At 25.7% G+C, this 61,388-nt stretch overlaps 2 protein-coding genes across 2 annotated transcripts; both read left to right on the forward strand.

Moving 5' to 3' along the window:
- The first annotated feature begins 27,878 nt into the window (after positions 1–27,878).
- Positions 27,879–39,386, forward strand: LOC145844100 (enoyl-CoA hydratase domain-containing protein 3, mitochondrial-like). Its single transcript, XM_082951449.1, has 7 exons — positions 27,879–27,940; positions 30,866–30,975; positions 32,709–32,844; positions 35,968–36,158; positions 36,857–36,966; positions 38,228–38,393; positions 38,962–39,386. Exons 1-7 carry the CDS (start codon positions 27,902–27,904, stop codon positions 39,071–39,073), a joined length of 864 nt encoding a protein of 287 aa, XP_082807575.1. The 5' UTR covers positions 27,879–27,901; the 3' UTR covers positions 39,074–39,386.
- An 8,651-nt stretch (positions 39,387–48,037) lies between these two features.
- On the forward strand, positions 48,038–60,607 carry LOC145843841 (RNA-binding protein 24-B-like). Its single transcript, XM_082951082.1, has 6 exons — positions 48,038–48,801; positions 49,280–49,429; positions 50,341–50,467; positions 53,176–53,221; positions 57,984–58,189; positions 59,306–60,607. Exons 1-6 carry the CDS (start codon positions 48,784–48,786, stop codon positions 59,551–59,553), a joined length of 795 nt encoding a protein of 264 aa, XP_082807208.1. The 5' UTR covers positions 48,038–48,783; the 3' UTR covers positions 59,554–60,607.
- Positions 60,608–61,388: the final 781 nt, after the last annotated feature.

A 61,388-nucleotide genomic window follows, 5' to 3' on the forward strand; every position in this document is an offset into this window, starting at 1 on the left:
AAACATTTTCTATTAAAAAATTTTTTATAATATCTTAACAATATCTTTTATTTATTTAATATTATTTAAGACACTTTTTTTTACCTTTAACTTAATTGTATACTAAAAATAGAAGCAAAAAGTTGTAGTTTTAAAAACTTTATATTGGTGCATTGCACCTTTGCTTTTAAAATTTCTTTACCTATTGTTGTGCTTTGTATTGGAACTAAACCTAGAAGTTCTTCTAAGTTGTCAAAATTCGTAAAACAACCTGTAATAAAAATTCTAAAATTAGCAATATCTGTTGTATCAGTTCTCGCATCTTAACAGATTGATTTAAGTCCTAATTTGGTTTATGCGGCTTTATAACTTTCAGACATTTCCTAAACACGACTTCTTGTTGATATTGAAGAAAAAGATAAAAATATTCTATGTACGCAAAAAAAAATTATTTAAATAAGTTTTAACTATCAACGGTATCTTTTTTTAGTGAATACTTTTGCTACTTTATAACTTGCCTAAACAGTTTTTTCTGATCAGTCTGTAGTTACTGAAAATAATAATGTGCGTTGTTGAAACTGACTTAAGCGTCTTGTTTGTTTTTTTCGTTTTCGCAATAAAAATCAAACTAGCGTATTATAGTTCTCACAGCTCGTCTTATAATTCATATTTGATTGTTTTAAATTCAACATTTTTATTGCAGATAAAGAATTGCTATAATGCTCAATAAATATCGGTTAACAAATTTTTATACATTTGTTTAAAATTTTTTAAAACTTAATTGTCCATTCAATCTGAATTGAAATGATATTTTAGTTATATAATTAATTCACTGTTTATAAACTTCGGTATTTATTTATTTTGTGAACTTTATTTTAAACAAGGTTGCCAAACAAACAGGCTAGTTTAATATTTTTTTACTCAGACTAGGTTAAATTAGTTGATTTTTATAAAACTCAGGTGTATCTGAAACTTTTATTTCAAACACTTTAAACAAATCTTCGAATTTTTAGAATAGTTTTTATGACTGTAGTGTAGTTTACTAATTGTAATATTTTATCTATTTACATGTTGTGCTTTTTATAATAATGATGTTTTAGTTATGTATTTAAGCTTGATTAACAAAAAGTTTAGCTGTTTTAACTTTTAGTAAACTTTTAATATAATTCAGACATTTTTGCTTTTAAAGTGGCAACCGTGTAAAAGACTAACGAACTACTAGTAATGTATTTTATTATAGTATTCCAGCATTAATTATGCTAAAAAATTTTATTTAGCTTATTTACAGTATAAATAGGTATTAATTTTATTTAATTAACTAAATACTGAATTTTCTAACGAGTGCAAACTTTTTAAGACGCAAAAACTATTTTCTAAAGCAAAAACTAAACAATGTATAAAAGTGACCCATAAATGTATTTCAAGCTCGGTTTTTTTAGAGAGTTAGGTTTTAAGTAAAATAATAAAAGTAACATATTTAGTTTATCTTATTAAGTATTTATGAAAGTACACATTTTAATAAGACTTAAATATATTAAACAATGTAAATTCTATTACAATAGATATTTATATATTAAATAGGCATTCTATGTGTAGCTAAAAATCATTTAAAGTAATTATTTGATAAAAAGTAAAGCTATCACTTGTGTGACGAAAACTAAATCCAAAACAATATACAAATATCACTAAAACTAAAACTGTGGCCCGCGAAGATTTTGAAAACTTGAAGTTTGGCCCGCGAGCACCAACTGCCTGCCGACCCCTGGTCTAGACGAAAATGTCTGACTAGTTGTTAGTATAACAGTATTAAAACACTATAAATTTGTTTCTGATGCTTAGAATAGTAAAATGGTCTTTACAATGTTGAGTTCAAAGAAGTTCAATGTTGAGAATAGTGAATATTCTAGATATGTTGTCATATACCTCAAAACTTTATAAATATTTACATTCTACTTTCTTACTAACTGCAGAATGATTAGATCTAACTTCAATCATCTGAAATTGACTATTGCGTTTATTCACAAGTTGATCATAGCATTCTACTGATCTCAAATGTTCAAAATAGTTATAACCTTAAGTAACAAAAAGTTTGACTTCAAAAACTGTACGAGCTTAAATACACCTTCTGACAACATAGTAATTCAACACAATTTTTATTTAAACATTCACATTTGAAATAACTTTTATTATATGCTGTGTTATAGTTTCCATATTAGGATAACTGCCAATAACGTAAACACATTTCATAAATAAAAACGCTGATCGCTGTTTGTTTATAAGGGAAAGTTTTTAACCATTTCAAAGTTTTGTTTTTTCTACAAAACATTTCAATTTGATATTTTAAGTGATTATTTATATTACATCAACCAAATGCGTGTTTATCAGAACTAGTCACAGCTGTTTTGCTCTCAGATATGTTCGCTAACATTGGACTTAGATCAACAAACGTTTAAAATCAAGACCTTTTAACTCAACAACTTTATTAGTAATAATTTTTTAAATAAACGTTTATTAATTATACCCTCACAAAACACAACATAATTCATCCTGGTTGCAATAACGGTTTTCATACAAAACTTAAGGCTTTCTTCAATTTGTTGAAATACTCTTTTTTGCTAAGACAACATGAATGTTTTTGAACAAAGCTTTAGACTAAACTACAAGGTCAAAATAATGCTATAAACTTTTTAACTTTATTATTTCACAATTTACACTAAGAACTTAAAGTAATAATTTAAAACTATATCAAAACTCTAGATGATTAATGACCAATACTCTGAATTTTAATATATATGTTTAAGTTAATTGTTAATAATTTTTACCAAAGCAATAGAAAGTTGGTCAACTACATTTGCTAACATATCTTGAATATACAGTATGTCTACTATTTTCGAATAAATTATCTAAAGTAAAGCTCATTAAGGAACTTCCTTACAAACAAAAATATTACTGTACGACTGATTGTGAGTTAAAACTTTAACTCATTTTAATAATTTTTAGTAGAGTCGTTGACGTATAACTTAATTGTTTTGGTTTTTTAGATATGAAAAATTACTAAATAGTTAATAAATTCTAGTTATCAAACAATTGACAGACTAAATACCAGTTTTTTTTTCTATTAGTATAAAAAACAATAATATAAAAAGTTTATAGCAACCAAATACAGAAAATAAAACAACTAAAATTGACAAAATCACCTACTTAGTTTTGGAAAATATTCTATCAGAGTTTTTAACTATTTTTCTTTTTTAACGCATGAACAACTAACTAACTCTTTTCTAGTAACGTAACAACAAACACTATAATCAACTGGTTGAATATATTTAAGTAGAAACTTATAATGACAACAAATACATAAATGTTATCTGTTTCTAAAATTTTAAAGGGACGAGCATCAGTCATCATATACTAAGTTTCAGAAAATGAGTAAAATCATCAACATATTGCTCTGTTTTTGTTAAAAATTTGTAGTTAGAGCTTTTTAAAGAACTAGACATCCACTCGACCATCAACAATAACAATCCATGTGACATTCTGCTACCTAACTTGGTAATCACGAGGATACAAGTAGTCATTACACTATGCAGATACGATAGCTAGAAGTTTTATTAGTCAGAATGTAGTTGAAATATTGCCTATAGTTAACATTTTAAGTAAATTGTCTTTTTTTCTCTATACAGCTACACCTACGCTTTTATTAAAGTTTATTCTTAACATAAAAATTTTCATAAATTACTTTAACCTCATAGATTACTAAATATACTACTAAAAAACAATAGTTGTAACCGTTTTCCGATTTTTTATCAAAATAAATCAGGTAAAAGTGAACTTTTAATTCATATTAAGTTATTATTAAAAAAAATTCTCTACCATTTAATAAATAAATATTGAACGCTAATTGAAATATTTTATAAGATTAAAACGCAGATAATTAAAAATATAAAAACCAAATATTCATTATACTATATATATACGATAGGTTTATGAATGGTTGTATTAAACAAAATAAAACCAAAGTATTGGGCTAGTTAACTTTTAGGTAAACTACTTTTATTTCAACTATATACAGCTACTTTTTACACTTTAATTAAAAACTTTTCAGAACATAAATGTTTCATAAACTATTCTTTACTCATAAATTATAGTATATACTATATACTACTAAAAAACAATATTTTTAATCATTTTCCGTTTTTTCATCAAAATAAATCAGGTTAATGTAAACTTGTATTATATATAAAACTTTTTTTGTTATTTTATGTTTTTACTCTTTTATAGATAGAGGTATGCAAATTAAATACTCTATTCACGATCGGTTTCGGTAGCAAAAAGTTGCGATTTCTTCAAGCAAAATAAGGTATTAAACTGCACATAACAATGTAAGTTATCTATTGCACACCTCTATTTAAATAAACGCTTTACATTTCAGTATACTGAGCAATGTTTTTTGGTTATGGCAAATAACTGTTTAACTCTTCTATAGATTAATATTTAGCTCGTCAATGATTTTATATGATTAATCTACAATGGAACACAGCTGAATTGAAAATATGAAAACCTTGTTTAAAAATCTAAAAGTTTATAAAACAACGAAATAATAAGAAGTTAAAGTTAGGAACGAAATTTAACTACATATTAAAACAAAATTTTTACAAAAATTAGAAATATTTTCCTTGTTTAAACTAAAACTTGTGCGTAGTATTAAAAAATACTTAGGCCGCAAAGCTGGTCTATTTGCTAATAAATAGACAAAGTGTTTTTTTAACAATAAAGTTGTAGATTATAAACTTCTTATAAAGCTACTTGTTTCATTAAGCTGAATAAAACTTAATTCTATAAGCTTTATAAACCAAAATACAACATAAAAAATCTAAAAGCATGACAAAAAGTATAACAGTAAATTTTAAATCTCGAATTAAAATAGAAAGTTGTGATAGGGTTGACCACTTACTTTTATTTAATTAAATATTAAAACTTACTTTAATACTAAAAATATTAAAATATAAAAAACACTTTTTAAGCAGTTGATTTTATGGAATCTGTGTTATCCCTTGTAAAAAATAGAAATTAAAATAGAAGGTGGATTAGTTATTCAAAAAGCTTTCAAATTTTAAATTTGACACATTTTAATAAATTTACTAACATTTCGAATAGAGATTTTACTAGATTTAAATTATAGATACTAAATATTACAATTAATAAGTATTTTCAACGACCTATGTTTTCCAAAAACATTTTTTGAAAAAAGTATAAAGAATTTCAAATATATTTAACTTTGAGAATAAATACTTGAAACCCATGATAATGTTTTGTTAAAAGTTAAACAACACTTATTTTCTTAAATACTAAGTTTTCTATAAAAACTACTCAGTGTTAGCTGTTTTATAACAGTTTTTAAAATAGCTTCTTATAAAAGTATCCATTTTTTTAATTTGCACAAGATAGAAATTTCTAATAGTTTGATAAAAAATAAGAAAAAAAAAACTTGACTTTAAAAATTTGATGCAAAAAAAAATAGAGTCGATGATTGTTTGTTCAGTATAGGGTACAGATAACCAAGTAAGACTTTATTCAATTTAAAGACTTACCTAAGCCATCTGTATAACACACTGACAAATGTGCCTCCACGAAGATTTGAACTCTTAACAAGTAGAAGGCGTTGACTCTCACCCTTAAACAATAAGAGCTCAGTAATATATTGATTATTTTAATATATAAACTAGATCATTAAGGAAGAGAAATTTCAAGAATCACTCATGCATACACGAAGTTAAGAATTATCACTAGAAATTTTTTTGCTGTAAATCCTAACTCATTTAGGCTTTAAATTTGAATATCTAGTAGTTTGTAGTTAAAAAATCTGTATTTTATCAAGATTTCTGCTGATATGAAAGTATTAATTTATTAAAAATTATAAAATCAGAGCATCTTTTGATGTCTAAGATTTTTGTGTAGTTTACGCTCTTTCTTTAGAAATATTTAAAACAGACTTTAGTTATGTTTATTATTAATGTAAAATTGCTTCTCATTTATAATTTTAGAATTAATGCTAGTAACTGTTGCTTTGCAAACAGATAAGAGTTAACTAATCATTCATCCATTAAAATTGAAAAGAGAAAAAAAAAAAATTTTAAGTAACTTGGTTAAGGACTTCGCATATTTATCTATTATGCCAAAATAATAGTTTTAAATTAATATTATAGATTAGAAACTAACTCTGACTCTATGCTGTTATATGGCTATTTTTAATGAACTTTATATTCTATCTTATTTTTTATTATATTTGTTTACTTATTTTATTTAGTATTATTTTATTTTTAAAATAACCTACACTGATTTTATGATAATATTATAGATATAAAAATTTTCCTTTTTTGGAACGAATATTGTTTACAATAGCAATATTAATAATTATTTTATAAAGTAATTTTTTGAAATCGTTGAAAGATATCTCTATTATTTAATAAAATCTTAATAAGTTTATTATGCCTATATTGAAAGATAGTATTTCTCTTTTATTATTTTTATTTGCTAATAAAAATAATTAACAGAAGTAAACTGTTTATAACAATAATAGTAATGGATATTTATCCAAACCAAAGGTTAAATAACTTAACAACTATTTATCATGAAACTATATGATTTAAGATAATTTTGAAAATCTTTTGAGTTATAGTTACCCTTTAACAAAAGTTTTCTAACTACATATTTGTTAACATTAACCGTCTAGACAAAAATTTCTGACTATTTGTTAGTATAACAGTATTGAAACACTAAAAGTTTGTTTCTGATGCTTAGAAAAGTAAAGAGGATTTTACAATGTTGAGTTCTTGGAAGTTCAATGATGAGATAGTGAATATTTTAGAAATGTTGCGCTATACCTCAGGGCTTTATAGAAACTTAATTTTATTACCCTTACTAACTCCAGAATAGTTAGATTTAACTTCAATTATCTGAAATTGATTATTTCGTTTATTCACAAGGTGATCATAGCATTTTACTGATATTAAATGTTCAAAATATTTATAATCTTAGGTAACAACAATTTTGACTTCAAAAACTGTACAAGCTGAATTACATTTTCTGACATTTTTGATAATTAATTACACTTTTTATTTAATTATTCATATTTGAAATATCTTTTGTTATATTCTGTATTACAATTTTCATAACCGTCAATAAAATAAACAAATTTAGTAAATTTAAAAACGCTGATCTCTGTCGTTCATCATGCAAGCTTTATAACCGTTTCAAACTTTTTCAATAACTTTATATTCTAAGTAATAATTCATATTACATCAACCAAGTGCGTGTATATCAGAACCAGTCACAGCTGTTTTGTTCTCAGATATCTTCGTTAACATTGGACTTAGTTCAAAGAACTTTTTAAAATCAGCACCATTTAACTCAACAACTTCATTTGTAATGATTTTTTAAATCAACGTTTACTATTTATAACTCCACAAAACACAAAATCAACTTCACCCTCGTTACAAAAACAGTTTTGTTACAAAACTTAAGGTTTTCTTCTTTAAGATAAAATACTCATTTTTGCTAAAAAAACATGAATCGTTTTTTATAAAGCTTCACATTAAACTACTAAGTCAAAATTATGTTATGAACTCTCTAAATTTATTATTGTATTGCTTTTATTGCAAATTGAACATAAAAATTCATAACTACAAAAAACTTTTTTTGAGTAATGATTAATGCTATTAAGTTTAATATAAAATTTTTAGCTAATTGCTAATATTTTTTGTCAAAGCAATAGAAAGTTGATTAGCTCCTCTATTAACATTATTTAAATATACAACACGTCTACATATTTGCTACGAAAATTTTCAAAAGTAAATTTTTATAACGAGTTTTGTAATAAAAAAAAGTTGTTGTAAGTTTAAATATTAACTCATCGAAATAACTTTCAGCAGAGTAGTTGACGTTTAGTTTAATTGTATTTGTTTTATTCAAGGTAAAAAGTTTGTAAATAGTAAAAAAAAAATTAATAAAAGTTTGATAAATTAAAGTATAAGTTTTTAGTTTGTAATAAAATACAGAATAATAATAAAGGATTATAGCAACAAAATATAAAACAAAACATATAAAAATTATAAAATCACCTACCATGTTTTGGAAGCTACTCTATCAGTGTTTTTTAATTTTTTTCTCTTTTTTAACGAATGAATAACTCTATTTTAGTGACGTAACAACAAGCACTATAATCAATTGATTAAATTTATGTTTAAGTAGAAACTTAAAATGACAATGAATACCTAGCTAAAATCAGTTTCTTAATATTTAAAGGGACAAACATAAGTCCTATAATACACTTCAGAAGATGAGTAAAAGACATCGAAAATCTCTTGTTCTGCTTTTGTTGAAAAAAATGATATTTAGAACTTCTTAAGTGTTTTTAAGGCACTTATGGTCCGCTCGACCATCAACAACAATACACGCGACATTCTGCGGCCTAACTTAATCATCATTAGTACACAAATAGTCATTATATAAACACGTTAGGTGGATATAGTCGCGGTAAATCGTTGTAAGATTCTAGCCGATATATTGCTTTTAGTTTTCTTTTTAAGTAAACTACTTTTTATTTTTAACTGTGCCATCTAGCTACTTTTTTTGTTTTTATTAAAATTTATTTTAAAAATATAATTTTTATAAACCATTTTAATCTATTTATAGATTCTAACTATAATTCTAATTATACACAACTAAAAAACAACAGTTGTAGTCGTTTTCAGTTTTTTCATCAAAATAAAACGGGTTAATGCAAATGCAAAACCTTGTATATTTTGTTAAACATTATTTTTTTACTTATGTTTTTACTCTTTAATGGATAAATTTTTTACGCTTCTATGATTTTATATTAATCTACAATGAAGCACCAGCTGAAATGAAAATATAAATGCACTGTTTTAAATTCTTAAGATTCATAATATAACGCAGTAATAAAAAGTTAAAGCAAGGAACGGAATTTAATCACATATTTAAACAAAAATGTTACATAAAATAGAAATATTTTCCTTGTTAAAACCAAAGCTTGTGCGTAGTATTAAGAAATACTTAGGCCGCAAAGCTCGTCTATTTTCTAATAAATAGACAAAGTGTTTTTTTAACAATAAAGTTGTAGATTTTTAACTTCTTATAAAGCTACTTACTTCATTGAATTAAATAAAACAGAACTTTAAATGCTTATAAATCGTAATATAACATAAAAATCTAAAAGGATGACAAAAATTATTACAGTTTTTTTTAATATTTAAACTAAAAATTGTAAGTTGTAAAAGAATTGATTTGTTAGTCTATGGAAGAAATTATTTAAACTTTTAAAACTCTTTTTTATTGTTAAATTTCCTAAAGCCTGTGTTACCCCTGATAAAAAAGAAAAAAATAAGGAAGTTAAGGCTATTTAGTAAAAAAGTTTTTAATCGATAAATTAACACATGTTAACAAATTTACTGTTCATTCGAATGTAGAACTTATTAAACTTAAAAGTTATATAAAATATGTTACAATCAGTACATATTTTTGATACCCTAAATTTTCCAAAAATATTTTTTAAGTTTATAAGATTTTTAAAAGTCGTTTTAAAAGTATTTAGAACTTTGAGGAACTTCATGATATTTTTATAAAGGTTTAAAAAACATTTATTCTTATGGTTAATAAGTTTTCTATTAAAACTACTGAATGTTAGCTTTTTTATAACAGTTCTTAATTGGTGTCTTATAAAAGTATCCTTTTTTTTTTCTTGCGCTAGCTAAAACCTTTTAATCCTTTAACAAAAAGAAACAAAAAATAATTTGATTTTAAAAATCATCATCAATAAAAAATAGAGTCGATGATTGTTTGTTAAGTATACGGTACAGATAACCAAGTAAGACTTAATTTAATTTGTAGTCTTACTTGTGCCATCTATATAACACACTGACAAATGTGCTTCCATTCAGATTTAAACTCTAAACAATTGGAAGGCGTTGACTCTCACCCTTGAACCATCAGAACTTATAAAGTTATGATTATTTTTATATATAAACTAGTTCATTCAGGAAGAGAAGTTCTCAGAATCATCCATGCTTTACCTGAGTTTATAATTATCACTTGAAAGAATTTGGTTGTAATTTTTAACTCAATTAGGATTTAAAATTAAGAAACTACTAGTTTATAGTTTAAAAATCTGCATTTTAATAAGATTTCTGCTGAAATTCAAGAATTAATTTAATAACAACTATAAAAGCAGAGCAAATTTCGATGTCTTAGATTTTTGAATAGTGAGACTAACGCTTGTCTTTCGAAATATTTAAAAACAGACTTTAGTTATGTTTATTACTGATGAAAATTTCTTTATTTCTATAATTTTACAATTAACGCTATTATCTGTTGCTTCGCCAACAGATAAGAGTTACGAATCATTCATCCATTAAAATTGAAAAAAAAACTTTTAAGTTACCAGATTAAGGACTTGGCATATTTATCTATTATACCAAAATATACCAATCTATTATACCATATTATTTATTTGACTTCAATATTATATATTAAAAACTAACTCTGACACTATTCTGTTGTTTGGCAGTTTTTTATAAACTTTATATTTTACCTTAATTTATTATCATTTTTATTTACTTATTTTATTAAGTATTATATTAGTTTTAAGTATTCTTTACTTATTTTGTACTAATATTATAGATATATAGTATTTCTTTTTTGGACAGAACATTCTTTACAAAAGCAATACAACTAATGAGTTTTATGAAGTAAGTTTATGAAAGAGTTTAAACCTATCTTTATTATCTAATAATTAGAATATTTGGCCAATATTTAAAAAAAAAACTTACTTTTCAATATTTTAATTGCTTATTAAAAAATATAAGAGAGTAAACTGTTTATAACAAAAATAATAATGATTATGTATCCCAACCAAAACTTGAATAATTTAACAACTATTTATACAGATTTATTTTTCTAGATAATATTTTTTCTATAAAAACTACTGAGTGTTAGCTGTTTTATAACTGTTTTTTTCAAATAGCGTGTTATAAAAATATGAATTTTGTTAAATTTGCACAAAATAAAAATTTTTAATCATTCGACATAAATAACAAAAAACTGTTTGACTTTTAAAATTTGACGCAATAAAAAATAGAGTCGATGATTGTTTGTTCAGTATATGGTACAGATAACCAAGTAAGACTTATTTCAATTTCAAGACTTACTTGTGCCATCTGTTTAACACACTGACAAATGTGCCTCCACGGAGATTTGAACTCTAAACAACTGGAAGGCATTGACTCTCACCCTTGAACCATCAGAGCTTAGTAATATTATGATTATTTTAGTATATAAACTAATTCATTCCGGAAGAGAAATTCTCAGAATCACTCATGCATAGCCGAAGTTAAGAGTCTTCTTTTGAAAGGTTTCGGTTGTATTTTTTAACTTTATAACTCATTTAGGATTTAAATTTGAGAAACTACTAGTTTATAGATAAAAATCTGTATTTTAATAAGACTTTTGCTGATATGCAAAAATTAATTTAATAACAATTATAAAACCAGAGCAAGTTTTGATGTCTTATATTTTTGAATAGTGGGAGTTACGCTTGTCCTTCGGAATATTTAAAAAATGACTGAAGTTGTGTTTGTTATTGATATTAATTTCTTTCTTATATATATTTTTACAATAAATGCTAGTATATGTAGCTTCACCAACAATTAAGAGTTAACTAATTATTCATCCATTAAAACGAAAATTTTAAAAAAAAATCCTTACAAGTTACCAGATTAAGTAGGGAACTTAGCATATTTAGCTATTGTACAAAAATAATAATTTTAATTTAAATACTATAGATTAAAAACTTACTCTGACTCTATGCCGTTGTATGGCTGTTTTTTTAAAACTTTATATTTTATCTTACTTAATTATTTATTTACTTATTTTATAAAGTGTTCTTTGGTGTTCAAGTATCCTAAACTTATTTTTTACTAATATTATAGGTATGTAGTATTTCTTTTTTTGGACAAAATGCTGTTTACAATAGCAATACAATTAATGACTTTTATAAAGTAAGTTTTTAAAAGTGTTGATATCTATTTCTATTATTTAATGAAATGTTTATTAAACTATTAAACTATATTGAAAATTTAATATTTATCATTTTTAATTGCTAATTAAAGTACATAACAGAAGTAAACAGTTTGTAACAACTATATTAATGGTTTTTTATTCTATAATGCTTAAATAATTTTACTTATTATGAAATTATATGATTTCAGATATTTGAAAAACTCTGGAATTCAAGTCACCTTTAAAAATAAATTTTCTAACAACAAGTTTGTTAACATTAACGCTCTAGACGAGAATTTCTGACTTTTTGTTAGTATAACAGTATTAAAACACTAAAAGTTTGTTTCTGATACTTAGAGTAGTAAAGTAGTCTTTACAATATTTAGTTTCTGGATGTTCAATGATGAGAACATTGAATATTCTAGAAATGTTGTCATATACATCAGAGCTTTAAAGAAATTTACATTTTATTACGGTTACTAATTGCGTAATTATTAGATCTAACTTCAATCATCTAAAATTATCTATTGCGTTTATTCACAAGGGGATCATAGAATTCTACTGATATTAAATGTTCAAAATAGTTATAACCTTAAGTAACATCAATTTAGCCTACAAAAACAGTCTGAATTACATCTTCTGACAAATTTGATAATTAAATACTTTTATTATTAAATCATTTAAATTTAAAACAGCTTTTATTATATGCTTGAATACAATTTAACAATAGATTAACAACCAATAATGTAAACACATTTCATAAAAAAAAATGCTGAATTCTGTTCGTTTATCAAGTAAGGATTTTACTCGTTTCCAAGTTTAGATATTTCAAAAACACATTTCAACTATATAATTCAATGTATCGTTTATATTACATCAACCAAGTGCATGTACATCAGAACTAGTTACAGCTGTTTTGCTTTCAGGTATGTTCGTTAATAGTGGACTTAGTTCGAAGAACGTTTTAAATTAGCACCATTTAAGTAAACAACTATATTTGTAATGATAATTTTGAATCAACGTTTATCATTTAGACCTCCACTAAACACAACATCAATTTCAACCTCGTTGCAATAACAATTTTTATATAACACTTAAGATTTTCTTCTTTAAGATGAAATACTCATTTTTGCTAAGACAACATGAATCTTTTTACATAAAGCTTCAGATTAAACTACTAAGTCAAAATTGTGTTATGAACTCTCTAACTTTATTACTATATTGCTTTTAATGCAAAAAGAATATAAAAATTGAAAATTACATTAAACTTTTTTTGAGTAATGACCAATGCTATGAAGTTTAATATAACATTTTTAATTAATTGCTTTTGTTTTTTGTCAAAGCAATAGAAAGTTGATTAGCTTCTCTATTAACATTTTTTAAATATACAACACGTCTATATATTTGCTAAGAAAATTTTCTAAAGTAAATATTTTTAACGAAATTTGTAATAAAAAAAGTTATTGTAAGTTTAAATACTAACTTATTGAAATAATTTTCAACAGAGTAGTTGACGTTTTATTTAATTGTATTTGTTTTTTTCAAGGTGTTTTTTTCAAGTTTGTAAATAGTAAAAAAAAATAGTTAATAAAAGTTTGATAAACTGAAGTATAAGTTTTTAGTTTGTAATAAAATACAGAATAATAATAATAAAAGATTATAGCAACAAAATATAAATTAAAACATATGAAAATTATAAAATCACCTACCATGCTTTGGAAACTATTCTATCAGTGTTTAAATTTTTTTTTTATCTTTTCAACGAATGAATAACTCTTTTCTAGTGACGTAACAACAAGCACTAGAATCAACTCATTAAATTTATATTTTTTAGAATTCGAAATTACAATAAATACGTAGCTAAAATCAGTTTCTAAATATTTAAAGGGACGAGTATGAGCCCTATCATACACTTCAGAAGATGAGTAAAAACATCGAAAATCTCTTGCTCTACTTTTGTTGAAAAAAATAATAGTTAGAAGTTAGAATTTCTTAAGTGTTTTCAAAGCACTAATCTTCCGCTCGACCGTCAACAACAACACACGCGACATTCTGCGACATAATTTGATCATCATTAGTACACAAATAGTCATTATACTATATAAATACGTTAGGTGGATATAGTCGCATGAATCGTTGTAAGATTCAAGCCAATATATTGCTTTTAATCTTCTTTTTTAAAAAACAACTTTTTATTTTTAACTATGTCATTTAGCTACATTTTTCGTTTTTATTAAAATTTTCTTAAACTTAAAAGGTTTTTTACATTATTCTAATCTCTAAAGTAATATATATATGATACACTACTATAAAATAACAGTTGTTATTATTAAAAAATAATAGTAAAATAGGTTTTCCCTTTTTTATTAAACATTTTTTGTTAACATATGTTTTTACTCTTTAATAGATAATTTTTTAACGCTTCTATGATTTTATATTAATCTGCAATAAAGCACTAGCTGAATTAAAAATATGAATGAACTGTGTTTAATTCAAAAATTTATAAAATAACGCAGTAATAAAAATTTAAAGTTAGGAACGGAGTTAAACTGTATATTAAAACAAGTATTACACATATATAGAAATATTTTCCTTGTTTAAATCAAAACTTTTTCGTAGTTTAAAAAGTACTTAAGCCGCGAAGCTGGTTTATTTGCTAATAAATAGACAAATTGCTTTATTAACAATAAAGTTGTAGCTTTAAGATTTCTAAAAAAGCTACTTATTTCGGGAACGGGTCTAAATTGCGCAAAGACTAAATTGCACGAGGTTACTAAATTGCATGTGGAAACTAAATTGCACGAGAACAAAATTGTACGAGTGTACAAAATTGCACGAAGATACTTTTGCACGAAGACTAGTTTGTACGCAGGCATGAAATTGCACGAGGGGACAAAATTGCACGAAGACTAATTTGCACGAAAGCTCAATTTTGCACGACTGACAGTTTTGCACGGAGGGTAAACTTTGCATAAAATAGTACTAACTTAAAATAACTAAATAAAAAATATATTAAAGCCTTTATATTTTATAAAAAAATAAAATAAGCATCTATTAGTGTAATTAATTTTAAGTTATTTAGGTTTATATTAGTTTTATTTATTTTTTTGATTTATTTAGCTCTTTTCAAATTGAAACTAAATTATTGTGTTTAAAAACTAATAAAATATTTAAAAAGTTATTAATAGAAATAAAAATAGGGTTTTATTTTAATAAAAATATCCCTTATTAATGAATAAACATGTATTGGTGTAAACTTAAATTAAATTAAAATTATACTAAACTTCAATATGAAATAACACAAAATTAAAAATAATAATAGATAAATAATATTTACATGGGTAGGTGTTAAAATTGCACGAGCGTACAAAATTGCACGAGGGGACAAAATTGCACGAAGATACTTTTGCACAGAAAAAAAAACGAGCATGCAAAACAGTGAATCAATTAAATAAATTTAGAAAGGAGAAAATCCGTCTAATGAAATTTTTATTGTGCATTGTACAGAAAGTTCTGTTATGGCTGTGTACCTCCATAAATTATACTATTTTTTTTTGTTTTATATAAAAGGTTAAGCATAATTTATATATTATTATTTTATATTTGTCTAAACTCTATCTTAGTTGCATTACTATTTGCACGCGTTTTACTCTAATTATATCTTAAGTTTCTGCTGCTCTGTTTTTTCTCTTTATCTCACCCAGACTTGCGCAAAAGCACTGGCAGAAGCAATTTTCTTCTTACTTTTTTAGAAGAAAAAGGAGATACAAGCTTTTGACTAAAATAAAACAAACAAAATAATACAACAGCTAAAATTAATTAATTTATATTTTTAACAAAAAAAAATTATTAGTATAAACAAAACTCTTTTTGGTAGATATATTTTAATAACGGTTAGAATCTAATTTTATAATTTAGTTTCATTTTTATATTAATAATTTTTTTTTTGATTGACTTTTGTTTATTATTTAATTTGTTCATTTTGAATTTTTTAATTATTAATATTTCTTTTAAACTTTTTTAATTATTTATTTCATTTATTTTAACTTTTTTTAATAATTTTATTAAGTTTTCTTTTAGACTTTTATGTAATTTTTTTATTATTTAATTTATTAATTTTTATAAATCTTATATATTTTTTGATTTTTTTAAATTTTATTTATTATTTAGTTATTTGATTTTTTGAATTCTGACTTCTTTTAATATTTACTTTAATCTATTTAACATTTAATATTTATTTTTTTCTTAAAAATAATATTTTTTTAGCTTAAAAGTATTATTATTTTTTATTTTTCTAGTTAATATTTTTTTTTTTTTTATTGATTTGTTTTTTTTACTTAATATTTATTAAATTTTTTATTTTTAATTGTTTTTTTAATTTTTACTCAATATTTTTTACTTTATTTTTTATTTTTTTATTATTATATAGTTTTTTTTCGTATTTTTCTATTATTTAGTTATTAATTTTTTTAATTCTGATTTTTTTTAAATTGATTATACACATTTTTACTTGCAAAAGAGTTTGCTCGTGCAATTTTGTCCCCTCGTGCAAAAATGTCTACGCGCAATTTTGACCCGTCCCTGGGTAGGAAACAAAACTCGTGCAAAATTGACCCTCCGTGCTAAATTGTCACTCGTGCAAAAAGGACCCTTCGTGCATAAGTGTCTGCGTGCATCATTGTCTGCTCGTGCAAAAATGTACCCTCGTGCAAAAGTGTCTTCATGCAAAAGTGAAACTTCGTGCAATTTTGTCTACGTGCAATTTTATCGTCGTGCAATTTTGTGGTCTCGTGCAAATTAGTCTTCGTGCAAAAATATCTTCGTGCAATTTTGTGTTTTCGTGCAATTTTGTCCCCTCGTGCAATTTTGTACGCTTGCGCAATTTAGACAGCTACCCACTTATTTCATTGAATTAAATAAAATATAACTTTAAAAGCTTATAAATCAAACGATAACATAAAAAATCTAAAAGCATGACAAAGTACTTTTGAAACTTGAACTAAATTTGAAAGTTGTGAGAGAATTTATTTGTTAACCTTTAAAAGAAATTATTTAAACTTTTTAAACTCTTTTTCATTGTTAAATTTTCTGGAGCCTGTGTTACCTCTGATAAAAAATATAATAAAAAAATTGAACTTAATGCTATTTAGTAGAAAGTTTTTAAATAGTCAATTTAACACATGTTAACAAATTTACTATTCATTTGAATGTAGAACTTACTAAATTTAAAAGTTAGATAAAATATGTTACAATTAGTTGATATTTTTGACATGTTAAATTTTCCAAAAGAATTTTTTTAAGTTTATAAGATTTTTAAATGTCGTCTTTAGTATTTAGAATTTTGAGGAACTTTATGATAATGTTTAGTTGAAGGTTTAAAAAACCATTTATTCTCTGGTTAACAAGTTTTCAAATAAAACTACTGAGTGTTAGCTTTTTTATAACAGTTCTTAATTTGTGTCTTTAAATAAAATATCTTTTTTTTTTTAATTTGAAAAAGCTAAAATTTTTTTCATCATTTAACAAAAAGTAACAAAAAACATTTTGACTTTAAAAATTATCATCAATAAAAAATAGAGTCGATGATTGTTTGTTCAGTATATGGTACAGATAACCAAGTAAGACTTAATTCAACTTCAAGTCTTACTTTAGCCATCTATAAAACACACTGACAAATGTGCCTCCACAGAAATTTGAATTCTAAACAAGTGGAAGGCATTGACTCTCACCCTTGAACACAGAAATTTGAACTATTAGGAGTCACTGAAAAGGTTATTATTTTAACTTTTAAACTATTTCAGTCTGTAAGACAAATTCTCAGAACGTTTCATCCATATCCGAAATAAAGAACTATCACTTGAAAGTTTTAACTTTCAAGTGATTTAAAACCTTTAACTTATTTGGGCTTTAATACTGAGAAACGACTAGTTTATAGTTAAAAACTCTGTATACTAATAAGTTTTCAGCTGATATGCAAAAATTAATTTAATAAAAGCGGATCAATTTTTGATGTGTTAGATTTTTGAAAAGTGAGACTTTTGCTTGTCCCTCTGTATATTTAAAAACAGATTTTAGTTGTGTATATAATTGATGTAAATTTTTATCTTATATATAGTTTTTCAGTTCAAGCTTTATTTATTTTTTCATCAAATAAGATTTAGGTAATTTAAAACTAAAGGTAATGTTGAAATGAAAAGAGAAGAGAAAAACCCTAACTCTATAGTAACCAAACTAAGTAGCGGACTTCACCTATGCCATTGTGGAAAGTTAACAGTTTTAAATTAGTTTATTAAAGATTAAAAACTTACATACACTGCTGTTATAATCATCTAATAGATATTGATATTAATCTATATGAAGTCACACCACATACTGGGTATCAATAATTATCCTTTATAATAATATTTTGTTTACACATTATCTTTTTTTGCTTGCTTATTTTTTTACTTTTTTAGAATAAAATTTTAAATAATTTTTAGTTAGTAGTTTTTTATTTATATTATTCAAAAAATTGGTGCAACATAACTAGAAAAGCCATAACTTTTTAGTTTTTATGATCATATGATATGATATAAATCCATTCACTATTTGTTTGTTTATTTACAGGATCAATCAAGCTTTGTAATAAAGGACTAGAAAATGCTATGAATATAAATTTTAAACTACTTTAACTATTTTCGGTTATCACGAGTATGTTTGAATTAAACAAGTAATTAGGTTCTTTATAATTTTCAACAGTTTTAGGAATTTAATCACGAGCGTTACCTTACTCATAAGCAAAATCTAAAAGTTACATTACTACGTTTTTATTTTTAACTATTAAAAAAACCCCTAGTCTAAAACTAAAATTGAAAAATAAATTTATTGTTGTTTACAATTATGCACCCATAACTAAAAATTGAAATCTTTGGGAGGAGACTGTGTGGTGCCCATGGTAGACTATGATTTTCATGGTTAATATTGGCAGTAATGGGTTTAAAAAAGAGTGCATACCATTTTTTTTTCCTTTAAGAATTAATTTCTTTAATTAGTTTAAGTTAAAAAAAAAATCATATTTAACTTGAAATTAGATTTTATCAAAGTTTTAAATAAAACTTATCAAAGTTATTTATACATATATGCAGGGTTGCCACTCGGTCAGGAAAAGTCAGGAAAAAATGGGGGGTTTTGAAAAAAAGTCAGGAAAAGTCAGGAAATTTGATAGAAAGAAAGAAAAAAGTGAACGCTCACAACTATGGTCAATGGATTGGTGTGGAGAAAGACCTTTCGGTCATCGAGCCTCACACCATATATGTATAAATAACTTTGATGAGTTTTATTTAAAACTTTGATAAAATCTAATTTTAAGTTAAATACGTTTTTTTTTTTAATTAAACTAATTAAAGAAATTAATTCTTAAAGGAAAAAAAAATGGTATGCACTCTTTTTTAAACCCATTACTGCCAATATTAACCATGAAAATCATAGTCTACCATGGGCACCACACCGTCTCCTCCCAAAGATTTCAATTTTTATGATCATGTACGTTCACATTTTTCTTGTTGCCCTCTCTACAAGAGCAACCCTGAAAAATGCAATAAAAAGGTCAATAGTAGAACAAAAAGGGAGAAGTTGTGAAAATGCTATAACTAACATAATTTCTTTTTCTAAAACTAAATGTGTTTAAAAAAGAAAACAAAAATAAGAAAAAGACTTAACAACTACTAAGTAAATAAAAAAATTAATTGGTAAATCTCACTTAGAAATAAAAATAAACAAAGTAAGTTTAAACTATACCTGTTCAAAAACCCTGTTACTCTAAAACAAACTCAACAATTGTTTTTAAAAATTAAAAAAAATAATAATAAATAAATAAAAATAATACTTAACTATAAACTCACATAAAAAAAAAAATTAAGTTAGTAAATAAAAACTGCTTGTTCAAAAACTATACCAGAGACCAAATCAACTCTGCTCACACCCAGCCTACACAGCTACCATTGATTTTTTTTTTTTAAATAAATAGAGAGTAAAACCTAATAATTAAGGAATCATTTTATGAGACACTATTTAAAACTGAAAATTAAGATTGACTTTTGTCTGATTGATTTCTGAGCAATACATTTTTCAGTCCAGATTGAAATGCTATAAGATAGTTTTGTTCTTTTAAGCTTTTTGGAATTTCCTCCCATATCTTACATCCAAGATATGACAAGGACTTAGAACCGTAAAGACTATTTACTCGAGGAAAAAAGTAATTTGTCTCTGATAATCTCGTTGAATGGTTGTGAATCTTGTTTATACTTGTAAAGTAAGGATTGAAATTAACAGGCAACATGCTTTTTTTGAATTTGTACATAAAGACTCCTAATTCATACCGAAACATGTTTTCAACATCTAAAATTTTTTTTGATATTTTTATACTACTAATATTTTCCTTCCAACTTTTAAAATGTATGCACCTCACAGCTCTATTTATAAGTTTATTGATCTCAGAAATTTTGGTTCTGCTTGCTCTACCCCAACAAAGTAATCCATATCTAACATGACTCATAAGAAGTGAGTTAAAAATGTAATACAAAGAGTTTTGATTTAAATAGTACCGTGTTTTGTATAAAATACCTATTGTCTTTAATAATTTTGTTTTTAATGTTTCAATATGGTCAGACCATTTAAGATTACTGTCAATTGTAACACCTAAATATTTATAATTGTTTTCCTTTGATATAGTTGAATTACCAATTTTTATATCTAAGTTTATGTTTTTCCAAATATCAATCTTGCCGGAGTGGAAGAGCATGTATCTTGTTTTATTTACATTTAGTCTAAGCCTGTTGTCCATTAACCATCTTGATACGTTTTTTAATTGGGAGTTTAGGTATTCATTATCTTTTTTATAAGTGTTTTTCTTAAATGTTGTATATAATAAAGTATCATCAGCGAAGTTTATGATTTTTAGTGTTGTATTATTCTGTAAGTTATTGATGTACACCAGAAAGAACAAGGGTCCTAAAACCGAGCCTTGTGGCACTCCTGCTTTGATACTTTCACAAGTTGATGTGTGCCCTGCAAAATCTACAAATTGTTTTCTTTCAATGAGATATGATTCTAAAAATTTAAGCATTTTCCCCCTAACTCCATAATATTCCAACTTGTTTAATAAAATTTCTCTGTCCACACAGTCAAATGCCTTACTTAGATCTAACAACACTCCACAAACAGCATTACCTTTATCAAAAGAAGTTAGTGTAAACTCCACAAACTCTGATAAGGCTAGAGTAGTAGAATGTCCTTCTCTGAAACCAAACTGGGAGCTATTAAGTATACTATATTTACTAAAAAAACTATACAGACGACTATATATAGCCTTTTCAATGATCTTATTGATATTTGATAGGAGTGAAATAGGTCTGTAATTACCTGGAACTGTTTTTGAACCTGATTTAAATATTGGTAATACTTTGGCCAATTTTAAACAACTAGGATATACACCTTCTTCAAATGCCAAATTTATTAGTTTACTAATTATTGGAGCTATATGAGAGTTGATCAGTTTTAGCATTTTAACAGAGATATTGTCAGCACCATTTGCTTTATTTGAATCTAAACTTTTAATTATATCATATATTTCTTTTTCATGAATCTCAAACCATACAAAACTCTTATAGTAACTTCTTGGGCCATTTATAGAAAATTTTTGGTTGTTTATGGAATTTAGACAAGTTTGTTTTCCAATATTTGAAAAATATAGGTTTAAATTATTTACAATCTCAACTGGGTTAGATAAGGATTTGTTATTAATTTCAAGTTTGTGGGGAAATTCATAGCTTTTCTTTTGTCTGTTGGTAATTTCATTAATAACCTTCCAAGTATCTGCTGAACTTTTATTACAGTTTTGTAATCTTTTTTCAAAGTATTTTTTTTTTGAAATAGTTTTAATTTTAGTTAATTTGTTTCTATATATTTTGTACTCTTTTACTTTCTGTGTATTACTAAAATTATTTTTGCACAGCATTTTATACAGTCTATTTTTATACCTAATAGATTTCAATATACCTTTAGTTATCCAGGGTTTCAACAATAATTTTTGTTTGGATTTTGACAGCTTTTTTGTAGGAATATTTTTTTCAATTATTTCCTTAAGTTTTTCTAACAAACGTTCAAACTTAAAGTCTATAGAATCCTTTGAGTTAATTATTTTATATATTTGGAATTTATTAAGAATATTAGAACTATCAGTTGAGAGTTTGTTATTGTTAATTTTAGAATAATCCTGGTAAAGTTGAGTTTTAACATTTTTTTGAGATTTTGAAAATTTACAATTTTTAAGTCTTACATATAATGGAAAATGGTCAGAAATATCAGATAAAAAAACTTGGGTATCTAGAACTCTTTGAGGATTAGTATAATAAAAGTGGTCGATTAGTGTTCCTCCTTGGTGGGTAACTCTAGTTGGGACATTAATCAAGTTTGTAAGGCCAAAACTAACAATTTCATTAAAATAGTTTCTGATTGATGTTTCTTTATCTTTCTTAAGTGAATTTATGTTAATGTCACCAAATATGCAAATTTCCTTATTTTGAAGTATATTGTTCATTAGTAAAAAATCTGAGAACTCTTTAGTAAAGTCACTTATTGAATTTCCTGGATGGCGATAGATTAATCCAACTAAAACATTTTCATTATTTTTTCCTATTAATATCTCTAACCAGACAGATTCATAATTTTCACTAGTGAAAATAAGATCTGTTCTTAGTGTATATGTTACAGAGTCACTAACATATATACCAACTCCTCCTGCTTTTGATAAGGAATTTGTGCAATGAAATGTGTATGTTTTTAATTGTATAGAGTCCAGATCAACATTCTTATTTAACTTTGTCTCACAGACCCCTATTATGGATGGTGAAATTTTATAAGATAATATTAATTCTTCTAGTAAAGATATGTTTTTGGATAAGCTTCTTATGTTTAAATGTAAAAAACTAAAGTCATTATCAACTTCTTTGGTATCTAATTTGTCTGCAGAGGTGTACTGGGTATAAGCAGAATGTGGTTCAGTACAGGTATCTGTAATAATATTTTTAAAAGCAAGATTATAATTTAACAGCATTAATTCTGTATTGTTTATTTTGTTAAAGGGAAACATGGCATTATAACAAAGTTTACAAAAAAAAGCATCATTTTCATTTAGTACATGGTTTTCAAATTGGTTTGATGTTAAGGCTGAACATTTAAAGTGAGTCCATACGTTACATAAGTTACACTGAATACAGTTTTGAGATATTTTGCATGCATTATTGCATACTTGACATGGATATTTTAACTTTTTATTATCATTTTTATTGCAAACATAAAGATCATTAAACTCTTTTTTATTTACTAAACTAAAAGGTATTACCTGCATTAAACAACTATAACAAGAATAGGGTTCATTAGATTGGCTTAACAAAAAAAACTGAGATTTTGATAGGTTGCTACATCTGAAATGCAACCATTGGTCACATATATTACAACAAATACAATCACTAATAACATATTTTTTACAGACTAAACATATATATACATTGTTATTATTATTTGACATTATGATTACTGTTCTTTATAAATAAAAACAGATAGTTCTACATTATCAAACTAATTTTCCTAAATCTACAATGCTTCTAATTGGGACTGCGTCAGAGCTTTCATTTTTCCTTAGAAAAACTATTCCATTTGCTGTCCAAACATATCTCCAGTTGTATTGTTTCCTAAAACAGTTGGCATGATAGAACATTTTTTTGTTTTGGGGAGTAAGATTTTCATTAATAAAAACTTTTTTAACACCATTGATGACCTTTTCAAGTTTAGCTTCAGCAAGATATTTTTTATTTTTGAATATGTAGTTTCTTTGACTTATGTTTTTAAATCTTACTAAGATAGGACCATATATTGTAGCATTATTACTGTCTTTTTTCATCAGTCTTCTTGCATATTCAATATCACCTTCCCTTAGCTGAGAGTCAACTTTAGTCATTACTTTAACAGCTAAATCAATTACTTTCTCATTTTTTGTGAAGGGTACTCCACTAATTTCTACATTCTTCCCTTTGAGATTCCTTTCCAAGAAATCTACCTGTGAACTCAAAATATTATTATCTTCTTTCATATCTTTTAACTGCTTTTTTACCACTTTATTTTCATCAACCAACTTGCTAACTTTGTCAGTTAGTTCTTTATTTTGGTTCACAACAGTTTCGAATTTTGCATTCATAAATTGAATTGTATTATCTAAATCTGCAAATTCCTTTTTTATTTCAACTGCAAATTCTTTTTTTATTTCAGCTACCAATTCCTCCTTCAGCATTTTCTTCATCTCAACCATCAAAGCATCCTTCATTGTTTGAAGTTCTTCTTTAAAAACTTGAGCGTGTCTTGTTTCCATTTTATTCATTTTACTCATATTATTTAAACAAAACTCACCTTATTCAAATAGAATAAAGATAAGATTAAAAAAAAAGTCAGATTTTGTCAGTTTAAATTTACAAAATTCCTTGTTTTCCAAAGCCTTCAAATGGTAAAAATTAATTAAAAGTCCTTTAAGTTCAGAAAAAAATTCCAAAATTTTCCTAGAAATTTACAAAAATATTTAATTTACTTCCAATGTCTTCATCTGGTGTAAATTAGTAAAATATCCTTTACAAAACTGCAAAAAAATTCTATTAAGATATTGAACAAACAGTTTTTGTAAGCTTTTTATTATTGATGGTCTGTAGCAAGGACACTTCCATAGTGAAACTGTGATATATACTAAAAGTTTTTCTAGCATAATTTTAGAATCAAAGTTTGTTTTCTTTAAGTAAATAATTGAGTTCTTTATAACTAAGCAGTTAGTTTAGTATTTTATGTAACAAGTTAATGTGTATACTTTACCTCTTTATAATTTTTTCAAAGTAGTTTACATTTATAAAATAAGTTATAAGATAGGTATATGCCAAGATTAAGTTTATTTTTATTTTTTGTAGAGTAACTTAAGTTTTTTAAGTAAATAAGAGTATAAATTTTGTTACAAATTTTATACTAAATGATAAGAGGAAATGTTTTATAAATTAAAGTAGATTATTTTTTAAGGTCGCAATCTCTTGCCACCAAAACCGGTCGCGAATAAAATATACAATTTGCATAAATCTTTTTAAATAAGCTCTTTACATCCCAGTAAATTGAGCATTCTTTTTTAGTTTAGGCAAATAACTATATAAATGAAAGTAAAAATGAATGAGTGCCAAAAGAAAAGAAATTAAGCCCACAAGTTGTAGCTTGATTTAGAGAAAAAATTCTCTTCAATAAGTGTAGGGGCAGCAGATGAGAGCGATTTAAATAAAATGAGGCAAATGATTTTAACTGCCAAGAAAATGAAGCTGAATGCAGTTCAGATGAAGGAAACCATATCTTCATTAGATGAAGAGGTTGAAGTGCTAATAAAAAACAAAAAAAATAAATTTTAGTACATAAATTTAAAAAAACAGTATTTGATTAAGTTCTTTATTGTTTTAATGTTTTAACTGTAAAAGTTCGTTATTGTATAAAGGTTTGAGTTGTGAAAGTTCCTTATTGATTTAAGGTTTTAATTGTTAAAGTTCCTTATATTTCGTTTCGTTTATTTAGATACATTTATGCTAGGAATTTCTAAAAAATTGTGTTCTTTATTGTTTTAAGGTTTCAACTGTAAAAGTTTGTTATTGTTTTAAGATTTTAGTTGTGAAAGTTCGTTAATAATTCAAGGTTTTAATTGTAAAAGTTCCTTATATGTCGTTTGTTTATCTAGATACATTTATGCTAGAAAATGCTAAAAAATTGTGCTTTTTTTCAAACAAGCTGTGTTTTAAGGTAATAACACAAGTATTTTGCTGATAGAGCTGTTTATTACAAACATCAATCATACACAGATAGTTGTGAGCGTTCACTTTTTTCTTTCTTTCTTTCTTTATTTCTATTAAGTATAATTAAATTGCCTACAGAATGAGGGAGCAATAATAATTTTATCTGAGTAAATCAAATTTTCAAACTGCCAAAAGAATGTCGATTTTTATAAAATGTATAGTTTGAAACTGATGTTTTTCAACTTTAAAAAAGAAATAAAATTTAAAATAAAAATTATTATTTACAATTTATTTGAATGTATGGCCTTATGAGGTAACGTCCCTTTTAATAAGGATACCCTATAAGATGAATTTTTAAACTCTCTGAGTTGAAAGTTTAATAATCAAAACCCAATGGCCAACACATATACATATGTTGGTTGTAGGTGAACAATTGCCTGTGAATTTAAGCTTCAGAATTTTTTCTACACTTTGTGTTTTGTCAAAATTTAACATTGTGAGTGTTTTGTCAAAGACAAGTCACAAAGGGTTTTTATGTGTACTGTTTATAACTAATTTTTAGTCATGAAGAGATAAAAGTTATATATGTTATAACTTGATTGCTTGACTTTTGCATAACATTTATTTTTGAAGATAGACAAGTAAGTGTATCTAGATTTAAGAAAAAAAGTATATAAATACAAAGTTACACTTGTTAAAATTTATAATTTCAACTATTACATTACTAAATATGAGAAAGGGTCAAAATTACTCAAAGACAAAATTGCACAAGTGCACAAAATTTTACAAAGGTACTTTTGCACAAAGACAAATTTGTTAAGGGGACTAAATTGCATAAGGACAATTTTGCATAAGTTACATTTTTTCACAAGATTAAAAACTTGAGATAACTAAACTAAAAGATAAGTTAAGGGCATAGGGGAAAAACAAAAGGAAAAAATAAGTTACTGACCAAGGGTAAGGTTTAGGGGTAAAAGTTATAGTAAAAACAAAAATAGTAAATATTTATGTTTTAAATTTGTCAACATTTTACTATCCAGTTTAGTAAGTGAGCTTGTAAGTTATGCAGTTGACTTTTGAATCGATTTTTATTATGATGTTTTTTTTATTTAATATTTCTTGAACTGTTAATTATTTTCAACTTAATTAATGATGCCTGCAGGAAAGAGTTGCCACATGCTGCCTTTATTTGTTGAATTCTTTTTAAGTTAATTGACAAACTTTGGCTTTTTTTCAACTTTTAAGTCCAGTTGACAAAGAAAAGCTTTTTTGAGTTGTTTTTGCTAAGCTTAGGATAGTTAAGATTATTTCACAAGTTTCATGCTAGTTTATAAAACTTTGTTTTTTTTCTATATAAAAAATATTTTCTTGTTCTTAGTCTTTTAGTTATTATTATTTTTTCCCCAAAATTTAACATTTCTTTATGCAACTCAGGTTTACTACTTTGTCTTTAAGAACAGCCAGCCTGATTAAATAATTCTGTATTTTTTATCTTTACACTAGTGATCTACTGGATCCAAAAAATAGTATCAACAAATAAAAAAATTATTGAATAATGTATACAGTAGATAATTTGTACTTATAGTATTATTTTAATAAGCTCTTAAATTTACAGTAAGTAGAGAAATTTGAATGCTCACATCTATGGTCAATGATTGGTGTGGAGAAAGACCTTTTGGTCATAGCCTCACACCATACATTTTGTAACATTTTGTGAGCAGTTTTAATCAAAACAATATAATAGAAACTTAAGATGAATGAAAAATCAATATCATTATTATCAATTAATATATTTTGTTTTTAAAGTTTTATTGTTTAAATAAACTAAAAACAAAATATTCTTTTTTTAAGAAAAAATTGGTGTGCATTTTTTTTCTTTAGTCATTTCTGTTAGTATTGATTAATGAAACCATGTAGGTATTTATAAATATTATTGTCATTAAAAAAAATATTTTTATAGTTATTTTTAATTAGATTATTATTTTTTACAGGTGGTAAATTTAACATAAATAATGTTCTCTGCAAGAAGAATTTTCCAAAGCTCTGGCAAGGTTAGCTTAGAATTTATATGCATATTTATGAATAACAAAACAAATCAGTATATTAATTAAAAAAAAAAATTTTAATAAGTTAAATTCAAAAAAAAACATATAACAAGGTTTAAAGAAAATCTTAAAGGTGTAACTTTACAAGTGTATATTTAGTTTGAAATTGCTTTTTGGTAATAGTTTCATACAAAAGCTCTATAAGGCTACTATATATAGCCGGCAGGGTTGCCACTTGGTCAGGAAATCAGGAAAAGTCAGGAAAAATTAAAAAAAATGACAAAAGTTAGGAAAAAATGGGGAGTTTTGAAAAAAAAGTCAGGAAAAGTCAGAAAATTTTATAAAATTTAAAAAAAAGTCAGATTTTTTCAGTTTAAATTTACAAAATTCCTTGTTTTCCAAAGCCTTCTAATGGTAAAAATTAATTAAAAGTCCTTTAAAGTCAGAAAAAAAATTCAAAATTTTCCTAGAAATTTACAGAAATATTTAGTATTATTTCCAATGCCTTCATCTGGTATAAATTAGTAAAATATCCTTTATAAAACTGCAAAAATTTTCTATTAACATATTGAACAAGTACCCTACTTGAACAAGCAGATTTTGTAAGCTTTTTAGTATTGATGATCTGTAGCAAGGACACTTCCATAGTGAAACTGTGATATATAAACAAAAGTTTATTTAGCATAATTTTAGAATCAAAGTGTTTTTTGTTTAAGTAAATAATTGAGTTCTTTATAACTAAGCAGTAAGTTTAGTATTTTATGTAACAAGTTAATGTGTATACTGAAGCGGAATTAAGACTAGATGAAGGAAACCATATCTTCATTAGATTAAGAGGTTGAAGTGCTAATAAAAAACGGAGAAAATAAATTTTAGTACATACATTTAAAAAAACAGTGTTTGATTTAGTTCTTTATTGTTTTAAGGTTTTAATTTTAAAAGTTTGTTATATGTTGTTTGTTTATCTAGATACATTTATGCTAGGAAATGTTAAAAAATTGTGTCTTTTTTCAGACAAGCTGTGTTTATAAGGTGATAATACAAGTATTTTGCTGATAGAGCTGTTTATTACAAACATCAATCATACACAGATGGTTTAAGTGATGTACTGAAAGTTTGATGATAGAGTTCAGCAAAAAACTGTTGTTTTAACCTATATTAAAATTAGATTGAAAGCTTTATATAGTTTCAAGTGTTAGTTTATGTATTTTAGAATAAGTTAAATTAAGAGTTTGATTTAGAAAAGTCAGGAAAATTTTTGTAAAAAGTCAGGAAAAAGTCAGGAAATTTTTCTCAGCTGATCAGTGGCAACCATGAGCCGGTCGAATTCGGAGGCAGCGATAGGAGACAATGCTGATACTGGCATATTTAAGAACTACGTTATACCTAACTAAATCAATACTACAAAAATTAATTATAAATTTTTATATGTAGAAAGATAAATATTTTAAAAATACGAAATTTTATTCATAGTTCTTTAGTTTTTTGTTCAATACCTCTAGATTGTTAGAGTCCTTAGCCAAAGTTAATTTATATCTAAATTGTTTTAAACAGCTAACTTTTCTTTAAGTTCTTCTTAAGCGTAAAACCTTAATTTGGGATTTGTACACATAATACTTTAACAATTTTAACTAGAGATAGAAAATTGAATTTGTGTAGATAAATACTTGTAAATCTTTTTAAAATTAATCTTTAAGTATTGCTCAAGATTAAACCAATTGAGTTCATCAAACTAAGTAAACATAATAGTAGACCATTTTAAACTTTTATTTATTACATAGGTCCAACATTTATTTTTTACAAAGTTTAACATTGGCACTTATTTTAATGCTTAGAGTATATACTATACATGGAATAAAAAAAATCAGTTAACTTTTGAGACATAACAAGGTTTGCAAAAAAATTCTGATACTATTGTATAAAATCTAAAATTTTATGCTAATTTCTTTGGAACTTTGAAAATTTGACTAAAAGTTTATCTCTTCTTTCATCTATAAAGCAATTTAACTCAAATTTTCATTAAAAAAGTTATGACCATAATTTAAAAAAAAAACTTTTTTTTTCAATTTACAAATATTCAACAATAAGTTTCCTTCAAGTTGTTTAAAATTATTAAAGATTACTCTAAAGAGTAAATTTTTAAAACAATTGCTCAAAAACTGAAGAACGAGATAGATTTTTAGTGATATAGTCTAATTTTGCCCTTTAAGTTTGTGCCTCTCATTAAGAACCTATTCAAGGCTCTAACTTTAATTGCTTATATTTAACTTAAGGTACTTTAAATTTAAACAAGCGGTAAAAATAAAAAAGTAGCTTATCTAATTATGTAAAAACGAGACTAATTTAAAAAGAAGTGTTTTAACCCCTATGCTTTTATTAGCTTATAAAATTTATTTGTTTTATACTTTTTTATTTAGAACATAAATTTGTTAAAAATTAAAAAACTTTGCAAAATATAGTCATATTTTAATCATTTTGTTTTCTTAAGAGCTTGTAAATGTTTGCTAGATGTAAAATGTAAAGTTTTTATATGAAAAAATAAATCATTCTATTAAAATTATTCGATATGATCTTTAAGAAGTTTTTGAAGAATACATTGACTAAAAGACTAAAAGTTAAAACAATTTGAATTGCTGACTTAGTGACAAATATTAAAATTTAATTATAAAACTTTTATTTGAGTAGTTTAGATTTTTTTTACTTGTTTATACTGTCCAACAAAAAATTTCAAAATCATATCTATACAATACATTTTTCAATGCTTTGTTTTTGATCATACCACCTGCCTGAACAGTTCTAAGTATTTAGTACAAAATATAGTTAAAAATATTCAAGAAGTACAACTAAAGTTTAAATTAAGAAGCCTTAGCGGTATTTTTAGCAGTTAAGCATTGAAAATATATATAATTTACTTTACTGTTTGCACAACAGTATTTTGAGGGGGTGAAAAGATTCAGTAGCTCCACAGTTGAACCCCTGACAATTTGCACAGAAAATACAAATGGTGTGAGAAGGATTGTGATGAACAGTGCTAAAAACAGGTTTGTCTTAGAATGTTAAAAAAGTAAATTAAGTATTAAATACAAAAGAATTTGTTACCAAATTTACAAGTATTTTATAAGTCGATTTACTCTAAAAAGCTTTATTTTCATGGTACCATTTGTTTTGAAATATCTACTAAAATACTATTCAGTTTTATACTTATATCTTGATCAGATTGCAATAGTTTATTATGTCAGCTGCAGCTGTTTTGAAAGACAATAGTTGTCGTTACTTATATCTTGATCAAAATTTGTTATGTTTACATCTACTAAACTAAATTTTTTGATAGCATATAAATTTAGAAATAACACAGATGTTTGTAATAAATTTTAATGTTATTTGCAGAAGCTTTTGCTTCAAACCCTATATAGCTTAATAAATCCTATAAATATTTTTTTTTCAAGGTGTCCAACGGAATCCAATTAAACTTGTAATTAAAATTGTTCTCTTGGTTGTTTTGGTTAGAAATCTTTATTTTTCTTGTGACAGAACTATATAATTTTATTCTTACTAAGTTTGTAGCAATAAATTGTGCTTTTCATTTATAATTTCATTAGTGTATAACATAACGGGCTAGAATGCAGCCTGTATTTTTTTAGTTTAAATCAAGTGTAATAAGTAGTTGGGTGGAACTGTGTTGCTTTTTTTTCAAACCTGGTTTTGTTTTATTTTTCTACTTAATGTATTTTAGAAGTTATAAAAGTTGAAGTATGGCCAATTTCAGCTTTTTAATTCAAATCAAAAAAGTGATCAAGTATGTACAAGACAAGTAGGCAGCCATTTGATACATTGACAATTTTACAAGAAAGGTACTAACTAAAAGTATTTACTGATTTTTTTTTTGATATAACAATTTAGATCAATTTCTAAAAAGAGAAAGTTGTATGAAATTTGTAGAATAATTAAACCTGTTAGAAGTTTTACTTGATTTAGTTTTGCCATCAATAAGCAAGTTTTATATATCAAATATTTCTTACTTATCTCTAAATAAATGTTTTCATGTTTATATATTTGTTGATTACCTATTACTTTTTTTTCTGTTTTTTCTTCTAAACAACAATTTTCTTTATAAATAATTTTATTTATATAGCTTTTAATTTTAATATAAATAATTTACAGCACATTAAAAACATTTTAGAAACACATTTGTTCTTTTATAATGGTAACTATGTAGCAGAATTACCAAAATTTAAGAATTCTCACATGTACATAATTGTTTTTTTTGTGATAACTTAATTTACGCTAAACTAAATATATGGGGATATGCTCAAACTAATCTGGTATTTATGCTTTGTGTTTTTTATTATATAATTCTCTTCAATGTAATGTCATATTTCACTTTTGATATAAAAAAGTACAAAAACTTATAGAAACTATTTGCTTACCATGTTTCTTAAAATATTTATATATCATTCCTTAACATAGGTTTTGATGTTGTTTTTGACCATAGTGCATACAATCTTTCGTTAAATTGTTATTATAATCTGAATTGCACAGGATAACCCTTTAACAGTCTACTGTTTTTTAGCAACATTAAAATTGATTACTAGTATTTATTATAGCTTGTTTACTTTTTACTCTTCAAATAAAATGAAAAGTTCTCAACTTATAAATAAAGAGAATAATATAACTTAAAATTTTTAATTTTATAACCAAAACAATGTTTTACTGGTTTCAAGTTAAAAAAACTTAACTATTTTATTTCAGTAGACAATAAAATAAATTTCCACAGGAACGCATTATCAGTGGCAATGATGAAACAATTACTTGCAGATATAAAGAACGATGTTACTAACAAAAGCTTGAGATTGATTGTTATATCCTCCAATGGTCCTGTGTTCTGCGCTGGACATGATCTAAAAGAGCTTGTTAGCTGTACTTGTATTATTCAGTAGTTTGAAGTAAATAAAAAAAGTTTAAAACTACAGAAAAATTTTTTTGAAGTTGAGATAAATACTTACTGTTAGAAATAAAAAGTTGTTTGATTCTAGGACAGTTTGATGTTTGTATTTTTTTTAGGTAAGCTTTAAGTTTCTACAAATTTTCACTACTATACATAAAATACTGAATTAAGGTTTTTTTTATTTGTCACACTTTCAATAAATTTTTGTTGTAGATAATTTCATACTATTTATAAAAATAGTTACATTTATACAAAAGTAAACTTAATACAATAAAAAACCTAGAGTTTGTTTTTCTGTACAAAAGTGGAAATTGTTAAATTTTGAAAAACACTAGGAGTTTTAAGCTACTTTTAATGTAAAATAATGAAATTTAAGTTAAATACAAAAATTCTATCATATCAATAAAATAAAAGTTTATTGGAAAAACAGTTTTAAGTAGTCTTACAGTTTTTTTTTTAAATTGTTATATTATTTAAAACTTCTTTTTTTAGTTTAAAACTAAATAGTCGTGATTCTTTAAAAAACCTGAAAGAAATTCAGAAAACCTGGAGGAAATTAAAAAAAAATCTTGGCTATCCTGTTAAGGGCATAGGAGGTAACGTACTTTTTTACATGTTGATTTCATTTTAAAGATCTTTAACTTAACTAGTGGATGCTTTTTGTAAAACTCAAATTAGTTTTTGAGATATGAGGATACAAAGTGGGAAATCTCAATAGGCTCCTTTTGGAAAGATCAAAGTAAAAATGCAAAAAAAAGACTGTTTCATTAAAAATATATTTTCTCCACAGTTTTAAAGCAATCTTTCTAAAACTTTCTAATTTTAATATTAACTAAATAATAAACATTTGTATTGTAGGATTTTTTTCAAATTAAAAAATGTTTCTGCTCAAAGATATAAAATAAAATTATTTAATATTTTGTACATAAAGTTCTTAAATAAGAAAATTTTTAAATGTTGAAACTGGACAATTTTTATTTAGAAAAATTTGAGGTTAATTGACCAAAAAATGTAGGAGAAGATAGATTTTTAGTAAATTTTTCAAATGTTCCTCCTTACTAATTAGAAACTTTCCATACTAATACGTATCAAAAACTTTTCAAACAACTGACAATATCTCAAAAGTTAATAAAAACTTGTTTGTCTTGTAAAAAATAATTTATAGTATATAATTAAAGTTATCATAGGTCTAATGTTTATAGGTCTAATGTTAGTTTTTTTAATTCCCCCCTATGCCCTTAATATTTTCTATTATGTATTGACATCGAAGTTGGCAACCAATAATAAATCATAACTGATTGATAATTGTGAAAACAATTTGATAAACTTTTGTAGAAAAAAAAACAAATAAGAAATTAAAATATATATAACGATTTTATTGTCAAAATTTAAAGCAAAATAATATAAAAAGTTAAATAAATGCATAACAGGTATATAAAACACTACCCCAAGTTTTTCTGTGCTAGTTTATACGTATTACACTACTTTTCGTCAGAACTTAACAGTGGAACAAATCAAAAATTATGAATAGTTTTCAAACAAAAACACAAAAAGTTAAAACTAACAAAGTAATAAGCGCAATAAATAACCAGTGTAAAGTAATAAAAATAATTAAAATCAAATATTACAAACGGAGTCTATTTCTGCTAAATCGGTCAGACTTCAAGGCATTTAAAAACCAGGATAAAAGAACATCTACCTGTTTGTATTTTGAAATTCATTGAAATAGAACCTGAAATTAAGACAAAGGCAACAAAAAACGCAGCAAAAAGATCTTCAGTTGCAGAACATCTAATAAATAATCGAGATTGTGCTAGGAAATATAACATATCCAGATATAGAATAATTCATCATTGCAATAGTGTATTTGATCTCGTGAAGTTGGAGGCTATCTCTATATTTTTAGAAAAACCAGAATTGTGCAAACAAAAGGAATTCGATTACAAAGTGTCTTTACTCAGTTAGATTATCCTTTTTTTCCGTTAGTAGTGTTTGGGTTTAATTGTTTTTATTACTTTACACTGATTATTTATTGCGCTACTTACTTTGTTAGTTTTAACTTTTTGTGTTTTTGTTTAAAAACTATTCATAATTATTTGATTTGTTCTACTGTTAATTTCTTACGAAAAGTAGTGTAATACGTATAAACTATCACAGAAAAACTTGGGAGAGTATTTTATATATCTGTTATGCATTTAAATAAATTAACTAACAATGTTTTAAGTTTTAAAATTGGATAAGTTTTATTGCATAAAAAAATGTAAAAAAAAATACAGTATGATAGTTGCTGTTTTAAAACAAGTAGTTTTCTCTAAACAAATTAAAATATGTAAATACACAATGACCTTTAACAAAGAAAGCAAATAAAAATAACTCTGGTTATACATAAGCAAGTAATTTTTTAAAAACAGTATATAAATGTTTAGCTTTTAATTCTGATATACATAATCTAAACCAAGGTTTCACTAAGTTTCTGGCAAGCAATATTGCCATCTAAAGCTGATTTTGGCCATAAGGTGGCAATAAATAGTAAGGGATCAAAAACAAAAGGGTATTTGACTAGTAAAGGGATGTCATATTAAAGAGGGGATTTTTTTTTAGTTTTCTGTCAAGTGTGCGATTATGAAATAAAATTTTTAAAACGCTGATCTAAACTAATATATTTAAACAATTATTTTAAACCACATGTAACAACACAGGGGACAGAGCAGAGCATAAAAACTAATAAATAATAATTTTACTATATTGTTGTTTATACAAAGCATACATAAAAATAAAATATATTCAAAAAAATATGTATATAGTTTTAACGCTTTCCAAGTCACAAACATTGCTTAAACAATAAATATAGCATTTATACAAATAATAAGTATTTCTAAAACGAAAAATATATAATTAAACTATTATATAAATAAAACACTAAGTTTTCAAATACAAATGTTTCACTGTTTTGTTCAAGAGAACAGATCTTCAGTTTGTTTATTGTAATATAATACTGAAATTTGTTGTAGAAAGCCTCCCTATTTCAGCATTTACATAACAATAGAAGTAATTAAAATATTATATTCAAATAATTTACAAATCACAGGTAGCCACAGAGGACAGAGCGGAACACGCCCGCATCTTCAGTTTGTGTTCGGAGTTGATGGAAACCATCCAGGACGTCCCTGTACCCGTGGTTACCATGGTGGACTCCCTGGCAACCGCTGCAGGCTGCCAACTAGTGGCCACTTCCGACCTGGCCGTTGCGAGCGACAGGGCAACGTTCTGCACCCCCGGGTGAGGAGAAAAATGTGTTTTTATAAACTTAAAATTAATATTTGCAGCAGTTAAGTAAATAAAATTTAAGAACTTTTGTAACTTTTTTATTTTTATATGAAAAGGTTAAAAATTGTTGTAATACTTATGATTTTTTGAACGAAAGGGTGAAACTTTTTTTTTGTTACAGTATTAATGTTTGTTTTGAAAGCACATCTTTAATTTTGTAATACTTAAAAAGTGGTGTATAATTTAAATGTTCAATAAGTTTTGCATAAACAAACTTACCTCTTGTAGTTTACATTTTTGCATATAGCTTTTCTGTAAACAACAACTATTGCAAATTAATGATTGTTTTATACAAAGATGATTATGAAAAACACATTAGTTTTGTAAAATATGTACAATTTTCAACGTTAGATTTTTCAATCATCGTTTAAAAGAAAAATTGAAACAAGAATTGATAAAAGTGTTTAGTTATTTGACTTTTTTTTGATAAAAAACAAAAATTTGATGGATAAATTCTAGTAATAAGTGTTTTCTAAAAATTAGTAAAAAAAATTCTCACCTAAGTATGATATAGTGTGACCTGTAATATTAGTTTTAAAAATAAACTAGTCAGTTAAACAATTTTACCTGTCAAATTAGTTTTGTTCTACACAAACTCTTGAAATGTTTTTTAAATTTGGTTTATTTTATACTTATTTATATAATTTCAGAGTAAATATCGGGTTGTTTTGTTCAACTCCAGCAGTAGCTCTTGCAAGAAGTGTTCCAAGAAAATTAGCTTTTGATATGCTATTTACTGGAAGGGTTATTGATGCTAAAAGTAAGTTTATTTTTAGTTAAATTTATGTTTTTATGTTCCTTAACTTATTTTTACACAGTTTTAATAATGTATATACGTATTATAGAACATTTAATTTGAAAATATATAAACAGGCTTAGTTTTTTGCTATGCTGAACCTTAATCTATAAATTTGTATTAAGTATAACTAAATTATTGTAGTACTTCTAAAGAAGTTGTTTGAAGAACATATCATTTTAAAGCTTTAAACTTTTTTATGGTTAAATAAATTAATATATTTATAATATATTTACAGTGCAAATATTTGACAACAAGCCCACTTCTGTATTTAGAAAATTATAAAGTTATTTCCCAGCACTAGATTAGATTGTAAACTATTAAAAAAAAAATTAAATATTTATTTCAATACCTTTTTTCTCAGTTTACCAATGTTCTTTTTTAGGGAAAGCCTTTTCGTATCTTTTAAGCTTTACTTTAGCTGATTATAATGAAGAACAGTTTTTATGCTATACCGAAATGTGAAAGTTTTCAAATGTATTAAAGTAGTCTTATTATTGTATTTAATGATGCAAAAAAAATTGTTATTAGTTAACAAATGCAGCTGGTATATATTGTTTAGAATGAATCGGTATTCATTTACATATTTTAATATGTCTTACGTCTAAAATTGTTAAAACACAAAAGTATTATAAGTTTTGTTACTTTATATTTTATGTATTTTTTTAATGACATTCAGCTGTTTTTTACACACACTGTTTAATGTTTATACTACTTTAAACAATAATAAAAACTTAACTACATTGTAAACTAAAAAAATCAGTTAGTTTTAACTTTACACACATTTCAAACAAATAAATCTATATGAACAGTTTTTTAATATGTTTAGTATTTTTAAATACTACAATGTGCATCATCGAAACAAAGTTTCTGCACATTGCAAACTAGTAATGAATTATGTTAAATTAAAAACATTGATAAATAAGTTTTCAAAATACGTTTTTAAAATTTCTTAATACTTAAAAAAGTGTATACCAAATTCAACTATAAACACTTTTTCTATGTGCCTTATCAAACAAAACTATAAAACAAGGAAAACAAAAAAGAAGGAAAATAAAAAAGTTTGAATAAGTTGAGAAACATTAAGAAATGTAAATAATATCAAACTTTCTAGGTTATTTTTTCAAGTATCATAGTTACTATGAAAGTCTTACTATTTTATTAAAAGTTTAAATTCCACAAGTTGTATAAAGTTTTAATTTTTATTAAACTTATCCCCTCACAGCCGCCCTATCAAACGGACTAGTATCGCGCGTGGTGAAACCAGAAGAATTGGAAGATGAAGTGGAGAAGATAGCAGATAAAATAATATCGAACAGTAGGAGCGTGTATGCAGTTGGGAAGGCTTCCGTGTACAGGCAGATCATAAAAGACAGGAACTCCGCTTATATGTCAGTTTTTATTCTATAAAAAAGAAAATTATTTGTGTAGTAATTAGGTTTTTTAAATGTAAGTTCAGTTTGCTTTTTATATTTGAAAGATTTTAAATCATAAAATATTATTTTTTATTTTATGGTTTTATTTTAATATTATTTAGTTGTATCATCAATAATAAAACAGTTAGTTGCTGAGAAAATGTTAAACAAAGTTAATTTAGTCAATTACACACAAATAAAAGTTGCAAAGTTATGTTTTCATAGTTGTTAACTCTTTCATTAATAAAGAAACTAGTAAGTTCTAAAAAACTTAAAACTTTTGTTTTAATTATATAATTCTTTTTAAACAATTAGCATAATTTTGACTAAGTTTTAATTAAGCTATGTTATTAGTTTCAAAAAAGGAAAAAAAAAAGTAGTATTAAAAATTCATAATTATAAAAGAGTGCTTAGTCGCTACAAATAAATATTATCAAGCTTAATAAACTTTGCTATACATAACAATAATTAACCAAATTAAGCATTTGAATCATTATCACTATTTTTATGGCTTTTTTTTCATTTTTACCCATTTCACAACCAGGGACGCGTCTAACGTCATGGTTCAGAACATGTCCATGCAAGATGGGAGGGAGGGAATCACCAGCTTCCTGAACAAGAAAAAGCCAAATTGGTCGCACTCGTTTGACGAGTAGGGACAAATTCCATGTTTTAACTTCATTGCCAGAAAATATCTAGAATTAATTTAGCTAGCAAAATAGGTCCTTTATAAGTAGTTTAATTATTCTTATTAGTAATTAAGAATCATTTTTGTTAATGTTGCATTTGATAAGGCTTTTTTGTTGATCAATTAGTTTATGATATTTGAACTTTTGAAACTATTTTCAAGTTTGTTTTATTCAATTACCTTAAGGATCAATTTTTAATCAGTTTTTTTTAATTAATACCTTTAAAAAACCGAGTCTTTTAGTAGCTGTACTTTTTTTTCAGTTTATAATAAATTTGAAAATTAAATGTTGCAGTTTGTTATACCTTCGTAATTTAGATAGTTTGTAAATATTTGCACTGTGTAATCTACACAAAGTAAAACAAAAAGTATAATGTGATTTTTAAGAGTTAAATAAGGTTGCCAAAAAATCTTAAACCCTATAAAAACCTTGAATTTGAGAAATTTTGAAAAAAACCTGGAGCTTTAAACAACTTTTACGTGTTATGCAGTCAAATTTCAATTTGAAACAAAAAAAAATATTATTATAGATTACAGTTTTTGTCATTATCAAAATATTTTTTTATTAAAAAACAATTCAGTAGGTTTATAGTATATATTCACTATCGTTTTACTATTAAACACAGTTTTTTAACTTAAATTTAAACTAAAAATAGACCCTAAAACTTGTACTTTTAAAAACCTGGAGAAAATTGGCAACCCTGCTTAAATTATTTTTAACAACGTATCATGTTGAGACAGTGGTGTTGGTAAATCATTTTGCCTTTGGGAATTTATTGTTTTTAAACTATAATATTTTAAATATATCATTTCTAGGTCGAAGGCACTTTTGCACGGGTAAATTTTTTTTTTAATCACTATTACCCCTCACCCTCGGTTGGTAGCTTTTTTTTATCTTTTTAGTTAAATATTTTATTTTTTTTAATAGTTTTTATTATTTATTTTTTTAATTTTTACCATCACTGTTACCCTCGGTCACTAACTTTATTTTTTCTGTTTTTATTTTACTCTCGTGCAAAAATGACCTTCCGTACAAAATTGACCCTTGATGCAAAATTGTTTTCGTGCAATTTTGACCAGCTACTTAGCGTATCTAACTGCTGTGTCTCTTCTAAAAAAAAAACTAGTCGATTTTAATTTCAAATACTTTTTATCTGCGACAGACAAAATTCTAATTATTAGTTTTGAATTTTTGTCACATAAAAGTATATCTGCTTATTCTAACTTAAGGGATGCCGCTTCTGGTAACAGCCAGTAAACTGGAAATTTTCTTTTTTTTTCACCTTCTTGATTATACAGTGATCGTGGAAAAATGATCACTCGATGCACTAGTAAATGTTGTGTTGTTGGCAGATGGAATATAATTCGTTCTTGGTGTCATGTGCTGGACTTACAGGATCTTACCACGACTGTTAAGGTCCGATCCATAAATTATGTTATTAGTTATTTTTGTTACTTAATTTTAGTTTAGTGATAATTTCTAGAATTATAAATAGCACTAAAACTTTACGGATTATTTGTTGAACTATGCAAGAATTCGTTTTGTGCAAGTCGGATATCAAAACTACGAGAGAATATATGATATTTATAAGTTTAATACATAAAATTTAAAAATATATATACCACAGCACAAGCAGCAAAAATTATTTATTAACTGAAACCAAATGTTTACTCAGAATTTAAAAAAACTTCACAGCTCTACCAGTTTTCTTAAGAAATACAAGTTATAAGTTATTACAATTGAGTCTGTAAATTTAATGATGCATTTTAAAATTATAAGTACTTAATTTGTAAATTAGTCTTCGTTATTTTGAAACCTTTCAAAGTCTTTGTGCAAGTAACGTATATTTAAAGTACATATTTGGTAAACCGATGGGTTGAAAACATATGACTATCCGACAAAACGTTATATAAAATAAGATGAATAAAGTTTAAACCTAAAGACCACAAGTACAAAAATATCAATCTCAAAAAGTTCCGAAACTCATTTTCCGCCTCTTTGGCAGATATTTAAAATTCAATAACACCTTTTATTTTAAAATTTACTGGTAATTGTGACCCATTTTAGGAGACAGAGTTGTTTTATTAAAATAACACATAAAACATTGTGTATGAATAGCACAAACTAGATAGTTTCCGTTTTAAAAACTTCAAAGTAAAGAAAACGCGAAGAAAAAAAGTTTATTAAGTCTTTATTAAAAATTCTACATTTTGTTCTTTGTTTTGTATTATTTTTACAAAAAACTTAGTGATATGATTATTATTAAACAACTATAACTTATTTTTTAAAAACACTACTGAATTACTAAGTACACATTATACAATTATTTTGTATTTCAAAGAATACAATTATTTTGAAAAGTGTTTTGTATTTCTAAGGGAACGGGTCAGAAAAGCATGGTGTAACTTTATCACGGAATTTTTTTCAGTTTTCTCAATGCTTCGATTTTTTGTACTATTATGTCTAAAAACCTAAAAACGAACTATGCGACATGTAAACTAAAAATTACTAAGCTTTAAATGGGTTACAAGCTTGAGCTTTAATTATGACTAAAATTAAATTAACAAGCTTTGTCAACTTATTTTATATAGATATAGTTTTTAACTAAAAATTTTTGACACTTTTACTTGAAAGTTTTCAACATAAAACTACCTTTAAAAATCTAACAGTGTATACAAGCTTTAGGATTCTTAAAACTTATTTAAAAGGCTTAAATTAATTTTATTAGGGTTAAAATTTTAGCGTAAATTTTATATTTAAAGTGCTATACATAAAGGTTCAAAATTTACTTATTTCATTAAAAAAATACACTTAGCTTTGAACATCATAATACATAAATATTTTAAGCTCCTCTTATTTCTACATGCACGTATCTCGCAACTTATTTTATACTTATCTATGTGTTATAAAAATTATATATAGATTACTACAAGGGTAAATAAACTTAATTCATTTCAATATTTCAACTCGTTTAGCTTTATTAAAATTTTTATAGCTTCTAAAACTTTAAGAAACAGCTTCATTTAAACTGCTCCTAGTAAAAACTTGGTTTATAGTATTTTATGGCGATACTTTCAAAAGTGTTACAAATAATTTTCACATTTATTTTTTTGTTAACTTAAAAGCTATAAAATAATAAAACATAATTTAAACGAATATTCTAAAAGTTTTAAACTATTCCGTGCTAAAGTGTCACTCGGTGCTAATTTGAAGATCCATACTAAAGTGACGCTGTGCTTTTCTGACATCTACCCATTACTAAAGCAGTTTCATCAAGTTTCGTCACAAAAATCTTAACTCTAAAAAAGATAAGCAATATTGTGGGGGAATAAACTTAGTTTAGACCAGCAATTCTTAACCTGGGGTAAATTCCCTTGTTTTAAGGGGTAAATTTTCGTTATTAAAAGTTATGTAAACTAATGTTAATTATTTTACTTTTTAGTTTAAAACTTATAATTTAACTGTAATCTTTCAAACTTAAATAAACTCTTTAAATATTGCGATTTTTTATATTTGATGAGCTTAAAATTCAAAATATCTTTTTTTCCTCATAATTAAACACTATTTTGTAAATTGGGTGTAAATTTGGAAACTACCTTCTAAAAGGGGTAAAACATAAAAAAAATATTACGAACCACTGGTTTAGACTAAATGGTAATGTCTGTAGTTGTTATCAAACATTGTGATTTATAGCTTATGATGTATTACTGAAACTAAGACAGGGGTCGGCAGCCTTATATAAGTACAAGGGCCAATTTATTTTACAAAAACTTGCTCGCGGGCCGCATTATACAAAAAATGATTAATATAAAAATGCTATTTTAAACCCAAAATTGTGACAAAACAAGCTATAAAAGACCACACTAGTAATGCGTAATTACTTAGATTAAAACCTAGTAGCAAATATTTACCACTAAAACTTTTTTTCTGTTGTTTTAAAAACTGTGGTTTTAGCTGAAATGTACCTTGCGGGCCACAAATTTTGTCTTCGAGGGCCGCATTTGGCCCGCGCGCCGCAGTTTGCCGACCCCTGAACTAAAAGATAGTTTTGATTTATGCAAAAAACAAAATTTAACATTTTATAATTTTATTTATTTGAATATGGTACAATTCTTCTTGCTACTAAACCACGCGAAAATAAATTTAATTTCAAACTAACTAACAAATCTTTTTAAATTATTTGCTACAATCTTTGATTTTTTTAAGCTATTTTATTATTTTAATAACTTAATTTGTTTTCAAATATCAAACAAAACAGTCAAGCCCTTATCAAATTTAACTATTTTGTTTAATTTTTAGGTAAATGATTGAAAACTGTTGTTAAAATTTTTTTAATTCAAAAGTTAGTATATCAATCTGCTTAGACTTTTTTAACTAAAAACTTCAAAAAAAATTACTTATCAATTGTTCTGTACAAAGATTTAATGTTATCTTCTAAAAAGCACAGTTTTCATTAAAAGTTAAAAGCCAATCAAATTAAAATAAAAATAATAAAAAATTAAGTCAGTTTTAGCTTAGTAGTACCAAGTTTTTTTCAAAATTTTTATTTTTTTATTTACATATTTTTTTGAGTCGAGAAAATTATATTCAACAATTTGATTTTTAGTTAATACACGATTCAAATTTATTATGTAGTAAAAAACATAATTCAATGGCACAAAACGAATTAGGTAAATTTAAATTTGTTAATATCATTTGGTTTATTATATAATTATTTGATTTTTTTTTAATGTTTGACTTCGACCACAGTAGATTATACTTTAAAAACAATACAACAATTCAATACAACTATTTATAATATTAAATGAAAAAGAGCTGCTAGAAAAATTATATTAATTTTGTTTTGAATTTACTCTTAACTTATTTATTGAAAGTTAAGCTTAACTGAAACAAAAATAGCACGTTTGAATGAACAGCTACAAATAGAATAACTTTATTTCTGGCAAGTATGGAATAAAACGTTCTGTACGCTATACAATACTAAACACGCAGTGTAGTACTTCAAGTAGTTTGTACAGTTTGAATAAGTTTTAAGGCTTGTTTTTTAATCATCAGCATCGTTAACAACATATGTAGTTTTTCAAATCATGTTTTATAATTCTATTAAAACAACAAAAAAAACTTTGTTATATTGTAATTTAATAAGCAAAACGTTTGATTTTCACCGATCAGCACCGTTGTAGTTTTTGAAATCATGCTCTATAATGCAATTTATAAACAAAAAATATACTATACTAAAATTAGTTGCTAGCTAAAAGATTTTAAATTATTTTTTTTCCAAAGTAACTTTTATTAATACTAGCTTTCAAATTTTTTTTTTCATGTTTTTTAGTTGATTTAAAGAAATAAAGTTTTATCGAAATTATTACATAAACGAAACCTCAAGTTTAGCAACCTAGATAAGTGAAAACAGGTAAGAATTCAAAAAAAATCAAAAAAAGGTTTAAGAGCTTTAAAAATAAGTATGTAATAGAAAACTAACTTGTGGTAGCTTTTATTATATTGGTTTTTATGGTTTTGGTTGTTACAGTTCTAAAAACTATTTAAAACCCTTGAAACTAGAAAATAATATAAACTAAAAAAGGCAAAATGTACATAGTTCAGTATTCAACAAACTGTTTCAACAATACAATATGGCTGTTTTTGTTTTTTCGCTAGAAGCCGCTGCAGCTCTCAAACGAGACAGAAACTGAGATAGTAAGTCATAAGCAGTTGGCGCGACTGGATTATTTTTTTGCTGAACTCTTTTTACATTGTGCTCTCAGTTGATAACAAAAAGTTAGTTTTGCAGACTGTTGGTTGTCTGTATACTTGATAAATATCCTTGTTTTGTAGACAAAAGATTTTGAGTTTAGTTGATAGAATGTGTATGTTTATATAATATTAATATACGTTTATGATATATTTAAAGGTTTTTGAATCAATTTAAGGAAAGTTTTAGCAATTATTTGAGTTTGATAGTAAGATTTGTGGGTTAATTTGTGATAAAACAATTGAGCGTATTAGTTATTTTACAAATTAGGATTTATTAGAGCTTTAGAGATAAGGGATTTAACAACAACTTTAAAAAAAAATTAGTTTGTGGCTTTAAGTAGTTTAACTAAACGGAAACTTTAAAAAAATACTTAAGAGATTTATAAAACAAAAGAAAATTCATAAAATGTTTTGTCAGACCAACTTAAAGTAGGTTAATACTAAATTATGCAGTTTTTAAATATATTTTTATAAAATTTTAAAACTTGTTTTCAGAAAAATAGAAACAAGTTACAAGGTAAGAATACAAAATAAAATTAATAAAACAATAGTACTTTGGTACAAGTTAACTTAAAAAAGAAAGCTTTCTAAAGAGCTGTTAAGTTAAGTGTATCATCAAATGTCGTGAGCGGTTCAAGTTACAGTTTTTAACAAGCTTTCTTTTCTTAGTAAACTGTTTTTTTTTGGTTTAATCATTCTATATCAACATTTTCTGCCTATTTTATAAAAAGAATGCAGTAAACTTTGCTTTTCAATATATTGAAAAGTTTTAACTGCACAAAGGCCATAATAGCTCTTTTAAGTTCTTTGTTTTTTTTTATTGTTAGAACCTTTGCACAAATTTTGCTTTGTGTGCTGACACCTTTGTGCTGAAAAACAAAGTGATTTGCGCAAATTAAATTTTAATATATACGTTTTAATCATTTTCTACTTTATTTTAGTTAAACATTGATTGAAAATGTATAACTTGTGTTTTTAGTGTTAAAATAGGGTATATTGTTTTTAAGCTTAATTTGAGTTTTTATGTGTACAAAAGCTTAAAATATCAAATAACGAGAATTAATTTTTTCATTAAAAAAACTAAAAATGCTTAAAAAGTTAGGGCATTAAAAAATAAAAATAACAATGTAAAACTTTTTTGTAAAAAATAGAATGCAAAGTTTTGTATGAGCATAATGCGTACCAAATGTTAAAATACTGAATAAACCAGGACAAATTTTTACATTTTTCTAAAAAAGTTAAAAACTATAAAGCATACATAAAATTTAAACTGCTTTTTTAACGTTGATTAAAGAATAAAGCCAGAATCGCATTTTTGCCTCCTTTCCGTTATAAGAGACTTCCCACGCAGCTAAAAATATTGAAACGTTTAATAAAAAACGCCACAAAAAACAAAGTTGAATTTTTGTTGAGTTTTTTTTTTGCTCGTTGCGTTTTTTGAGCTTTTCTGTCAATTTAGCTTTTAATCAGTCGATACTTCATAAAAATGTTTTATTGACTTTTATTAAGTAAAGTATTGATGTTTAAGCCGATAACTTTTTACAACTTTAAATATATTTTTTTACTTCTATAATTCTTAAGAATTTGTAAATATTAAAAGTTGTAAGATAAGCTTTTAGTTCTAAAATTTATAAAGTTTTTAAGAAAGTGGAAAACATAAACTACGTTTTAAAATTCGATGAACTTTGTTTTGACATTATAATTATAGTGATTTAAAATTTTAAGGTTTCACAGCTTTTATTTAATTTAAGGTTGTAAAAAATGAGTTTAGTTGAAACTCGTTTATTTATCAGCTTATATTAAAAATAAAACATTATTTGCTAAAATTGACCTTTGAGCTCATAAATATTCTTCACAGCATGAAAATATTTTTATTCACAAAGCAAAATAATAAGTTAAAATCAAACTTTACCAATAAAGTTTTATGTTTTAGTTAACATTTCAAAAAAATGTAGGTATTTATTCACTGTTTTTTGTTTTAAACACTGTTTAAAAAACATGCATTATTTGTTTTAAAATGCTACTTTTAATTAGCAATTTATTGTTTCAAAACAAAACAGTGCAGGTAATAACAACAAGTTACTTAATTACATGAACTTAAAGTAACTAAAAATTATATAAAAACTGTTTTTTACATCTTTTAATTACAAAAGTCCATTAGATTTAAAATTTGAAGTTTTTTATGTAAACTATATACTAAGCTTTTCCTTGTAAATCAGTTTAACAACCAGGAAAATCATGCGACGATTTAACTCACAAAAGCTCAAAGTTTAAAACACAGCACTGGGCTTTCATGTTAATTATTAATCTTCAGGTTAATAATTGACTTTTTGTTGCATTGCATGTAGCACTACCATTCTACAACCGTTTGCCAATGTTTGATTTAATACAACTTTTGGCATAACTCAAAATTTAGTTGCACACATTCACTGCTGAAAAACAAGTTTTTAAAAATATATTTTGAACTTTTTTACTGATTTTTGTGTTTTCGAGCTTGAGAATCATTTTAAATATACCAAAATAGCCAATTGACTGGCAAATGTATTTAGAAATATTATTAACATTTTTTAACAAAGAACTTTTTGCTCTAGAAAAAGTTCGAACAGTTATATTATTTTTTAGTGAGCTGTTTTTAATCTATATCTTAATTTAATACAAAGTTAAAACTCATTTTGAAACAGCTTAACAAACTGATTTTAATTAGTTAATCTTGGTTTAGTTCATTGTATTGAACACAGTTATTTAAAAACTAAGTTGCTCAACAATTTAGCTTATTTTGTTTATACATCTCAAAACATGAAACACTAATTATTTCTCACAAAAGTTTCTTAGGTAGGCTAAAATAACTTAAGTTTTTATCTAATTAGATTAAAGTCAAGTTTGTTTCATATTAGATTTTTATATTTTAAGTTTACCTTAGTTTTAGAAGCTAATGTTAAGATAATTTGTGGTTAAAATTTGTATAAATGTTTTAAGTTTATTGATATAGTAAGCTAACTTAATAATCAAATTAAGTAAGACTTTTATATACTTATTGGTTTTATTTTTTTGGTTGTAAATATTTTTGTTACAAATTTTATTTTTACTTTGATATATAAAAGATGTTTTATAAAACCTTTTATTTAATATTTTTTAACCAACTACTTTAATTTTAACTTAACATATTTTAACAGACTCTCCTTTATTTTTATTTAAAGTTTTGCAGCTTCATTCCAATTGAAGCTCAACAAATCATTCTAAGCCAATCACAACCTTCGAAAGTGGATCTCAACAACCAACCGGAAGCATCCATTTCCGCCGACAACGACCAGCCAGCAGCCAATCAGCAGCCGGAAGCGATCCAGGAACCAATCAGAACGCTCGAAACGGTCCAAATAGGCATTGTGGATCAAGCAAGCGGGCAGCGAAAGAGGAAAGCTTACAGCCCACAAGTAGCCAATCAGCAGGCAGAACTGAACCAGTCAATAAGCGCTCAGCAAATTCACCACCAGCAGGCGGCAGAGAGCTCCGCGTCCGTGACCAAGATCGCCCGGCTAGCCAATCAGGTAGCGCCGCAGCAGTTTCAGCTCCCAACCAATCAGATCCAGGCCCAGACTTTAGTGAGCCAATCAGCAGCTCAAGGCTTGCAGATCGTGCGATTGGCCAACGGCCAGCAGCAGATAATACCCACCGCGGCGACCACGGTAGCCGGGAACCCCCTACTTCAGAGGACCCAGATCCAGTTGCCGGGGCAACAGGCGACGAGCAGACTCTTGCAGCCGGGACCTCAGATAGTCCAGGTTCCACCCCAACTATCAACCCAGGTGAACCCCCAACTTCAAGCTCAGGTGAATCCCCCAACCCAGGTAGTTTCACCCGCAGTGGTTTCTCAACCTTCTAACGCGAGCATCAATTCCGCGGGAAGACCAACTTCAGTCACACAGATGGCGCTTCAGACCAAAGTTTGTTTACTTGTTTATATACCAAAAGTTGAAAAAGTTTAGAAAAAAAGTTGGTTTCGTGTGTGACAAAATATTCTATCAAGTTTTAGATGTTTTTTATCAATTTTTGACAGGCTAAAGTGTTATAAACAGTAAATACATTTGGGCATTAAAATAAAATAAAGTTGTCTACATTTGAAATTTAAAAGCATGCCCGGATGTCATTTCCTTTATCAACTTAAAACATCTGTACTTAAGAGAGATAGAATTAAGTACATATGTAGTAATTTGAAATATCGCAGAGCAACAATTATTTTAAATTAATTTATAGAAACAAAACGCTAAAAAAAACGGGACACAAAGATGAAAAATCAGCTAAGGGTTTAAACTTATATCTAGCCTAAAACTGGTTAAATTATCTAGGCTAAAGCATAATTATACATGACTAGTATTGGCAAAACGCTAAAAAAAAAGTTTAAACATTTTGATTTTAAAACAGGACACGACTTACACGAAAATATTCGTTGGAGGGCTCCCATACCACACCACGGATGCCTCGTTGAGGGAATATTTTCAGGTTTTCGGTGAAATCGAGGAGGCCGTGGTCATAACCGACAGGCAGACCGGAAAATCGAGGGGATACGGATTTGTTAGTATGAATGTTTATAAAGATTATTATTGTAATTTTTCTTAGATAAGAGCTATTTTCCAACTTTGCCACGTTGTAAAAATTTAAATAGCTGGTTTATTGTTTTAGACAGAATCTAACTTAAAACTTGAGTCGCTAAATTTAACGTCTTTTAAGTTATACAAAAATTTAAAAACTAAACTAGACTAAGTTCATAGCTTATAAGTGTTCTACACTAAACTACAACTCGATTGCTGTTGAAACATGCAAGCTTGCAATTTTATTCAAAGTTTTAACAAAACTGCAAACTCAAACACAAAGTAGCACTAGCTGACGTTGCAATTTTACAAAGCACACAAAATGTTTTATGATTGTAACAACCTGCGGTATGTTATTACTGTAATCCACTTCAGTTTTATCAGCGTTGGAATTAAACAAACACAAAATTGCATATGCTTGTTTGTATTTAGTACAAAGTTTGCACAAAGTCCTGGTAATGTTTATTTTCGCCCTGTTGGTTGTTAAAACTTTGCAGTAAAGAGCTTATTGAGGTTTTTACAAGCGGAATTGATAAATGTTTTGTGCTTTGCAGTGCCTCAAAATATTAAAACATTCAATGACAATGATTGTAAAAACATTTTCTCTCATTTTATAACAACCACCTTTTTGATGTCCAGAAAAGTTTTACTGTCACAAACTTAAAATTGACAAAAATAAATGCAAAAAGTATAGTTTATTCAAAAACCGTTTTAAATAATTTATTTTTTTCAAATGCAAATGTTGCAATTTCAATGATAACTTGTTAACATAAAACTTCAAGCAGAATATTTCAAGTTCTAAGCTTATATTTTTTAGTCTAGACATCATTAGTCTACTACACAAATTATTAGTGTTTTTTCTTATAGCGTATTAATCTCGAAATAAAACCAAAGGTAACAATGGTAGACAAGCCAGGAGCTGACAGAGCTTGCAAGGATCCCAACCCAGTCATAGACGGGAGGAAAGCGAATGTCAATCTGGCGTACATAGGAGCTAAACCGAGAGTCATGCAGACCACTGGTTAGAAAAAGTTTAAATAAATGAATTTAGTTAGTGTTTAACTACTACAATATAAGTAATTTTGTTTAAAAATGCTATAAGCGTAAGCAACTTAAACACTTTAGTGTTGTAAAGGCTGAAACTTAAAAGTTAACTTTATTCTTAGTAATAATTCTTTAACAAAGTATATACTAAACTTGTAGAAAATAACTTGAAACTTGGTTTTAAAAAACTGATTTTAATAATTATTTATTAAGTATTAAAAAAAATCTAAAATTTCAAAGAAGTTGTACAACGCTTTAACAATCTTATATAAACCAGCATCCTATTAAAAATATCAAATCAGTAAAAAAGATTAAACTCAACTCTACTGCTTTTCCAAATGTTTTATACCGTATTTAACACCCTATGCGTTTACGGATTTTCTGGAAAACTTTAAGGCCATTTCTTGATTTAATAAGTTGTATTTAAAAACAGAGGCTGTAATAATTTATTAAATAACATAGTTTACATTTAAGTTAATTATCGTTGAGCAACAAAGCATCTATTAGTTTTGTCTTGCAGTTTATCCCAAAATTTATCTTTTTTAAAAGAAACTAAGTATATAGGAAAGCAAAAAAGACAGTGAGCAATTAATAATTTAAGATTTAAAAGTTTGAGATCATTTATGAAGTTCAAAAGTATACTTTAAAAAAGATAATCCATTTAAAAAGTGCAACTTTCGTAGATAAAATGTTTTAATATTTTAAAGTTGTATGTATATGCAAGTAACCAGAACTACACGAGACAAAAAATACTTAACTTAAAATTTTTAAAATCCTGTAAAACATTTTTATATAATCAAGTATTTTATTTTATTTTATTTAAAGCAATTTACAATAAAAAAAACCTAAATTATTTAACGACAACAGAACAGCAATTACAAAAATTATAAATTTAGACAATAATTCATTAAAAAATGAAATTAAATAAAAAAACTACTTAAGATAAAATGCAGCATATTTAAGGACTAATTGCTTTTAAACATCACATATTATGTTTTATCTCTGCTTATTTTCAATTTGCACAAACTAATTAAAAAAAATCAATAATGCTTAACAGTTTCATTACTTTCTGTAAACGAATAGCTTTAAACAATCTATTAAAGGAATTACACTTTAATTTTTCAATGTATCTTTTTTTTTTCAGTCAGTTTTTCATTATTCAGGCATTTTATTTTTCATAAATTCGGAAAAATATCGACTTTTTAGATATATGCTCACGGCACATAGAATAATAAAATTACTTTTTTAATCGTTCCAAATACTGTACCAAAAGGTCAAATTATGTTTATTATTTCTAAACCCTTTTTTCGTTGCAGACAAATATATATCAAATAATTACTTAAACACTATTATTTTTATTTTAAAAATCAATATTTAAAGACTTTAATTAAACATTTATACTTGTAAACTTATCTAAAATCACTTTGAACATAACATTTTCAATTTAAATTTTTAATAAACTACAATGATCTTTTCAAGTGATTAAGTTCACAAACTTTTAAGCGCTTTTTGACTTTGTCGCTTAATAAAGATTACCAAGTGTTTACATTGCCGTCCACATAAAACGACCCGTACCACAAAAACTCTGTAAAATACAATTTCGCCCAAATTCACAAGCAAAAGCAAACGAGGGCTTTGTTCTTATCTTATTTCCAACAAAAGGCCGGGCCGTCTCAATAAAAAGGAAAAAGAAAATCATAACAAAGATAAGTAGCTTTAATGAATAGGCTTGGTGGCACTTAAAGTTTTTGTAGGGGTTGTGTTTTACAATGTTGCTAACTAAGTAATCAAGTTTGCTAAGAGCAAATACTTGTAAAGTTTTAAAGTTTTAATGAAAATTTAACAGTTGTTGTAAGGTTGGATTTATTGGTTACATTTTAATAAGTATTATGCTTATGATCACTTAAAAAAAACTTTTGACCTCTTTATTTTAAACCTTTGGTATAAGAAAAACTAGAAATAAAAAGTAAATATTTATTAAAATTATTAAAAAATAGCTAAAACAGTTTGTAATCATCATTTTAAATAACTAGCATAAACGCTAAAGCGTGTTTGAAAATATGAACTTTATAGGTATTTTAAATTGTTTACTCGAAACCATTGTATTCTTTAAAAAGCCGCCAAAAGTTATATTAACCTTCAACACTGTTTTTACAAAATACAAAAACGTCTCTGAAAATGAGTATAATAACTGACATATAAACACAAAATAGAGCTTCATTTAAAACGTCGCATTGATTTATAAAAGTAAAACTTTTTCAATTTTTTACTTGAAACTTTGCCTCAATATACACTTGGCAATGAAAAGCGAATTGATACAAAAATAACCACCACTTTTGTTAACAGCTTTTATCAGCTAATACAAAAGATAAAATTATAAAGCTTTTAACAGAAAAAAATCGGCTATAAATAAACATCATATATACAGAAAAACATAATAAATAGTTTTTTTTGTCCTTGAATTTATAGTGAAAGTGACAAAAGCTAAGTGCTTTTTGATATACTCTATCCTTAATATTATAAAAAATGTTAAAAGTATTGTTATGTAGTAAACAAGATTACTAACAACTTAATATTACTGAGCAAAAACGAACTTATTTAATAAATAATGGAAATAAGGTATTTTGAACACCTTATCATCACTATTTTTTTGTTTATTTAACAAACTAATGTAAATTTAAACAGTTGGACTTCGCATACCTCAAGGGTTCGTTCAAGCTGGGCAATACAGGTTAGTATGCATGTTTTTGTTACTTTCATTGATTATACATAATTCTATAAAAAAAATAACTGTTCATTAAACAGTTTGTTTTCAGTTATAAAAAGCAAACTGTTCAGATTTCTAATGAATTGAGTTTTAACGGCCTTAAAAGCTTATGATGTGACAAAATTATTTAATTTTATTCTAATTTGAAAAAAAGAAACAAGTTTTAAATAAACAAGAAATTAAAAACAGTTTAAAAATACTTACTCCCTGTTGTGTTATAAAAATATTTTTAACGATCTCTAATTAAGTCGTAAAAAAGTTTGCTCTTATATTTTATTGTGTGCTAATAATAAATATTGTTTGTTCTTGTTTTTTTTTTGGTATGGTTCACATGTATTTTGGCTATAAAAACAAAAAATCTGATTGAGACTGCCATCTTAAACAGACTGGTATAAGGAAAAACTAAAAAGTTTTAAAAAGAAAAAGTGCCAATGTCTTCAAATATGCCAAATAACAAAAAAGCCAGTTTAGTAGGTAAGAAAAATTGTGCAGTGTCCGTTATTGTTGCGTGAACAAAAAAAATTGTAAAAAAAAAGTTGCAATTTAAGTGTGTTTGGATTTGTGTAAATAAAAAATAAAAACAACAAAAATTAATTACTACTGCTCACAAAAAGTTGACGTGTTATTACTGTTGTTGTTTTTAGTTTGTTTGTTTTTTTTTTCGTGTCAAATAACAAAGCTTTATAAGTTGAGAAATCAATCACACATGTAATAATAGAAAAACAAATATAGTTTCATGCAATTTAATTTGGAGTTGAACCACTGTTTTTGTGTTTGTTGAAGCACAATCAGACAAATGTGTTTAAATTCGTGTTTTGGTAGAATTAGCTGTAGAAAGTGGCTTTTTAGTATAAATGTGTTTTCGTAGTTTTTTTTTTGGTGATAGATTTTCGGGTGGGTATTGCTTTTTAGTGATTGCTTAAAATAAACTATGTCTTATTTTAAACAACAGTTTTAAAAAGAAACGTTTTTTTTTGTGGTTTTAATAAATAATTAAAATGTTTTGTTTCGCATTAATTAATAATATTTTGGTCTTAACTTTGTTTGTGAACATTGTTAAAACCTATACAAAAATAATCTAAAATAGTTGGAAGATATTATATACAACAGTAACTTTGAATTATTTTTATAAATGTATAGTTAAAATATTGTAAAGCTATTTTAAGCAGCATAAACAAAGTTGTTGAAACTGAAAAACAACCTTGATAACATATTTGTGAAAACAACATCATAACTGTTTGTTTACTAGTGTGTAACATAAAATAAATTTACTCTAATAATTTAAAAAAAACTTTTTGTAAACTTACTTTAGAGGAAAGTAAGGAAAAGGTTATAATCTACCTTTTTTTGAACAAAGTATTCTACTACAAAAATTATTATAGTTATTGGTCAGTCTTAAATATTACAAATATCTACTTTGTCTAGAAAGCCTTACTCTTAGCCAAAATAAATAATAAATAAGTCAAACTTTTGTACACCTAAGCAAACACTTAAATCATAAAATTGTATTAAAATTGCTGATCTTTGTTTAAAGAGATTAAAGTAAGTCTTTTTAAGCTTCAGAAAAACTTATTATTTACTAAACCTAAGTTATTTCGAAAATTTAAACTTGTTTTCAGAATGCTGTAGTTATTAAATTGCCTATTGTTTGTTTTCTTTTATAACGTTAGTAAATCCAACTATTTCTGAATTAAAATTTTTAAATACAATGTATGAAAAATAATTATAATAATAAATTAAATAATAATTATTTGTTACAGAAGGTCAAAATTGTTAAAAGTTGTAAAAGTTTTAAAAATGTTTTTTTCTCAAGTATTTTATTTTCATATAACAGTGAAGTAGTTTTCATAAGTTTTGTTAAATAAAATTATCTTTTTAGTTGAATATCATTTTGCTTGCAGTTTATATTGTCAGCACATATTTTCTATTGTGAAAACCGTTAGCTAATTAGTCAACCAATTAACTGGCTAACTGTCGGCCAACACTTAATAAATCCAACTGAATTTCCAACTGAACGTTACATACGGTTCAGTTAATTATCACATTCGAAACTTTCCACCACTGAGAACAGAAGCAGTACAATGAACTCCACAGAGAGTTGACTGTCTTATTCCGCAGGGACTTGGTACAATCTATCTTGCTTTAAGTTGTTTCTGTGACGTAACAGTCGTTCGAGACAGCTGTTTGTAACGTACAAATGATCAAGCTTAATTTGAATACAACTAACTTTTATGAGTTGTCATAATACTCATGCATTATATCTTTTATACTATTCTTATTTTAGTTATAAAAATTCTTAACATAACACATTTATTTTGTTGGTTTTGCGTGGTATCAGTTCTTTAGCTGTAGAAGAACTAGTTAGATTAAGTTTTAAATGAATTAAAAAATATATTAACTATAGATTAATAAACTAAAATTTAAATATATTTTCTACAAAAGTTCTTAATGGTTTTAATCAAGCAAAACTTTAATATCAGTAAACTTTACTCTTTTCTCTGTAAAACATTCTTATTTTTATTTAATTGACTTGCGTCTGTTGTGTTTTATTGCAACTAGTTTTAGTTAGAACAAGTCTGAAAAGCTTTAAAAACTGTACCAATTAGGGTTGTAAAAACCTCAAAGTAAACACAAGCAAATTGATTTTACTTTGTGGAAATGACTAGTTATCGGAATCGCGTCTGAAAAGCAGATGACTAATCTCTCACTGCTTGAAAGAAGTCCTTTGTAACCGTTTGAGTGAGTCTCACAAAATCACTCGAGCGTGAACGTTTCCACTTGAAATCGCTTTCTTACTAGAAGTTGTTGTCGAAATTATGTAAATTTATGCGCTTGTTTGTGCAAGGGGTGTTCAGTAGTAACTTTGCAAAGTGTCAAAATATAATTGGTAATTTCTTGAAGCTTAAATTCTTTTTAATGACCACATGCAATTAGTTTCACAAAATTTTATAAGGGTTTGGGTTTTTCTGAATGTTTCAAGCTATTAACACTTATTTCTAAGGATTTTGTCTTTATAGTGTTAACACGCTTAACAATTCTTTTAAGCTTAAATGTCTTATATGGGTTTTGTACATATCTTAAACCTTTTATATGTATCAAACAATTTTGTTTGGTTTTTGCCATTTCTGTTTAAGTTTAAATATTCATAATTATTTCAGAACTATTAAGAGCCAACAAAAGTATAAAGTTTTTCATTGCTTGGTATTGCTAGGGCTTTGTAGTAACATTAGAAAATAGCTTAAGTTGGTTTGCTGTAATTTTTATAACTTTTGGCTAATTTTGATAATTTTTTTCTTGTTAGTGATATTTCGTTTAAACTTCTGTTCTTGTAAGGGTTTAGAAAACTAAGTTGTTTTGATGAATTTAGTACTTAACTTAAATTATTTTATTCAATTTAGTAAGCTTGACCGTGTTAACTTGTTTCATCAAAACTCAAAGTTTAAGTTTGTTTTTTTATACACAAAAGGCTTTACAATTATCACCTTACTCTTAATTAACTCTTACTGAGAAAAAAAAAATAGCTAGTATTTTCACACACACACTTGCTATATTCAGTTTATTGTCTCTGTTTTTGTTTTCTTTTCTTTGTTGTTCAACTATATAAGCGTTAACGACAATTTGACAACTTTTTGCTTTTCTTTGCTGTAAAGCTTATTATATTATAAAATTTACTGTGGCAGACTTTTTATGGAGTTTATTGTAAACATCAAAAAAGCTTTAAAGTTTTAGTAGACATTTTGCAAAGTTTAACCTTTTTGTTGTATTAAAATGCTTTTTGTTTTATTAGAACTCAGTATTAAAAAAAAAAAATTTTTTAAACATCAGCATAAATTAAACATTTTCAAGTTATAAAAAGTAATTAAATTGAAGTAATATTCAAGTGTTTATAATAATGTTCAGTTCAAGATAATTAATCTCATTTATAAGTTGAAGTTCTTCTAATTGTTTATTTACAAAGCAATAAATGAACAGTCATTTCACGACGAAAACTTTAAATCCTTGTTGTCATTATAAATCTGTATTCCGTGCTATAATTAGTTCGGAAATAAGTTTCTAGAAATATTAAGCTTTAACAGAGAAAAAATAAAACAAAACAGTTAGACCAGACATTTTCTTGATGTATACAATTTCCCGAACAAATTACAAATTGATGCTTTTATCTATTATTATCATAACATCGGTGATTAGAAACTTTTTTATTTATTTCGTGTCTGGCATTCATCATTGATAAAGTCACAAATAGATACACTTATCAAGTAGATACAAATTAACAATGTTTGTAAATAATTTAGTTCCTAAATGTTTTTACAACAGTTTATTTGAAGTGGTTTTTGTAATGGAAATATTTAATTTTAGTTTAGTGAGTTTTTAACTGTTTTTAACACTTAATTAAATTATTAAAATAATTTTATAAGATAAAATGGATTTAACAAGTTCTCTAGGTTCTTAAAAATACTTTTTTTTATCATTTTTAAGTATAATTCCGAAAAACTTTAAAATATTAGAAAAGTTTAATAAGAATTTAAGTTGTAAAGTAACTGCTAAACATAAAGTTTATTGAAAATATTCAAAATCGTACTAAAATGTACATGAACTAGTATATTTTTTACTTGAAAATTATTTGGTTTAAGGTTCATTATATTTCAAACAAGTTTATTGTAATTTTTTTCCCGAACAATTTATCATATTTACAATTTATTATATTTACAATTATTCAAATTCACAGCGCGGTACCGGCTGTCTACCAATACCAGCAACCCTCTGCAGCCTACATCACGCCACAAGGTGTCATAATTCCCCAGCAAGCAGGCCACATGACCGCTCAGCAGCCAATCACGATCGACTACGCGGGAAACTACGTGACGCAATTGGCCGGTCAGCCGCAAGCCGCCCAGTTCGCCGCTAACGACGTTACAACTGCTGCCAGCATTGGTGACAATTTTTATAATTACCTTAAATTTATTTGATACCATTAAAATTGTCATCTTAATTAAATTGTGTATGAGGACAGTTAAAATTAAGTTTAATTCTAAAAATCCGCTTTAAATAAAGTTTGAATTACTAAACAAACTTTGATACTTAAAAAGTGCAACGAAAATTTAAAAGGACTCGCTGACTTTTAAGAGTAAGTTTTGTAAAGTTAGATTAGCTGTAAAAACTTATTTAAGTTCTTACCTATTTAGAAATACCTCTTTTTAATTCTGTCATCGGTAATTAGTTCCAAAATAACTAAACTACTGTTGCGTTGGACAGCAGACTTTTTAAGTAGTTTAAAATACTGAGTACAAGAATCAAAAAAATTCCACAAAGCTTATTATTTGGAGTTAAACTAAAAATAGTTGGAAGCTATTTTGAGCTAAAATGTTCTCACACGAACAAAAACAAGTCTTCGCAACTTTTGATTGCTTCCTGTTTTGCAAAGGAAGTTTCAATTTACAAAAACATGAAAACCTGTCGCTTATGCTTACGCAGCAGTAATTAGCGCAAAGTTTCAAACTTTAAAGATTCTCTTCAGCGCATCAGTTTGAACGCTCAATTAGCGCGAAGTTTTTAACGTATAAACACTCTACTAAGCATTCTTGTTTGCAGTTTTGAATTTAACTTTAAGACGTTTATACAAGGTTTGAAAAAAACCAACGAGGCTTCAATAAACCCCACTTAAATCCACAGTGCAGTGCAACTTTTATTTAGATTAAGTTTTACTATGTTTTGTTCATAATTGAGAGCTTTCTGTTTTTAAAATAAAGAACATTTTTAACGACACAAATCAATCTAAAAATAAATGCTCGTTGTTAGGTAGAAACATATACTAAGTTCTTTTATAGCACTTTGAAAGTAGTTTAATAATTAGCACAAAACTACTAATTACTTATTTTAAATACTATTTAACTGCAAACATTTTTCAATAATGTGGTCTGCTGCAGAGAGCTTTGAGTTCTCAAATCATTTTTCTCTATACAAAACTTATATGTATTTGATACATAATAAAAAAAATTTACGTAAAAATATTTTTATATAGATAAGTTAAATTATCTTTATTATTCACAGCGTACACAGCAGCTGGTTACCAAGCAGCCAGCCACATCCAACCATCCATAACTTCCATGGCAACCAACCTCGCCGCCCAGCAGCAGCAGATAATCCCCCAACCCGCAACCATGCTCAACCCGTACCAGGGACTCGCCGGTTACCAAGCAACCAGCTTGCAGGGGTACCAGCCCGCCCAACTAGCTGCGGCGCACCACCTAGCGGCTGCGCAGCCGATTCAGCAGGCCGCAGCCAACTTCAACAACTAACCTCAAAAAAAACAACTAGGGTCCTGTTTAAGGGGTGCACTCATTTTAGGGGTTTTAAGACTTTTTTTTGGAAAAGTGCATCTTTGAGAAGTTAACTAACCCTATAAGTTTTATAAAAAATTTATTTGATTTATAAAAGGGCTCGTTTAGACTAAGTAATTTTCTTTTTATTTCTAGTTTAAGAACTAATTAAAATTTCAAGGGGCTGTAAATTTATAGAATGCTGAATAAAGTTTAAGGTTTCGACTTTTTTTGTTCAGATATGTCTTCTATGTTTCTGGTATAAAATTAAAAAAGGGTTAAGATAGTCTATTAACTATCATTTTAATTAACTTCATACCTTCTGTAGGAGTTCATTAATAACTTCAAGAATAGTTTTATGACTTTTTTCGACTGACTTTTCTTATTAAAGAATTACTCGTTATAACTTTTGTTTGTGAAAATTTCACCTCACCCATATGTTTATTAGCCTTAAAAAACAAAAAAAAATTAGTTTTAACAAAACTGTTTAGCTAGTATGTCTATTACTTTTTTTTGGTTAAGTCCATATTTTGCCAGAAAAAATTCGCAGCTTAAACAGAGATAAACTAATTAAATATTTTACTTGCTGCTTCTTTCTTGAAAAAAAGCCAAAATGTTTATAGTAGTTTTGTTTCAAAGCAGTGAACAATGCAGGTTGCTTTATAAATTACTGTAGATGTTTATTAAGATTGAATATAAAGCAATTTAGTAGGTAAGCTTAGCAAATTCTTCAATACTTTGTACTATATAAGTTAGTTGTCTTTTTTTTTTTTCTGTTTTAGCTATTTTACTTTAATTTTCTGGTAAATTTTATTAATTTTTGACCATAGAAACTTAACAGTAACAAACTAAAAAACCTTTTAAACTTTTTTATAAGAAATATGTGAGTATTTATGCTATAATTAAGCGGTACAGATAAAACTTAATGATTTCTGAATCTGATAAAAATATAAATTGTCGATTAGTAGCTAAAATTACATGCTAGTTAATTGTTTTTGATTTTTTGTGTTTATTATTTAATAAAATATTTACTGACATAATCATTGTGTCTTTATTTCCATGCATTAACTTTTAAGTATATGCTTTTAACATAAAAAATAAAGTTCTTATTGCTTGAGTAGTAAAATGAAACTGCAAAAAGATAAAATTTTACAAAACAAAAAAGTGATTCGATATGAATAAAACGTAATTGAGTTTTTCTATTTGCTTTTTATTAGTGCAAACCTTAAGAAAATAGTAGTCAGATTTATTTAAGACCAAGTCTGTTTTTAGGTGAAAAAATGAATTAAGTAGCTTAGTTTTTGTTTTAACCAAAAAAAAAAATCTTAATTTACACTTGTAAAATATAGCACAATAACGATATAAAAATAATAAATAAAAACATTTAAATGATTTAAGCTTACAAGTTTTTTGTGATTCAAATTTCAAAAGACAAGTAAAGTAAAAACTTCATGCGGCAATTAGTTTTTAATATCCATAATACTGGTTTTATTTAAACTTTTATTTTTCTTAATCCTTAATTTTGTATGCGATAGCAATTTTCTAGCGTTTATAATGTTCGTTGACATGCGATTATTTAACACTTAATGTGTATGTATCTATTTTTTCGTTGTTTGTAAGGTGTTTTAGCCTAACAACCTTAAAAATGTATTCAAACTAGTGAAATCAGGTAAAATAGTTTTTTAAGTTATATGATCAAAGTAAATTTTTTTTATCAAAAATATAGTGTACTATGATTTTAAATAAAAAATGATCAAAAGTTCTCTACTAAAAGAATACGATAAGATAGTTTACTTCTTAGTAGCACATAAAAT

Source organism: Thalia democratica, chromosome 9, assembly GCF_965202585.1.
Source record: "Thalia democratica chromosome 9, ktThaDemo2.hap1.1, whole genome shotgun sequence".
In the NCBI taxonomy this organism is placed as follows: domain Eukaryota; kingdom Metazoa; phylum Chordata; class Thaliacea; order Salpida; family Salpidae; genus Thalia; species Thalia democratica.

What these genes read in the sequence shown, in the direction of transcription:
- LOC145843841 (XM_082951082.1), top strand. An exon ending in GAGAGTCATGCAGACCACTG is followed by an intron (nt 50,468 to 53,175) that starts GTTAGAAAAAGT and finishes AAATTTAAACAG; the next exon opens with TTGGACTTCGCATACCTCAA. An exon ending in TACAACTGCTGCCAGCATTG is followed by an intron (nt 58,190 to 59,305) that starts GTGACAATTTTT and finishes TATTATTCACAG; the next exon opens with CGTACACAGCAGCTGGTTAC.
- LOC145844100 (XM_082951449.1), top strand. Translation starts at nt 27,902, where the DNA reads ATGTTCTCTGCAAGAAGAATTTTCCAAAGCTCTGGCAAG. An exon ending in TTTTCCAAAGCTCTGGCAAG is followed by an intron (nt 27,941 to 30,865) that starts GTTAGCTTAGAA and finishes TTTGCACAACAG; the next exon opens with TATTTTGAGGGGGTGAAAAG. An exon ending in GACATGATCTAAAAGAGCTT is followed by an intron (nt 32,845 to 35,967) that starts GTTAGCTGTACT and finishes TACAAATCACAG; the next exon opens with GTAGCCACAGAGGACAGAGC.